We start from the raw sequence: 72089 nt of genomic DNA, 5'->3' as shown, positions 1-72089 counted from the left end.
CGACTGAACTGTTGAATTTGATTCAAGTGTGTTTGACACAAGTGAGTTTTACAGTAGGTGGTTGTACAAAGAGAAACTTCAATAGAACCTGAGGGGTCTGTCGCTGTGATATCTACTCTTTTTGAGTCACATAAATGATATGCCCTTGTACCCAAATGACAATTGCTTGTTGTATTTTACCATATCTCGTACCACCATCCCTGCAGGGACAGGATCTTTACTTCTCACTTTGTTATTATTGATACAACAGGACCTTGTTGTTTAGTTGCTTCTAACCAATAGCTGTTTGTTTATTTGTTTGTTTACAAGGACGCGTTACACGTGTATGGCATTTATCGGTTATTTGTACCTTACGAGACAGGAAACCAAAGTGGACATCAAAAGTTTGCCTCTTGCTTACTTTTGTTAACGATATACGGTCAATCGTATGGTAGCATTCATTAAGAAGGGCAAGTATAAAAGAGTAGTTCAGCATCTTCAACAGATTGGTGAACAAATCAACTTCTCCTGGGGAGGATGCTACAGTAGTGATTCTGTTAACAATACCCAGTAGTGCTACATCAGCTCATATATATAGACTCTATAGTATAAATAGGATGTGTATTACCAGAGAATAGTCAGGAGTTTTAAGCTAAGACATCCATAAGAAACCTGTATATACCTGCTAGCTCCAGACCTTTAGGAAGTTAGGAGTATGTGGTCCTTCCGTACTTCTGATAGGTAGCATAGCATTACACATGTGCGGTGTAGGCAGAGTTTAGGTATGCTTATATTTGGATGCTATACTATAGTTTAGTTACTTAGCAGTTTGTCAATAGTTGGCACTAATGTTATAATCCTACATTGTTATACTTATACATATTCACTATGTCCTGTTAATAAATATTTGTTTGTATATATTGGACCACCTTATTGGATACACCTGTGTTTCCGCTACATCCAAGTGGTCAAATCTGAATTTAAAAGGCCAATAACTTTGAAGGGGAGGTCCAGAGGGAACTGTTGTGATGGCTGGTGACTCCAAAGCAAAGCCATACAGTCACATTTTGGAATTAACATATGTGCTGGCCAGCCAGCCGCTGCCCTCTATCAACTTACTCTGCGCACACATAGGGTGTATCTGTGGCCAGAGCGCAAGTGTCAGAGGTGTACAGAGATGCGTGACATGCCACCCCCTGTTATATTACAAATGATACACATTGTAATATTCAGGAACAGGGATTTGTTACAAATGATGTATAAAAGTCATAATATATCAGATATGTCACATGTACATCGAGGCACAAGAGTTTGCCAAATCGGACAGGTCAGATTCATTTCCTACTCTCGACCCATCTGAGCATCGTTTGTATTCACACAGAGACCGTATCTTGCATTGCAGGTGATTACACTATAAATCCTGCTTACCTGTCCCTGCTTGATTTTTACTTCCAAAGGCTTACACTGTGCATTGTATGGTTTATTGCACTGTAAACAAATAGGACGTTATGTTTTTGTTTTCAATAACGGTATTGTGAATATGCATTACAATTTTTCTGTAATGTGAGGGCACGTTGGAGTTCCAGTGCATCCTTATATACATGTATCCTTGGTGCAGTAATTTTGGATCCCTTAAGAAACATTTCTTGCTAGCTATGCTATGTCGACGAATTACCACCAAAAAATACATAAATGAATTCATATGTGAAACTGATCAATGAAACACTAGCATTTGTCTCAAAGACATCCATAGATCCAGTTTCAAATTCGCTTATCTAAAATGGTCTGTACCGGACATGTGACCGCACTTTCTATTCTGATGACACCACTAAATCACAGAGATGCTAGAGTTAGCTTAGTGTGACCCTGAAGTACACATCACATAAAAACATCATTTGAACGGGAATGACTTGTTGAAAACCTAAATCAAAATATATTCATGGTGTGAAAGAGGTGGATATCTGTGTTTATGAATCACAGAATGGAGCATTTCTAAACGGTTAGGTCTTAATTTTAATGTTTGATAATTTTTTAACTCAAGTGAGCCATATTTCTTGGTAAACGTTTTTTTTTATATAACACAACCTATTTAAATAAAGTTGATTTTTCATCTCTGGGCCCACAACTTACTAGATTTAGTTAAATAAAATCTGAAATTAGTAATCAAAAATGATAATTTGAAAATATTTTGTTTCAAAATAAGACATGCATGTTTGGATTTTCGTAACCAAAAAGTTGTGATGTATGGCAAGCCGTTTTAACATTTAATCCTATTTCCTCTTAAGGGGATAGTTTTTTCACTTAAGTGAAAAACAATTGCACTTAAGAGGAAATGAAACATAATGCAAATTATTAATACAACTTAAGGGGGAGAAAATCACTTAAGGGATTCTTTTTTTCACTTAAGTGAAATAAATCATAATGCATAATAATGTTTATTTCCCTTAAGTTTAAAAGAATTTCACTTAAGTGAAAAAGTGATATGTGCTGACATAATGCTAAATTACATTCACTTAAGGGATATTTTTTCCACTTAAGGTAAATAAAACAGTCAGTATGCTATCCACCCCCATTTCAAAATGGGAAATCGACCAGAGAAAGCGAATCTGATTGGTCAGATAGAAAATACCAAATGATTGGTTAATAAAATGGATTAGTCCAAAACTGTTGAAGAAGGTAGGTGTTCATACATCCCACTGCTTGTTTAAATTCACTTAAGTGAAAACGATTTTAACTTAAGTGAAATAATAAACCTCTTAAGACTTATAAAAATTATTTCACTTAAGTGAAATAATCATAATGCGAAAAGATGTTTAATTACCTTAAGACAAAAATAATTTCACTTAAGTGAAATAAATATATTCCACACTTCATCTTAAGAGGAAATAGAAATAATGTTAAAACGGCTTGCCATATGAATTACATTTATCACCATTTTTATTCTCTCTGGGAGCGTGACATGTTACAGAAACCAAAATGATCCGAGTGTAAGGTCACGAAGGTCAATAGTTCATGTGATATGGCCGTTCTGAAATACTTAACGGTCCGGAACCGATGTGCAGACGAAATTTATCACAAACCAGAGAATTATCGAATTTCTAACATCCTGGTTACCGTATGCAGATGTCAATGTATACGAAAAAAAATTTGAAGATCTGGAGACGCGATTTTTGCATCTAAGCTGATATCATTCTCCACTTACGTTTTTTTTTTTTTTTGAGCTTAACGTCCTTGTTCCGGTTAAAACCGAGCCTAGGACACCTCCACTTACGTAACACTGCTGTCACCAGTTAAACCAGCTAACGTATCCGGTGTATTCCTGTACTACAGCATTAGTTTTCACAAGTCTGAACCTTGGACCGCACTGGGCCGCTTTTGTTTATGTGGCAGGTTTCGTTCCGCATAAAAGCTCGCCCCGCGTGCAAATATGGCGACCAATGACAAACTTTACCAGACACTTCGCCGTGAATATTTGTACTTTGAAAGATTTCTAGTTTTAATACATTGTTTTTGGACATCGACAATAATAATGACTTTGTAACAGCATAGCTTTGTTAAGAAAAAAAAAAAAAACACACACACACACACACACACGAAATCTAATGTAGATACTTTCAACAGGGACGCATAATCTATGTATGATATGTCCCAGCTTTCAATAAAGAATAAAAATATATTAACAGATTACTTTCTATATTATAAACTCTCCTGCAAAGTCAACACAAGACGAGGAAATTTTTCAAAATTATTTTCAGATAAGGATAAAACATCCGTATTTATAATCTGATTCAGCTATAAATCATTATGCAGTTATTATTTTTATTACTATTATTTAAAGAGCCAGACCCACTCCTCGACCGATATTATCTTATATAAAAACAGGATTGTAAATAAATCTGCCGTCTTCCAACATGGCAGAAAGCGTGCGAGGAAAGCGGAGAAGAAACGTGTTATGGCGGACGCTGAGGCGAAAAGAAGGGAAATGGCGCCCTCGACCTGCTGGTTCATACTATGTATCGCTCTCTGTTTGGCTCTCTCGTGTAGTATCACTCTAAAATCATAGTAATAAATACTCTTATCATCGAATATTCGCTTTAGATAGATCCACGTTCGTTACTGTATCATAGCCCCCATTTGAGGGCCTCTTTGCGATTTTTCTCGTAATCTGCATCTTTGTGCGTCATATCTAAGCATTGACAGATGTGATCAATACATACGTTAGATGATTTCCATACAGGATATATAGAGTATTGATTGCATTTATCGGTAAAATCTCTTTACAAGCGATGTCACATGGACGTACTACTCACCTCTTCCTCTATTCTTGTTTTGGTTCTGACCGCGTCTGAACGTATTACGTGACTTTTCCTCGTCAATATTTATTTCTTGGTAATGATAATGAGATCCGGTACAGTTACAATTTCAAGTTCGAAACTTTATACAAGTCTTTATTTACATAATTATTATCTATTAGTATACTACGAAAGCCTAATGGTGTCAAAGCAGAAAAATTAAAACGTGGAAACATGCAATAACGCGAAATAAACATGTGAATACGTAAATAAACTCGAAGTAATGTGTTTTTACGTAATAACGCGAAAAAATGCGTTATAACGTGAATAAAAACGTAATAATGCGAATAAACGCGTTATTACGCAAACTGAATACTCGTTATAACGCGAAAAATCACGTAATAACGTAAATTTAGAACTCGTAATAACGCGAAAAAAACACATAATAAAGCATTTAAAATACCCTTATATACCGTGTTTTTCCGCGTTATTACGAGTTTTAAATTTACGTTATTACGTGTTTTTTCGCGTTATTACGAGTTTTAAATTTACGTTATTACGTGTTTTTTCGCGTTATTACGAGTTTTAAATTTACATTATTGCGTGTCTTTTTGCGTTATTACGAGTTTTAAATTTACGTTTTTACGTGTTTTTACGCGTTATTACGAGTTTTAAATTTACGTGTTTACGTCTTTTTTCGCGTTATAACGTGTATTCAGTTTGCGTAATAACGTGTTTATTTGTATTATTACGTGTTTATTTACGTTATAGCGCATTTTTTTGCGTTGTTACGTAAAAAATCACGTTACTTGGGGTTTATTTGCGTATTTACATGTTTTTTTCGCGTTATTGCATGTTTCCACGTTTTAAATTTTTTGCTTTGACACCATTAGGCTTTCGTAGTATACAACAACATTTCCAGTCAATAAATTATGAAAAAGTATCTATAACGGAGTGGGACTGTCTCTTTAATTACTAAGTCTACTAATTATTCAAATATCAAAACAAACAAGCACCTCAATGCACATTGTGGAAATATTCAAGTTGAGGAATTTGTTTTTCATTTTATTGTGAAATTATTTGTTAATCAAATGAGTACAGAGGTCAATGACCATAAATGTTTTATGATATTAGAAACTTATGTATTACGGTTCTCTTGTATTTTTCATAGTTTATGACGAAACAGATAATAGTAATATAATAATCAAAATAAAAATGCTTACTTCGCTAATTCAGAAACAATTTTCCAGTTCTTCAGAAAATGTTATTTAAAAATATGTTCTCAATCAATTAATGTAACTTTTGGTGAGTAAAATTCTGTCAATTGATAACCATGTATTTTCAATGAAGCAAAAATTATTGATTTTATAAAATTTGTCACAAGTTTTATTGAAATTCCTACATTTATTGACTTTATATCAGAAACACCTTTTTATATTCAGTTTTATCGACCCCTTAAACCTGTCTCCTGTACTTATTGCCTTTCTTCTTGACAGAGTAACATGGTAGTATGCCATATGAACTGTGGTTGGTGGAAGACAACAGGAATGACAGATAAAAAATTTCATTAAATTTTATAGGAAGAAAAATCTGTTATTGAACGCCATGTAATTAGTATGAAAATCAGTGTTATCCGTGTTTAAGTATACTGTACACGGTTGTGTAGTAGTTTATTTATCAGAGAATATGCCTAGTCTCTCAAGCACAAGTTTCCATTTCCTTCCTCTCACTTTACTCGAAAAAGAAAGGGTCCCATGCGTGTGTGTTTTGCGTGTTGCTTTACGGCAATGAAATAAGTTTAAACTAAGCGTGTGCGAGTGTAGAGACAAATTCATCCAAGAGACGAAATAGCACATGCATGTCGGCCTCGATCACACAATTTCAATTAGTTTAATCTGTTTTTTTTTTAATTGAATTCATGAAACGTCAAATGCAACAAGCGTCTGTTGGTCTCGATACATCGCAGCTAGTAGCAAGGACGTTAGTAGTAATGAAGGTGTACAATTTTCACTAAGTTTAATTCAACGGTTTAAAAGCTGCATTTTTCAGTTATCACACGAATGCCATCAAAACTGATGACTAAATTTGTGGAAGGGGGAGCTAGTCTAGGAAGTGGACGGTCATGTGCCGTGCGACAGCAGTATGGCTATGACCATCCATCAACATCGCAATTGCTCTACTCCGCTGAATATGTGTTACGCGTGGCATCTCTGTCCATGGCGAAATCAAAATGCCGATGTAGAAAATTAATGTGACTGAACTTCGAGTGTCCGTTTGAAAAAAATCCGAATTGGCTTGATCACGCCACGTTATTTGAACTTAAGAAGCTCACTAAGTCAGATAATGACATCGTCACGCTTGACTGATTTTAGGGTAGAATGTCGAGAAAGAAGATCATTCTTGATGTAACACCTAACCAAATATTCCATTAGTTCTTAACAGCTATGGTGTACTGCAGGGAGAAACTTTGTTCGTTTACTTTTTGTTGAGCTTATATATGAAACGTGGAAAACATCCTTACTGTACTGTAATTTACAATTACTGAATAGTATCCCCATTCGTACCTGGGGCAAAGAAGTTTAAGCACATATCTAATATATAATATGATATATCATTATTACTGTGATAACGAAAGTTGAAATGTTCTTCGTCACATATAATTGTAACCTACAAATAAGAACAAGTACTAAAACGACATGTCTTCCTCTTTTTATTCAAAGAAGAGACCTAATAAACTTACGTTGTATACGTCCATGCATTTAAGTATGGACTTCGATATAGATATCTAAGTCGGTGATTTCAGGTACTGTGCATAAGTTGGTCACTATTACTTGTGTGGAATATAAATATATATTAAAGCAATAGAATGTGGTTTAGCAATTAATGTAACTGAGTTGGAATGAAAACGCCTGACAACTTGGTTGTTTTTCAATCTCTCGTATTTATTCCCATGAAACCATAATTCAAACCATATCAAAAGACAATACAACAATTTAGACATCAATTAAATTAAGGGACATAACTCTCACACTTTACAATTTTACAAACTTATCCATATCACTTCATTTAAAAGACATACATCTATGTCATATATTCAAGAATATTAATAATAACATTACTTATTCAAATATATATTACAGAGGTGATTTATATATCTTACAACAGAGATAAGTATAGTGGGACTTAAATTCTGCGGACAGGCATACAGTTGTACATTTTATTGCTACGTACGTAATATGTATTGGTGTTGTATACCGTTAGACTGTGTGCTGACTAGCTGTCAATAGTGCTGCTAGAGGTCACACTAACACACTATTTTTAACTTACTTTGGTGGTATCCTAGGTGTTTATGACGGGAATGTGCATTGTCTAATTAACACTTAATAATCCACTAATGCTTGCCCATGGGCTAACTAGAGTAGGGTCGGTGAATATGGGTCTTCTCTCCTCTACGTCTCAAGTAAAAAACAACTCAAACGCAAATATACAATTTGCCGTACCAGCCCGTGTGCCTAGAGTGCAGTCGGCGTTTAATGTTCAACGAAACAATGTTCAGCAGTATAAAAAATCTGATGCAGCCCGATGATGTACATGTGAAATATTCACTTTTCCTTTACTCTCTCGCCGTCCACGACACAACCTGCCGCCCAGAAAAAACCGGCGATAATCGCCGGAAATCTGTGTCCGATTTGGCGGGAAACAATTATATCCCACTGCAGGATGGCCTAGGCGTAACGCTGGACCTGCGTTAATATTGATACAAGCTACATAATGTATCTACGGAAAGGCGTTACTCCTACTCAAACTATACCATGCATTTGTAAAATACATTATTCAAACGCTGGAATGCCCGCTACTACATGTCAAAGCTACGATTCCAATTACAAAAAAAAAAAAAAAACGATATCCGCACTGCTCAGCGCACGGCTAGAGAATGTCCTCCTATAGGACTCTACCACCGCGTGTGCCCGACTACAGCCTATAGCTACTGCACGTGCTACTTGATCCCGCGTGCCGGTAAGACAAATTAACCCCGCCTTTTCTGATAGAACCGCGGGATTATTTGATTCTCCACACTAGATATGTCAGTTACCGTCTTGCCGTGGGTGTGAGAGCGGGTTTTAAGTGCATGCAAACTGCAAGAGAGCAAATGACTTTATGTCCTTGCGTGGCAGCCTCATTTGATATAAAAATGTCCAACCTCGAAACATGATAGGCACGTTAACAAAGTACTCCGTCAGATAAATCCTTGGCCTGACATTATCACAAATACCAAACATGACAAGTAAACGCAAAGCAAGAACCATGCTGAGTGTCTACCAACAGCCACCCGACCACGACACATTACAAAATTTACAACATGGTAAAAACCTATGATATGATACGTATAATCATTTTGATGCGGCAAACACCAAGGTATGGGGTTTTTTCCGGACCCGACTTAAATTAGATTTTACACACACGGCAAAGCAGGTATCATATTTCAGACATCTGAAGTTTCTTTTCCATTACAAAACAATTTAAACGTAGACTGTATTCTGAAAAAAGCACAGCTGATACAGAAAACGAAGGTTTAATGGAGTTCGACCTAATATATACTTCGCCGAGATATTTTGCATTCTGAAGAAAAACACTCAAAATGTTTGTCTGATTGTTGAAATAGAACGGATTTTGACAAAAGCCATTTGAAATAGCTGTACACAAGGGTAGTAATCTACACGATTATATACATATATAGAGTTTACTGTATTTTTTTTCGGTAGGATGTTCAGGTAGTTTCAGTTATGTATGTTTAAAATATCAGCAGTTACCATGTACAAAATGTAGAAACGTGGAATCACACTGCGAAAAAGACCAGTAAAATCAGCAAGCCTACCAACAGAAAACGGACGACAAACTAAAACTGTGCTACACAGAGAGTAAAAACAAACGTGGGAAAGAAAGCCGTTGTTGACTGCTTGTTTAAAAATAATCTGGTTCTTTTCTCACGTACAATGTATAAATGCACAACTTATTATGTTGTAATTCAAGATATTATCATGTACGCACAAAATAAACATTTTTGTTCATCAGTTGGCCCACACAAGACTGAAGACGGGAATGACTCAATTTCTTTTTCGTATTCTTTGCTGCCACCAGTGTAGACGATGAACTTGATTGTGAATGATGATTTTTCTGATTAACAGAATGAAGTCAGATAATCTCCAACGACAAAGATAACATTGAAAATAGCAAATTTATCAATTTGCATTACAACCCCCTCCACCCCACCCTCCCCTGAACATTATAGTCAAGGACAGATTTTTCTTCCTTTTGCCCTGCGGATGATGAATCCAAAGGAGTCCCTTTCTTTTCTTTGATCGATGGAAAAACAAGACGTGTATCGAATGAAATCTAGAGTGACCTCCCTTGAAATGGCGCGTGATTTCCCCCAATATCGAAAGTTGACCCATTTAGGAATTAGTGTGTACAACTACACGAGGTGACTGTGTACAACTACACGCGGTGACTGTGTTTTAAACATTTTACGATCAGACATCGTTGTTGGTGAGTAATCTTAAAAACTATGAGAGCCTATAGCCGACATATGCATATTTGAGCTTTATGATGAACGAGAAGAACAGGTGTTTACAGAAGTTACAATTATTCAGCTAGTCTTACGTGATATTTTGGAGAAAAACGCCATGTACTAATCAGTGCCAATGTTTACATCAAAGTTGACTGGGTGCTACATGAGATTTCTCAACAAACGCTGAATAAAATTTACTTGCGTTTATTAATGAAATAATAATTGAAGAAGATAATTACATAAAAATATAAATACAATTTTGGATTAAACTTTTAAACATCGTCTCGACATCGGTTCCAGATCGTTATGTATTTCGGACTGGTCATTTTGTCGATCAGTATTACGTTAACTATTGGCCTACTTGACCTCACACCTGGGTTGTTTTGGTTGCTGTAAAATGTCATGCATGCAGAAATGAAGAAATACTGTGTTAAGATTCACGCACCATAGAATATAATATATATCTTCTCGACATCGATTCCGGACCGTTATGTATTTCGGAGCGGCCATTTTGTCGAACCATATCACATGAACTATTGACCTGCTTGACTTTGCATCCTAATAATTTTGGTTGATGTATCATGTTACACTTCCAGAAAGAATGGAAATTTGTGATTAAAACCATTTACCACAAACATTATCAGTATATATATATTTTGGCAATTTTTCTTAATACACATTTTTATTTTGTAAAATATCATCCTAGATGTGATGAAATAATCCTTGGATGCCAATATTTTGTTGCCATCTATTAATGATAAAAAATCAACCATGAATAATATTCCATGTCTTCCTGTAACATTTTCATTTCGGAAGTCTAAATGAGAAAATGATGATTTCTGAAATATCGTTTTTGGTGACTCTTACATGATTTTGATTAACTAGCAAGTTGTAGGCTGAGAAAAATTAACTTTATCTAAATAGTTTGTGTTATAAAAAAAGAAGAATAAATGTAAATATGGATAATTTGAGAAAAAGAAACCAAACAATAAAAACTTGAATCTAACCCATAAGGAAAGTTGCACACATAAACATAGATATCTTTTTCAAAGAAAAAATCTAGTGTTCATCAACCTAGCAAAGCTAGCTAGCATGAAATTTTATCTAAGGGATCTGAAATTAATGAGCCAAGGATATATACATCATTGGCAATTTTGTGTATTTTTTCTTGATACACATCCTCCAAGTTATGATAAAATAACCCATCGATCTGATGCCAGCATTTTGTTATGGTCTGTTATGTAAATAAAAAACGACCATGGAGGACAGGCCATGCCATCTTGCAATTTTTTGACATGACTTACATTGGAAAAGTGTGATTTTTAAATTGTAACTTTTGTGACTTTAATAAACTAGTAGAACCCAGTAATCTGTAATAACTAAGACAGTTACAAAGAATTTATTATGGGGACAGTTGCAGACAGTTTACTGGCTGCAATACTGTAAGCCCAAGAACATTAAGATTTAATATCATCTGGCTATATAAGTAGATTCCAACAATGGAACTGATGCAATTGTAATTTACACAATTGAGATATGGCCCTTTAAATTGTAATTATCATTGGGTTTGGTGAACATGATAACTTGAGTGAATATGAACCAATTCCAATGAAGCTAGGTGTGCAGCCTTATATCAATAACATTTTGTATGAGTTTGATAACTGGACTGATTTGATTTTAATTTACAGAGTTATGGCCCTTTGCAGTTTTTACTAAGGACATTGTGAACACGAAAACTTAAGTAAGCAGATTTTGATGAAGCTTGGTATGCAGCTATGTATCAATAAGATCTGATATGAGTTTGACAATGGGACCGATTCAAATGTAATTTGCAGAGTTACTGCTTTTTGCAACTTTTTTACCATTGTATCTGGGGAACATAGTAATTTAAGTAAATATGAAACCATTGTGATGAAATTTTAGTATGCAGTCTTACATAGATAAAATTTCATATGAGGTTTACAATGGGACGGATTTGATCAAAATTGACAGAATAATGGCCGTTTCCAAATTTTTTACCATGGCTAATGAGGGAGATGAACAGATTTTGATCAAACTTGCTGTGCAGCCTGCATCAATTAGATCTCAGATACGAGTTAACAATGGGACCAATTTGATGTAACTTATAAGAGTTATGGCTCTTTGCAGTTAAAGTACAGTTGATATTGGTCAGGTTGACCTATAGCCATCATGTTTCATATGTGCCATCTGCAGTGTACAAGCCTTTTACATTTTATAAATCTTCTCAATAACCGGAAGGCTCCAAGTGCTGATATTAGGCATGAAGCATGTGGGGTTGAAGGGCTACCAAGTTGTTCAAATGAACAACCTTCATACACTTTCAAGGTTACAGGGGACCAAGGTGTTAAAATCTTCAAACATTTTTTCTAAAATCAAAAGCTAAGGGTGCTGTCCTGGTTCTTGGTGTTTGAGTTATAGCATACTGGATGAATAGCTTCAGAACAGGCAAGTGATTCAGGCCTGTTGATCCTTTTGTTTTGTTTGATATTTTGTGAAGAGCTACATTTTCAGTGTATTTCACTTTGGTCAGATGACCTTTAAGGTCTATAGGCCTCTTGTTTATGTTTGTCAAGATCTATAGAAAGAATTTCAACTTATATAGGAACATTAAATTTCAGTGGTCTCTGTATAGGTCAGCTTTCAGGCAGTGTATTCAGTCATCGATTAAATATCATGTCTCTTCAGTTTTGTAAGACAGTCATAGTTACATGCACATTTTAGAAATGACCGACGATCATGAGGGTTTACTTTTCAATAGGCTGGTAGTAATATAACAACAAGTCTTTGTATTTTTATCTATTTCTATCTAGATTTTGTAATGGATAGTAGTAGTGGTAATTTTCCAAAATTATATAAAAATGACCTTGGAATTGTGGATGTCAAAAAGATGGATATCTTGTGATTGAAAAAATGAAACTAAAATAAGTATAAACATTTAAGATTCATAATGAATAAGTACTGGTGGTTATCAGGAACATCAGGACTGCCATGGTAGCTATTGTTCAGTGTTGATGTTCTTAAGTGTAACTTATGTTTTTAGATTGAAGATTGGTATATGTATTAGGCCAATATACAATGCAGGCATTGTGTATCATTTAACAGTCATGCAGAGATCACGTACAGATAAAACACATACCAGTACAACATATTAATCAAAGGAATGTGTACATTGCCTCAGATAAGACAGTATCCAATTGCACATTGAAATGATAAACAACTGTTACATATCATATATACATTTGAAATGTTCTCAGATATTGACCTATTAAATTCTTCATAATCAAAATCATATTTTCAAGAAGTAAGAGATAAATTCTAAAGTCCTACTTTTACTTTCACATTGTCAACACCATAATCAAAATCATATTTTCAAGAAATAAGAGATAAATTCCTAAGTCCTACTCTCACTTTCACATTGTCAACACCATAATCAAAATCATATTTTCAAGAAATAAGAGATAAATTCTAAAGTCCTACTTTTACTTTCACATTGTCAACACCATAATCAAAATCATATTTTCAAGAAGTAAGAGATAAATTCTAAAGTCCTACTTTTACTTTCACATTGTCAATGCCATAGCCATAATTGTATTTCTAAGAAGTATGAGATAATGTGTTCAATATAGAAAAACTGCAATGACTTTTCAGAATGTCTATAAATAGTAAATGTTGTCATTGTATTTTCTGGTATAGCCTCTAGGATTGTATTAGTTTCTGTTGGTTGTACTCTATATATGGTGTACCAGCCTCACCAGATAGTGTTATTCCAACACGTCACACTATCACATTACAACATCTATAGGAAGGCTGACTGAGAACAAATACTACAGTTAAAGAGTGAACTGTCAATAATTTTGTCAATCAGCATTGGAAATTGATCTTTTTCAGAGAGAGACATTTCTGTTTAGACACCATGATCACCTGACAGGAAGGACGCCTACTGATTTGTGGTAAGATATTAAGATTTTAAAGAAAAAGCAATACTCTTCAGTATATTTAAGGTTTTGAAGGTAAGGTTTTTTATGCTTTTTCATTGGTTTGGGATGTGCCATGTTTGCTTCATTTTGAGAAGAAAATTGATGAATTTGGAAGGTTCAGATGCAAACAGGAAGTTTATTGAAATTTGATTAAATATGAAATAATATCAATTGAAAATAGGGCCTATTATCAGCTCCCCACAAGCCCAAGAAAGCCCTTAATTCTCAAATAAGGATTATCTTGGCAATTATATGTATGTATCCTTATACCCATCCATTTTATGTTGGTAATTTGAAGACTTTCAATTTTTATGCCATCACCATTTTAAGGAAAGGTTATCTGGTGTTCCAATGTTTGTCCCATCCCATCATGCCATTTCCTTTCATGTACTGTTCAAAATGAAGGCTTTGCTTGAGTGACTTTTATTATACACAACTTTGTAAAGGTAGGATGAAATCATCATATAATGCTGGACCGAATATTCAGAAAACTTCAGTAAACCAACTTAGTCTTGTTTGGAGGTCTTTCCCTGATATTTTATATAAGTTCATCATCAGATAATTCCAACTATTTTGAGAATTTCATGAATCAAGTACTTATTAAAAGTGTAAGCATTTTATATGTATTATTTTACTATGTAACTTAGTGTCTAGTAAGCCATGTATGGCAGGGTACATTTGTTGATGCACTTTGAATTTATGAATGAGACATATGTATATCATTAAGTGTGCTTACCACTTGAATCAAATATTTTGAAGTTTGTTTTTACGTTCCTCTGTATGTCAGTCTGTCTGTCTGTCCATAGGTCTGTGAGTTCTATTTCCTAGCATCTGTATGTGCAAAGTTTGTGTACAATGTATCTCATGAAACCCTGGTCAGATTTATATTCACATCAGTATATCACACCATTAAGTTATATGTAGTACACTTGATTAGATTTTAGTGATCATCTAACGAGGTTAAAGATCAAAGGTCACACTTGACCACTTATATAATAAAAGAGTATATGTACATGAGAAATCTCATGAAGCCCTCAACAATTTAGTTAAAGATAAAAAGATGTTTGAGTTGGAGTTTATCAATGTGATCCCCTGCTCATATCGTTATGTTTACTAGATCTAATACAAAGGCCACTACTATTTCCCAGAAATCATCCAATTTAGTGACATCAAGTGATTTTATATCTGTGTGGATTTTGATAAAATTTCACATAAAGATAAAAATTTCCTTATTTACAAACAATATAGTTGGTGTTTTAAAGTCATTGTTACTATTTAAGTAGAAATTTGACAAGTTATAATGCTCTTTACATGCCTGGGAGTTAGGCCATGTAGATTCATGTAGATTATCATAAAAGAATGCATTATGATATAGGTCCAACAGAATATGGTACGCATTTCAGAATGTTGCTTGAAGAATGAAGTTCGTCTAAGGGAAGTCTGAAAATAATCTGATTATTAACTCAAAAATTTAATTGTGTGTAATTTGCAAGATGAAAATTTGAATTGAAAAAAATTATCATCTGTTTCTCATTGTTCTGTGATCTGTCGGTCTAGAATTATCCAAACATATGCCACCACTTTTGAATATTAATCATACTACCTGTCTAACGAAGACTTCATTTCACTGCAGTGTGACCTAGTCCTGAAAACGCCACAATGCTGAACAAGAATAAATTCGTTGAGCGCCGCCTCTCCATTAAGAAGAAACTTTATCAAGTCCTACAGAAAGAGGCCCCCCATGGGGTTATCAAAAATAATGTTTGGAATGTGGTGGCCAGTGCCACTGGCCAGCAGGTTGCAGCCCACTATTATGGTGTTTCCAAGATGAACCTGTTATTGGAGAAGTTTGAAGATATGGTGTGTGAGACTGAGCGTGAAGGCAAGACATATTTAACATTAGTCAAGGATTACATCCTAACTGATGATGAATCCTCTGATGATGATGGCAACGACAGTGATGTACAGATTGATCAAGTGTCATCATCACGACCAACTGCCCCGGTGCTGGAACCAGGGAAAATAGCCAGCAATTATATGGCCAATCCAGGTAAACTGATTGTACATAGCATACTGACTAGTTAAAATTATTGTGCATAACATATAGCAGACAGGTAAACTGGCTGTTTTTAGTGTAGTGGCCTGGTAAACTGACTGTTTATAGTGTAGTGGCCTGGTAAACTGACTGTTTATAGTGTTGTGGCCTGGTAAACTGGCTGTTTATAGTGTAGTGGCCAGGTAAACTGGCTGTTTATAGTGTAGTGGCCAGGTAAACTGGCTGTTTATAGTGTAGTGGCCTGGTAAACTGGCTGTTTTTAGTGTGGTGGCCTGGTAAACTGGCTGTTTATAGTGTAGTGGCCTGGTAAACTGGCTGTTTATAGTGTAGTGTCCTGGTAAACTGGCTGTTTATAGTGTAGTGGCCTGGTAAACTGACTATTTATATAGTGTAGTGGCCAGGTAAACTGACTGTTTATAGTGTGGTGGCCAGGTAAACTGACTGTTTATAGTGTAGTGGCCAGGTGTAGTGGCCAGGTAAACTGACTGTTTATAGTGTAGTGGCCTGGTAAACTGGCTGTTTATAGTGTAGTGGCCAGGTAAACTGACTGTTTATAGTGTAGTGGCTGTGGCCTGGTACTGGCTGTTTATTGTATATAGTAAACTGTTTATAGTGTAGTGGCCAGGTGTAGTGGCCAGGTAAACTGACTGTTTATAGTGTGGTGGCCAGGTAAACTGTCTGTTTTTAGTGTGGTGGCCTGGTAAACTGGCTGTTTATAGTGTAGTGGCCTGGTAAACTGGCTGTTTATAGTGTAGTGGCCTGGTAAACCTGGTAAACCAGGTAAACTGACTGTTTATAGTGTGGTGGCCAGGTAAACTGACTGTTTATAGTGTAGTGGCCAGGTGTAGTGGCCAGGTAAACTGACTGTTTATAGTGTGGTGGCCAGGTAAACTGACTGTTTATAGTGTGGTGGCCAGGTAAACTGACTGTTTATAGTGTAGTGGCCAGGTGTAGTGGCCAGGTAAACTGACTGTTTATAGTGTGGTGGCCAGGTAAACTGACTGTTTATAGTGTGGTGGCCAGGTAAACTGACTATTTATATAGTGTAGTGGCCAGGTAAACTGACTGTTTATAGTGTGGTGGCCAGGTAAACTGACTGTTTATAGTGTAGTGGCCTGGTAAACTGAATAATTGCACATGTAAGTTCCCTTTGGTCCCTAGTCATGCATTGTCTTTTTGGACAGTCAGGAAAACAGAATGGCCATCATCTTCTATTTAGTTTATTATTGCTTGTATTAGTGAAGACCTTGATGGATTGGTATAAACTTTTGTTCTGAGGATCCTTGGGTATAAGACAGGATGGCCTGTAGTTGGTACTTGCAGAATTTTAGCTCCAAGGGTCAGATGACCTATAGCCATCCTGTTTCGTCAGTCATTGTCTAACGTGTGTTGTGCATAAACTTTTTCTTTAAAACCATACTCCTTTTTCATACCTGGATGGATTTCAACCAAATTAGGTCTGATGCATCATTGGGTGATGGTAATCATTTCTCAAATTCAGAATTTTGATTCAACCCCTAGAGGTTGAAAGGCAGAGCCCCAAAGGGGAAGGTGCTGAAATTATATTTAAAACCTTATTCCTCCTGTCTGCCTGGGTGGATTTCAACAAGCTTTAGCCTGATTCATCAGTTAGGGTAGGCAATTATTTCCTAAATTCAGAAATTTTGTTCAACCTTTAGGGACTTTGGGGTGGGGGGGCCAAAAGGGAAAATAAGACAATATTTTGTTTCAAAACACTATTTTTTTCAATGTTTTAATTTGGTCGGAAACATCATTGAGAGTGGAGAATTATTTCTTAAATTTAGGAGGCTGATGCGACCCCTAGGAACCTGGGGTGGGCGGGGGCGGGGGCTGGGGCTGGGGCTGGGGCAGGGATGGGAGTGGGCCCCAAATAGGAAAGCTAGTCAATATTCCACTCAAAAATGGGAAAGTTAGTCAATATTTTGCTTCAAAATGCACTCTTTCTTAATGCTTGAATGGATTTCAACCAAATTGGGTCTTAATCATCATTGATAGTTGTGAATCAATTCTTAATTTAGAAAGTTGATTCAACCGCTATAGACTTTTGGGCAGGGCCTACAAAGGGGAAGTTAGATAAGATTTTGCTTCAAAATGTTACTCTTTCTTAATGCTTGAATGGATTTCAACCGAATTGGGTATGGAACATCATTGATGATGGGGAATCATTTCTTAAATTCTGAAAGTTTATTTGACCCCTAGGGATTTTAGGACGGGGCCCGAAATGGGTAAAAATTAGACAATATTTTGCTTCAAAATGCTACTCCTTTTTAATGTTTGAAAAGATTTCAACCAAATTTAGTCTTAAACATAATGGGAATCATTTCTTAAATTCTGAAAGTTAATTTGACTCCTAGTTAATAGGATTAATCCACTTGAAAGGTCACAGGGTCAAATATGTTAAAATCTTCAAATGATTTTTCTTAATAACCAAAAGGCCAAGGATGATGATATTAGGCCTGTAGCATGCTGGGATGAAGGGCTACCAACTTTTTTTAATATGAATGACATGACCCTTTTTCAAGGTCACAGGTATCAAATACATTAATTGTTTAAATGACTTCTTCTCGATAACTAAAAGGACCAGGGTACTGATATTGGGCCAATTTCATGGTTACATGGGTCAAATGTGTTGAAATGCTTAAGCAACTTCTCAATATTCGAAAGGCCAAGGGTCTTGATATTGGAACAAGCAATACGTCTGGAGTAATGGCAATTGTATTATGCATGTATTAAGAATATGATTTCAAGTTTGCAGAAAATATCTTGATGAACAAACAATGTCTTCTATGTAAGCTGTAAAGTAGTTGAGCAATTTATTTTTGGCCTATTTTGCCTGTTTCATATATATGTCTTTATAGTTAGATAACCATTAAGGCTGATGGTCCTGTTGTATCACTGGCAGGACTTTATAGTCAGATAACCATTAAGGCTAATGGTCCTGTTGTATCACTGGCAGGACTTTATAGTCAGATAACCATTAAGGCCGATGGTCCTGTTGTATCACTGGCAGGACTTTATAGTCAGATAACCATTAAGGCCGATGGTCCTCTTGTTAAAAGCTTTTATCAGATGCACTTGAGGGATATTTTTGTTTCCAATCTTGTGATTCTCTTGTCTATAGAAATAACATTAGTAATTAAGTTGTCAGTATTCAACACGACATGTAATCAAGAGAAAATCAGAGGATAGAAGGAAAAAGAATGGAAATATCATTATAGTGAAGACAAAGATCAAATTATGGTGGGTGTGAAGATTCTCTTGTTGTCATAACAACTGCATGAACTTATATTTTGTAGGAACAGTTGGCATGAGGATGCAAAGCCTCCATCCTACGCCAGTTTCTTACGTCCAGCAGCCCTTTCTTGTTGTCCAACCAATCCAGCCAATGCGGTACCAGGCAGTGCAGCCAAGGCAGACTTTCCTAATGCCAGAACCTCTCCAGCCTAAAACCTCCCACCACAGTACCCAGAAACCTGCTGCTGATCACAATATGGATTTAGATGATACAAATTTTCCAACTCTAGCTTCTCAAACTCAAACAAAATCATCATTGGAAGTAAACAAAGATTTACTTCAGAAAAATTTAATATCACTTATGAAAAACTTTCCCCAGGGAATAAAAAAATCAGAGATCTGGAGAGTGTACAATGCAACATACCGACACCAACCAACAGCCAAGAACTTCGGTGTGACCAAACTGACCCTAGTGCTAGAAGAATTTTCAGAAATCGAAGAATTTGTGAAAGACGAGATACCTTACCTTAGATTGAGAGGTCAAGCCCCAATGACAAGCCTTGGCCTATCTTGGGGCCAGGGAGTACAGAGTCACATGATGGGCCAGAGCCATCGGGAGCGATCTTCATCCACCAGCTCAGTGGAGTCTGTGGCCAGTTCCAGCAGTAGTATGCAGGGAACACGTTACATGGGCAAGCATACGAGGTTTCAGTCTCCAGACAGGGATGTCATAGATCTTACAGAAACATCAACACCAGAAAATAAAAAGAATCCATTTATTGACCTCACATCTGAAAAGAGACAATCTCTCTTTGGTAAGAGTCACATTAGTAGTAGTCCACATGAAACCATCCCAGCATTACCACAGCAACCAATGCAACAAGCTAGCAATGTGTATGTACAGTCACAAAGACCACCGATGATGCCAGCAGGTACACCTTCAGGGGGTCAGGTGATAGACCTCACAGAGACACATGTGGTGCCAATTAGTCAACGTGCGTTTGAGGACAGGGAGATAAGGGTGTCTGCCATAAGAGGGTATGATGGACGTAGACACCCTCCTCGTGATGTCCTCGAAAATGCTGCTAAGGAATGTGTTGAGATTTTGGCAGAGGCTAACCAACATGTTTCCCTCAACAGGGTGGAAGATCTTATAAAAAGGAGATTCAACACAAATAACATTATGAGTCTTGGAATAAGGTATTTAGAGAACATCAGTTATATAAATGAATTCAATCGTTCTATTGCAAAGGTGAATGCCTACATCCAGGCCTTTGTAAAGACTAGGTCCATTTGTACACTGTATGAACTTGGTCAGTGTCTATTGGAGTATGCTCCTGACAAAGAAGATTTTGCTTCCTTCAAATTCGGCCCACTGCAGCGTATGCCAGAGGTATTTAGACTGTTCAAGTTCCCCACTGACTTTGCAGACATTCCAGAGATCACGAGCATGGATGTCCTCGAACACTTGCGCAATTACATGACGAAGCACAATAAGTGGTCAGAACGTCTGGTTATGGAGGAGTTTATGAACTACCTAGTAGAAGTCTATTCTGCTGACAATGCCTACATGCTTGGAGTTAGACTTCGTAGTCTTCCACTTGCTGCCATGGTAATCACCTTATTTTATTCTTCAAGTTTTCATACTTATATGGCATCAAAATTGCCATCATTTTTTATCTCTGTTATCTGTACATTCAAATGTCAACAGTTTAAAAATGAAAGCTTGAAAAAGAATACTTCAGTTGATGTTGTTGAGTAATGATTTTTAGATCAAGTTTAAATCTACTTCAGAAAGTCAAGATGTTCAAAAATGTGTAAAAATTTCCTTTTGTTTAAACTTGACACAGATATATCACCAGACAGGATGGAACTTGTTTTAATTTATGAGAAAAAAATGTACTTTTGTTTTTATAAGGTTCTAAAAAAAGCACAGCGTGATGTTTCATCAAGTAGAAGGGCTATTCATGAAGGATTTAAGGAGGAACTGAAACAACAGCTACAACAGGCCTTCCAGAAGTTCCGTGCCTCTATCCTACAGCCTTCAGGTGACTCATCCCTGCTGGTACGACAACACTACTTACAGCTCAAACCAGAAATAGCTATTATGGAGATTTTCCAGAAGTTCCAATTGATTACCCAGTTGGAACAGCCAAGCACAAAGTTCGAGCGACGCCAGTTTACTCAGTTCCAGAAAGTAGTGTCTGACTTTTTAATGGCAATCAAAACAGACTCATTGGGATCCAAACTGTTCCATCTGGCACTGTGTGTCAGCAACACAATTCTAGAGGAAGCAGCCTGTGAGCTGCTGTCTCCATCGACAGAAAACCAAGACCAGGGGGAGTCAAAACTAGATGGAGAACAAAGGCAACCCCCGAAGAAAGGTAAAACATGTTTAGGAACACTATTGGAAAGACCTGATTTGTCCTGTAATAAGCCCATGAGGCCAAGATATATTCTTAACTCAAAGACATTGGTTGGCCTCTATATAACATTCATTGGTCAGTCACCTGAACAGCATCAGATACTTTAAAATCAGATATTTTTATTGGGCTTGATTTTCAAGGTTTTTGAAAAAATAAGTTTTATTTTATTATGGACACATAAGTATAGGTTGTAAGTTATCCGGAACAGAATAAGGTACAAATACACTATAAAAAAACTGCTATGAGCATGATCGGGGTTTGGGACATGGCTAAAGAAAACATTCCTGTGGAGGCATTCTTAATGAATTCTTAATCAATATCTGCATTAACAAAGAGAAGATGTAGGCTGTTTGGACATGAAGAGGGTTTAAGTGTCTATAGTAACTCATTATACTGTAACTGCATTAGGGTTAACAGTCACAAGATGGCAAAAAAAGATGCTACATAGTCAGAGCACCTGTACCCAAAAATCCTACACACATGACGATGACTTGCATGAGAATCAAATGCAAATCTCATGGTTCTTATAGGAACCTGAAACCGAATTTTTAACTAACCTGCCTTAAATGTATACAAAACATTTCTCTATGTGTATTTTCTCATTTTAATAGAGGTTGTAATTGAGTATCTGAAGAAGTACCTGGAGCGTTGTATAGGCCACGGATCTCTAAAGCTGTCTCATATGGACATGATCGAAGAGAAGCTAGCTGAGGACTTCAATTTCCCAAGTTTTGTTGCCATGGGATTTGGCCGTTTCCTGGAGTTTGTCACAAAGGAAGCTAAGTCGGTGGGTAGTTCTTTGGTGTTTTCATAGCTATTACAACTTCATCTTAATTTTTCATTTTTAGTTAACTGTAAAATCATGCATTTTCAAGAGCTCAAATTTTGTGATTTTTAAAAGATATAAGTTTTTGTTGGTGATTGATTTTATGGATAAATTTTAATCATAAAATTCACTCATACTATAATCCATGTCAGCTTTCATCCGTTTATCAATTCCTGGACATATAAAGTTGTATGAGAACCTACAAATGCAAGGAAAATGAGTCCCTATCAATAATTAATTATTTGACAGTACTCTACATGAAGGATTGAAATACCTAATTTACAACAAAAGTGTCCAAATAAGTTAATTATATGTAAAACAAGGTTGTTTCTCTTCAAAAGACATAAGCTAGTAGGGCCTTCATCTTTATTCCTGCGATAAAATAATGAAAATTCTAAAGAAATATTTCTTTTGATTGAATTTGAGAAAGAGAACATATCAAAAGATTATTATAATGTTTCGCATGTTTTGTTTTTGTTTTTATGGTACACATGAGATATAATGTAGACAATAAAACCAGGTATCACTCTGTGCATCATAAAATGTGTTTTTAAAATACAAGTTTCACTCCATAGTAAATGCTATCTGCCCTTTAACTTGACTGTCAGAGCTGATTTATGTTCATTAGAATATTTATTTGTTTTATTGACATTCAGTCTATGTAAGTTGTGCTTTGTTGTGATATATTTTTGATGTTCCTTAAAAATATTCAGTGGAGTATATAGTTGCCTCCATGTCTGTCCATCCTTACATGTCCAGACCATAACTTTGCCTATAAATAAGGATGGATCACAAAATTTGTTGTATATGTTGGTCCTACTAAGATGATGTGTAATGTACCAAATTCAGGACCCTCAACCCCTGAATTACAGAGTTACTGCCCTTTGTTAAAATTCCATGTCCAGATCATAACTTATCTTACATTTAAGCTAGGATAATGAACCTCATTGTATACATTGATCATACTGAGACAAGATGCAGTGTGCAAATTCAGGGCCTACACAACTTAGAGAGTTATTGCCCTTTGTTAAAATTGTGTGTCTACAGCGCAACATTAAACTGCTTCCATTTAAACTTATCTATTGAATGTGATATATACACCAGTCATACAAAATGTCCAGTGTAGCAAAGTCAGGGCCCATCGCCCATCAGATACAGAGTTATTGCTCTTTATTAAAATATTGTGTCCTGGGCATTACTTTGCCTGCATCTAAACTAGGACATTGAAACAAGATACCTGTATTTCTTTTATAACTGCCTCATTGTCTTCAAGTAAGTACTTGGATTACAGTTTAACTTCTCGACATTTCTATAAAGAACTGCACATGGGGCTACAATAGCAGATCTGTTTCCATGGTGTTGGGCTAGGTAACCTCCAGTGAAGATATCAAGGGTGTGGTTCATTGACCCTCAACTTAGGGCAGTTGTGTTTTTCATGCTTCTATTAAACAAGGGTACATTGATCATATGACGACGATGTGCAATGCACAAGACACTTTAGTAAAATTGATCGGGATTTATGCAACAGATCTCTCCTATGTCAGTAATGTAGGTATCAGCTACAATGAGAAAGTCCACCATAAAATGATCCTCACTGTTCCTAGAGCAATAAACCCAGCCAACGAACTATTGATAAGGTAATGTTAATGTGAAATTTCATCATTTTTTTCCTGAATCAATAACTGTTTCCTGATATACTGACAGTTCCTGGATGAGTGTGGTGGGATGACAATTGGCATGGGCGTGTCCGGTGGGGATACTGACTCTGTATACAGACCACAAAAGTCAGAAGTACTTGAGCTCATGCACCAGTGTCGACAATGTGGCATAGAACAGGTAATTTATCAGAAGCCCTTACCTTTTCACATCCATCTCTGTTCTTGGCGGCACCCGACTGCCCTAGACCGTTTGGTCTTTGGCACCATTTCTCTGCTAACACAGTATTAATGAGCATGTCATCAAAGAGACAATTGGTAAGATTCCTGGTCCCGGAAATACATCAATTGTTTTGATACCATAAAAAGAAAATATATTTCTGATTTAACCTAAGTGATTAGGAATTCAACATTGCACCTTATTGAGTATATCTATAAATTTATGCCAATCTGTCTGTGGAGAAACTGTGTCATTTGCTCTACTGTATACATAATAAACACACTCTCATCCTTAGAATGAGGATTTGGTGAAGGCCATTTGTCAACAATTTGGTGTGAAGGAACCAAAGCAGCTTGGATATGGAAATATTGGGCGTCTTCGCACAGAGAGTGAACGACCAGGCAAACACCAATCCAAGGAACATACAGTGCTATATGAGTCTGCTCTTGGCTGCAATCATAGGTAAATCTCCAGTTACTGCTAATATTACAAATGGTTTTACAGTAGACTACATGTATCACTCATGTCATTTCGTCCTGTAATGTTCCAAATTGGAACAGACACATTTATGTGATGCACAGTCTAGCTTAATATGAAAGGTGAGTAGATTAACAATGTTTGTTTTGCCCCCTGTTACAGCCATTCAAAAAACTGTTTCCTTGCCAAAAGGTGTTAGTTTCTGAATTTAAAGAAAATTTGGGGCTAGCTTCCCAATTTCTAAGAAAACATACTGTCAAACCTGTCTTAAAGGATGTCTGTCTATAAAGGTCACTTTGTTTGGTTCCCTATGTAATGAATTGATCCTCTATGTAAAGGCAACCTGTGTATAAAGGTCACTTTTCTCTGCTTCCTTGTGTGGCCTATATACTGGTACAGGTAGCCATTAAATTTGAGAAGAAAATTATTGTCAATATATTTTACAGTTTTCTCCCTTGTTCTTTTACATATTTGTTATATATCTACAAACCACAATAAATTCTATATGTGTTTCACTTTGGAATAGTTTGACACCACGAGGTCAGGTTGGTATACTTGGTCACCAGGCAAGAGAGACAGCTTTAGCCTGTCTACACAACTGCCCCCTGCTGGAGGACCTGGCTGGCTGGAGCCAGTGGACACTAGTATTTGAGCCAGAGCATGGCAAACTGAAGGATTTCCTACAAAAGTATGGTGGCTCTCATATCTCCACCATTGATGGTAAATTTGCTTTTTCATTGTAAGGCCACTATCAATCAAACAGGATTTAAAGAATAGTTTTACAATTGTCTTTTTAGTGATCTCACAATTTTACAGAAAGGGGCAAAAGTGTTGAACTTGTTAGAGGATCCCATTCTGTCCTATCCTATATCTTCCTGTCCTGTCTCGGCTCCCATCTATTGCCATCCCCATTCTTCTCATATTGATGTCATCAACATAGTATCTTCATTCCTTGAATATTTTCTGTCATGATTGAAGCAAGGTTCAAGTATGAGAATTGAAATGTCATGGTCACTATATTTATTCATGGATATTTATAAAAATGTTGCCTCTTGGGCTTATTGCCAAACAAATACCGTGAACACTTGTGATCATTCAACACAAACAGTATATGATTGTTAAAGTAGCTTTTAATATTATATATTGATCACCATGAAAACTGAACATATCCTGATGATACTATATGTTGATCACCATGGAAACTGAACATATCCTGATGATACTGTATGTTGATCACCATGAAAACTGAACATATCCTGATGATACTGTATGTTGATCACCATGAAAACTGAACATATCCTGATGATACTGTATGTTGATCACCATGAAAACTGAACATATCCTGATGATACTGTATGTTGATCACCATGGAAACTGAACATATCCTGATGATACTGTATGTTGATCACCATGAAAACTGAACATATCCTGATGATACTGTATGTTGATCACCATGAAAACTGAACATATCCTGATGATACTGTATGTTGATCACCATGGAAACTGAACATATCCTGATCATACTGTATGTTGATCACCATGAAAACTGAACATATCCTGATGATACTGTATGTTAATCACCATGAAAACTGAACATATCCTGATGATACTGTATGTTGATCACCATGAAAATTGAACATATCCTGATCATACTGTATGTTGATCACCATGAAAACTGAACATATCCTGATCATACTATATGTTGATCACCATGGAAACTGAACATATCCTGATCATAATGTATGTGTTTGTTTCTCCTTTATTAAACTTTTAGTATTTATTTTTATCATACAAAAATGACCATTAGTACCTGGCAGGTACATGGTTAAAGAATTTTCTAGTTCATGACAAGGAATTAACACTCAAGCATGATAATGATCACGCGTACATGGTAAAGGCTACTAGTAAATGATGAGTGTTACTAGTAAATGATGAGTGTTACTAGTAAATGGTGAGTGTTACTTGTAAATGGTGAGTGTTACTAGTAAATGGTGAGTGTTACTAGTAAATGATGAGTGTTACTAGTAAATGATGAGTGTAACATATCCTAGTAAATGATGATGAGTGTTACTGTATGTTGATTACTAGAACATGAAACTAGTAAATGATGAGTGTTACTAGTAAATGATGAGTGTTACTAGTAAATGTGTTTACTAGTAAATGGTGAGTGTTACTAGTAAATGATGAGTGTTACTAGTAAATGATTAAACTTAAATGATGAGTGTTATTAAATATTTTTATATGGTGAGTACAAAAATGACCATGTAGTACCTGGCAGGTACATGGTTAAAGAAATGTTTTTACTAGTAAATGACAAGGAATTAACATGGTCAAGCATGATAATGATCAGTGTTACTAGAACATGGTAAAGGTTACTAGTAAATGATGAGTGTTACTAGTAAATGATGAGTGTTACTAGTAAATGATGAGTGTTACTAGTAAATGATGAGTGTTACTAGTAAATGGTGAGTGTTACTAGTAAATGGTGAGTGTTACTAGTAAATGATGAGTGTTACTAGTAAATGATGAGTGTTACTAGTAAATGATGAGTGTTACTAGTAAATGGTGAGTGTTACTAGTAAATGGTGAGTGTTACTAGTATATGGTAAGGGGTTACTAGTATATGGTAAGGGGTTACTAGAACATGGTAAGGGGTTACTAGAACATGGTAAAGGCTACTAGTACATGATGAGGGTTACTAGTAAATGGTAAGGGGTTACTAGAACATGGTAAGGGGTTACTAGAACATGGTAAAGGCTACTAGTACATGATGAGGGTTACTAGTAAATGGTAAGGGGTTACTAGTACATGGTAAGGGGTTACTAGTATATGGTAAGGGGTAGACATCTTGTTTACTTTTTCTCTTTAGCTGTGTATGCCTTTGTATGCCTTTTGATGTGAAGATGTAATGCTGAAGTTTGTTAAGGAGATCATCACTTTCAATGTGCTGTTGTATATCTCCAGGTAAGCGTCTCATGACAACAAACATCCTAGCAATGGAAATAAAACCTGGCAAGTTCCTCAAGCTGACTAGTCAGACGTCCCCAGAAATTTTTGAGCAAGCTCTGATAGCCCGTAATGTGACTGAGGTGTGTGGTCACCTTATGTCCATGGTTGTGACCAACAAAGGTCTGGACAACACACCCCTGGCCTTGCTGACCAACCACCTAAAGACAGCTCTTTTTACTATGCATGGATCAGAGAGTAGTCACAGCCTACCAGGTGATCTATCTGTATTATGTATTTATAGACATTCTTATGTGTTGAATCTGGTAAGCATAGGGAGACTTCCAAATCTATTCTTGTGAGAATGGTTTATAACTTATACAATACACATGTCAATTGAAACAGAACTAGGGATCAGAATTAACACCGAAGACAAATGGATATTGACTTCTGAAAATCTACTAATTAACAAAAGCTGTCCCTCTAGCTCTTTGGTCGTTTCTTGCTGCCCCTTGGCATTTTAATGTTGCTATCATTCAAAAGAACCGCACAGTATCAAGGTGTATTTTCAATCTAAAAGATATTATTAAACCATTGTTACATGTATTAATAAATTGTTTAAGCATGAAAATTTTGGATTGATCTTTCGTATTAAGTTACATATGACTGTCAATTTCAGGAGCACCCCCTATGGGAGGATCTGCCAATGCAGCTGTGGTATTTGTATTGAACTGTCTAATGAAGTTACCAATCCGTAGCTGTGTGTCCATGGCTGATAAGGTTAGTACATACACCTTCAGAGTAGGTCTGTACTGTAATGATGTCCAGTATTTTTTTACTAAAAATTGCTACTAGTCATGAACAACTAAACACATTTTGACAAAATTTGGTCAGAGGCATCCTTTGGGGAAGCACAGGGCTCAAAAGGGAAATTTTGCAGGTTTTTTAAACACCTACTTTTCCTGTAGAAATGAATGAATATTGCCCAAATTTGGTCTGAAGCATTCTTGGGTGAAGGAGAATTAATCTTGTACAGACATTGGGTCTCTGCCCCCGAGGCAAGAGGAAAGGGGCCTTAATAGAGTAAGGAGAGTAAAGTTTTTAAAATCTTACTCCTCCGGCAGGAATTTGCTTTTGCCAAAATGTATTCTGAAGCATTCTTTGATACACAAAAATCAATTTGTGTAAACAGTGGGTTGTGGCCTCTTTGGGATGGAAGGGTGGAACCCAGTAGAGGAAAATAGATAATTCTTTAAAATCCTACTCCTCCAGTAAGAAGGATTGGATTTTACCCAAATTTATTCTGAAGTATTCTTGGGTGAAGGGGAATCAGTTGCATAAAAAGTGCATCCCTGCCCCCTGGGGCAGAAGCAGTGGGGTTCAATTCAGGAAATTTAGGTTCTTAAAAATTCTTTTTCCCTACTTGGCTATTGTCTGAAGTTTATGAAGAGTCAATCTGACTTCAAGGCCAGGACTGAAAAGGGAAATTATATGAGAAGTTATTTGTCATATTTGAAATTTTGTATTAAATGACTGAATAGCTAAATTAGCCAAGTGAATAATGCAGGCCCCTTTGGCATCTTGTTTTTAGCCCACCATCTAATAGATGGTGGGTTATTCAAATCGCCCTGCGTCCGTGGTCCGTGGTCCGTCCGTAAACAATTCTTGTTACCGCTATTTCTGGAAAAGTACTGGATGGATCTTTCTCAAATTTCATATGCAGGTTCCTTTTTTGAACTGATTCGCATTCAAGATGGCCGACAGGTGGCCATCTTGGATTTTGGAAGTAAAAGTTTGTTACCGCTATTTCTGGAAAAGTTCTGGATGGATCTTTCTCAGATTTCATATGCAGGTTCCCCTTGGTCCCTAGTTGTGCATTGTACCTTTTTTGGACTGATTTGAAATCAAGGTGGCCCACAGGCAGCCATCTTGTATGTCAACAGTAATACAGCACAAGCATATTGTCAATTATCCACCTGTAACTGACTGCTATCTAATAATACTTTGGTATCTTTTTCAAATGATATTTGCTAATAGGTGCTTAATAAAAATATCTTGTGCCATCATTGAGTACATTCAATGAAGACCAGTTCATGAACATTTACAACACCTGTAACAAACAAAAAAAATAAACAAATCTTCAAGAACTGAAAACAGATCCTCAAATGGTGGGCGCCAAGATCCCTCGCGGATCTCTTGTCTTCAGAAACAGATGTTTATACACAAATGTGCTGTTTGATTGGTCAAAGTTGTTGAACACTTGATTTGTCAAAGTGCTATTGACATGTAGGTCTTCCTTGAACCTCTTGGACATGTAGTGGGCTCGACTAAGTCCAAGTCACTGCTTATGGGGGCGTGTCACAGCGTGTATGAGATGAATCGGCTACAAGAACTTGGCTGTCACCTAGGCATTGATGACTGGACTCATCAGATACAGAAGAAAAGTTCCCTGCCTGCAGACGCCATTGAGGAAATCCCCACCGAGGAAGCACAGGAATTTTTCGGACAAGTTGTTCAGGTACTGTACTGTGGTATATATCCCAGAATAAGCCACAGAGGCCAATCCATAACCTCTGAATAAGCACACATACTTGGCGACATTTTAGCATTTTCATGGGTAAATTTTACTGGATAACAATAAAAGCTGAAACAAAATGTTTGTACAGACTCTCCAATGTATTATTGACCCCTTGGATATTGTGTCTTTTAGGTTGTTCATTCAAATGAAATAATTATATCTTGGGATATAAGAATAGTTTATCAAATTTACTTGCAAAATCAGAAGTCCAAGACTGGGAGTCTTTCTCCTAAGCAGAGAGTTGGCACAAGTGAGCACAAGCTTATTATAGAGCATGATAGGGTGTGTTGGCTATCCAATCAAAGCTACAATACGTAGAGGTAGACCTATAACTAAGTGTGGGTGTAATATTAGATAAATAGGTTCAAAGCCACTTCAAATTGTCAGGAAAAATTCTACCAAATGTCAAATATAAAAATATTTCACTAATAATGTTTTTAATATATACAATTTGTTAGTGAGGTTTTATGGTGTAAAGTAGATATGAATAGTTGTTCTCAGAAATCATCTGACTGTACTTCAGGTGGAAGAGGATAGCGATGAATCTGATGATGAGTCCTCAGATGCTTCCTCCATCCTATCCAGTGATGATGAGGAGGACAAGAATACAGAAGAATCAGATGATGTTGTAATCGTAGAGGAAGCAGTAGTTATTGGAGAGGATACTTTGGACAGTCAAAAGGCAAACAGTGGTGAGTTATGTAATACTGACAGACAGTGGTGAGTTATATAATACTGACAGACAGTGGTGAGCTACAGTAACAGGTTTGTATAGACAGACACAGACAGTGGTGAGTTACAGTAACAGGTTTGTGTAGACAGACAGAGACAGTGGTGATTTACAGAAACAGGTTTGTATAGACAGACACAGACAGTGGTGAGTTACATTAACAGGTTTGTATAGACAGACATAGACAGTGGTGGGATACAGTAACAGGTTTGTATAGACAGATATAGACAGTGGTGAGATACAGTAACAGGTTTGTATAGACAGACATAGACAGTGGTGAGATACAGTAACAGGTTTGTATAGACAGACATAGGCAGTGGTGAGATAGAGTAACAGGTTTTTATAGACAGACATAGGCAGTGGTGAGATACAGTAACAGGTTTGTAAAGACAGACTGGTGAGTTACAGAAACAGCGCCAGTTTCCGTAGCTGTGTCGTGATAAAATTTCTAAAGATCTATGTTCATTTTTCAACCATCTACAAGTTGTAAGATCACAATTATCATCCTTATATGCATTTCATATGGTTTTCAATAATATAGAAGTTTATGTTTTGGTTAGACTTCACTTTTGCTGGGCGTATTTAAAACAGAAACATCATTTAGCTACAGTTTGACCAATGGTGGAGGAGCTATTAATTGTTTACTGAATTTGAAGGGGGTGGGGCTATTGATTGCCCATAGATCCCTGAGGAGGAGGAGGGGCTATGGATTGCTTACAGATCCTCGAGGGGGAGGAACTATTGATTGTTTACAGAACCCTGACAGGGGAGCTATTGATTGCTAACAGAACCCTGGGGGGGGGAGGGGCTATTGATTGCTTACAGAACCCTGAGGGGGAGGGGCTATTGAGGGGGAGGGGCTATGGATTGCTTACAGATCTCCGAGGGGGAGGGGCTATTGATTGCTTACAGCACCACACAATGTTTAGAAATCTTTGTTTACAATTCAGTCATAGATGTCACAGAAAAAATTGTGAAAGTAGAAGGAACTGAAGACAATGAAGATGATGGAAACGAAGAAGAGGACAATTTGACTGAAGAAGAAAAACGGGAGCGACATTGTCACAAAATAATTGACAATATACGTCGTGATGAGTTTGGGTTTGGTGTAGAACTCAATGAGGATGGCCAAAGACTGATGCAGGTCCATCAGGAGAGACTCGGGCGTAGTCTGGACAGACTGTCCAAAGACCTCTACAGCAAGGTAGATTAGATTTTTAACTGCTTGAAGTCACATGTTTCATAAAAAAGCATAAATCCTTATATACGAAGCAGTGGAAAGGAATTTCCAAAAACTTAAAATGAGTTCAACAAAAGTATTCCTTCTTAGTCTTTCATTACAATTCAACTTAAGATACTATGAATTTCAATATGTTGTTCCCCACAAGCTAATAGTTAGATAAGAATTCAAGTTTTTGAAAAGATTCAACAAATATTAATGCAAGAACCAGCTCTAAGAAATTAATATTTTCCTTTTAAAGGATACCCACTTTGTGCTGGAGCTGGTACAGAATGCTGATGACAACACCTACCCGGACACGATGATCAGTGATATGTGTCCCTCTGTAAAATTTATAACAAGACAGGATTCTGTTATCGTCCTCAACAATGAGTGTGGCTTCGAGGAGAAAAACATTCGTGCTCTTTGTGATGTAGGCAAAAGTACAAAAGGAAAGCACACATTTGGGTACATAGGTAAGGTCATGTGACGGATATTAATATCTCACTGACTTATCGTAGCTTCAGTTTTACTTTAAAGAATTATCAATCAATGATGATTTCATCTCTGATAATAATTGTCTTTATGCAGCGATAAAAGAAAAAAGACACTATAACTTCACATAGAATAACAAAAAAGTTAAGTAGCTAATTTGTGTGGCAAATTTATTCTCCCATTACACCATATTTATGGTCTTTTTGTCACAGCTGAAAATTATTGATGTGTCGCTCCACTATGTCTGTCCGCCACAACAACACAACAATCATCAGTCTGAATACACACTCCAAGTTAATCTCACATTAATACCCAACACACACTCTTCCAGGTTAACAATCAGTTGATATAAATTGGTAAAACCTGTGTGATGATTAAGTGCTGCATCAAACAGATATCCGCTGGGAAGGTAGTGAAAACTTTTAACTTCAGTGTACAGCAGTAGAACTAAATTGCAGTGTGTTACAGTATATTCCAATTGTTGTAGGCCAAAAGGGTATAGGATTTAAATCTGTGTTCCGTGTGACAAGTCGGCCAGAAGTTCACTCAAATGGCTACCACATCTGTTTTGATGCTAAGAGTGGGCCTATGGGATTCATACTGCCCCACTGGACACCGGATACCTGGGAAGATGGCAAAGAGTGAGTAACACAGCTGTCACTTTACAGACATGCTTTAGTGGAGATGAAGATTCTTTTGTCTTCTCTGTGAAATAGTCATAACGAAGTTTGATTTCTGTATGATTTTCTGTCCTGAAATGATTAACAGTTATTTTTCGAATTGGGTATTTGAGTCCTAGATGCATGCTTTTCCTGTTGGATGCACTTAAATTTTGAAATATCAAACAACTCAGTTTCAAAATATTAGGACTTACCAAAATTTTGGTATTGGTTATCTGGACTGGCCAATCAAAATTTTGAATGGGTATTCTGAACTGGCCAAAAAATAAACATCCTTCAAAATTACTGGATGTTGATAAAGCATTGAACAATTTAAATCTTATCCAAACTGAAATACTCAAATGTTGTTGTTGACATCCCAGGTTAGGTAAGTAACCTTGTCTGATATTAATATTGTTTACGTGTATTTCTTAGTTGGACTACAAAGATAGTGTTACCATTGAAAGCTGAGATGGGTACTACCGTGTGTTCCCTGGCAGCCAGGTTTGACGACATTCACCCTTCACTACTCCTTTTCCTTCATCGGCTCCGACAGATCACCGTCCTTAACAAGGTGAGTCCTCCCTGACAAGGTCATCAATCTAACAAAATAACACTTCCTATGGTGTACCATGGCATCAGCTGTTCATCGTCTGTCCATCTGTCTGTCAACTTTTTCATACAAATTGCTGCTACTCTTAAATGACTTATATGATTTTAACCAAATTTGGTCTGAAGCATCCCAGGGGATAAGGGGCACAAATTTTGTATAAATGATTGGTCTCTGCCCCCAGGGTCCTGAAGGGGCAGGGCCTAAAAGGGGAAATATAAAAATCCTGCTCTTCCTGTAGAAATGATTGAATTTTGCCCAAATTTAGTCTGAAGCATTGTTTCTTGAAGGGGAATCATTTTTTATAAATGGTAGGTCTTGGCCCCCTGGGATGGGAGAGGCCAGACCCTATACAGGAAATAGTGTAAATTCTTTAAAATCCTAATTCTTCTATAGGAATTGTTGGATTTTGCCCAAATTTGGTCTGTAGCATTGTTGGATAAAGGGGAATATAAATAGTGGGTCTCGACCCATTCTGAAGGAATGGATGGATATTTCCCAAATTTAGCCTGAAGTATTCTTGAGTGAAGTGGAATCAGTTGTGTATAAACAGTGGAATCCGGCCTCCTGGGGTTGGAGGGGCGGGGCCCAATTGGCAAAATAATGCAAATTCCTTACAATCTTACTCCTCCATAAGGAATTATTAGATATCACCCAAATCTGGTCAGAAGTATTCTTGGGTGAAGGGAAACAATGTTTGTGTTAGGATTAGTTCTCAGTTCCCAAGGGCCTTAGAATGAAATTTTGCAAGTGTTTTAAAATCTTACTCCTCCTGTAAGAATAAATGGATATTGCCCAACTTTGATCTGAAGTATTCTTGGGAGAAAGGGACTAAGTTCTGTATAAATGGTACATCCTAACCCCATAGGGCAAGAGGGGTGGGCCTGATTTGGGAAAGTGAAAACTTAAAAGTCCTTCCATACAGGGGTATTGTCCAAGTTTGGTCTGAAACAATTTAGATGTCGTCTGAAGGATCAGGATGACCTACAGCCAGTGTGTTTTGTCCATCGCTGTGATTCATACATAAATTTTCCATTCAAATTACTTCTTCTCAATAACCAAATGGCTTGGGGTGCTGATATTTGACCTGGTGCATGTGATAAAGGGCTACCAAGTTAGTTAATTTGAATGACATATTTTTCAAGGTCATAGGGGTTAGATGTGTTGAAATATTTTTTAAAAAAACTTCTCAGTAACCTAAAGGCCCAGGATGCTGATATTTGACTTGTATCACGATGTGATGAAGGGCTTCCAATTTAGGCCATATTATTGACCTTAACCCTCTTCCATATGAAGGTCTTTTAGTCAGTTGAATATTAAGGCCTGTGGGCCTTGTGTTATAGATAATGAATCTGACCTCTGTTTGACCACAAGGGTGGGATTCAATAGGGAAATTATATCAGAAATTGTTTGTCATATTTATAATTCTTTATTAAATGGCTGTACATGTAAATTAGCCAGTTGAGTGAAGCAGGCCCCTTGGGCCTCTTGTTTGTTTCGTTTTGCAAGAGTTATTGCCCCAAGGAACAGCTAGGCTCTTTTTGAGATGGAGTCTCTCATAGTAGCTGGAGTCACCTTACTGAACAACTTACAGAAGGTCTGTCGCACCTCATCCAGTTCAAATAGGATTGTGTGTCTTGTGCAAGGACACAATCACATCAGCACAGACTGGTTTTTAAGAATTGGTGTCCACCGTTGATGGTCTGCTGGTAGTGTCTACCATAAATGGTCCCCTGGTGGTGTCTGTCATTGATGATATCCCGATGGTGTCTACCACTGTTTGTCTTACTTCTGAGTTTACGACTATTTTAGGTGGATGACTCTACACAAGTGATGCGTCGTCGAGACCTTGGTGAAAGTGTAGTGGAGATAGAACACAACAAAGGTACAGATCGATTTCTAGTGATCAAGAAGTCCCTGGATGCTTCTAAGATTTCTCTACAGGTAAGAGCCCCTGTCTTTGCAGAACTCCAGGTAAATTATGTACATGTTCCTCCCTTTTTTAACCGCTGTGTATCCTTTATGTGCTACAGCAAAGTACTTGTATTGCAAAAAATTGAAATTTGTGTTGCTTAAGATTGAAATTTACATTGCAAAACATTGAAATTTTCACTAAAAATCCCTTGATTGATTTAACAGGAAAAATATACTGAAATTTTGTTCGTCTCAATACTGTGAATTGTCACTTGTCCTTACATAACAAAGCTTTGACATTTGGCATATGTAATTCTATACCCCTGTCACATACAATATTCTATAACACTGCTTAGTTACTGTTATAAGAACTGTATTTCATCTGGAAAAAAATTTTTTTATCATCACATTTTTAAAAATGTTAGCAGTTCTCATCAAAATTAAAAATTGTATTAGAATATTTATAAGAGATAGAATATTTTTCCATCATTCTGATAATATTATACATTTGCTTTTATTTCCCAGGCTAAATCAGGAGTAGAAGTAGATTCCACAGAAATTGCTATGGCCTTCCCACTGAAGGCAAAGGGTCAACGAGGATTTTCCCTGGTAAAGACTACTGAAAATATTACATCTACAGTATTCATGTACCATTATATATATAAAGGAGTCTTGCTTCTTTCTAAAGCAATATCGATACAGCTAATTTTCCACCATTCCTTTGACATTTTGTGTGACTGGTTTGTAGGGGTGACTTTGACATTTTGTGTGACTGGTTTGTAGGGGTGACTTTGACATTTTGTGTGACTGGTTTGGAGGGGTGACTTTGACATTTTGTGTGACTGGTTTGTAGGGGTGACTTTGACATTTTGTGTGACTGGTTTGTAGGGGTGACTTTGACATTTTGTGTGACTGGTTTGTAGGGGTGACTTTGACATTTTGTGTGACTGGTTTGTAGGGGTGACTTTGACATTTTGTGTGACTGGTTTGTAGGGGTGACTTTGACATTTTGTGTGACTGGTTTGTAGGGGTGACTTTGACATTTTGTGTGACTGGTTTGTAGGGGTGACTTTGACATTTTTGTGACTGGTTTGTAGGGGTGACTTTGACATTTTGTGTGACTGGTTTGTAGGGGTGACTTTGACATTTTGTGTGACTGGTTTGTAGGGGTGACTTTGACATTTTGTGTGACTGGTTTGTAGGGGTGACTTTGACATTTTGTGTGACTGGTTTGTAGGGGTGACTTTGACATTTTTGTGACTGGTTTGTTCAGATAACTGACATTTTGATTTTGCAGACCGCTCAGCCAAGACAACCAGTGTTTGCTTTCCTGCCATTGCGCAGCTATGGCTTCCGATTCATTGTACAAGGTAATCTTAAATGTTATACTTATTATAACCACACTTAGTGAAGGAGAGATATACTAATTATAACCTCACTTAGAGGAGAAATATACTTATTATAACCTCACTTAGTGAAGGAGAGATATACTAATTATAACCTCACTTAGAGGAGAAATATACTTATTATAACCTCACTTAGTGAAGGAGAGATATACTTATTATAACCACACTTAGTGAAGGAGAGATATACTTATTATAACCTCACTTAGTTAAGGAGAGATATACTTATTATAACCACACTTAGTGAAGGAGAGATATACTTATTATAACCACACTTATTGAAGGAGGGAGATATACTTATTATAACCACACTTATTGAAAGGGAGATATACTTATTATAACCACACTTAGTGAAGGAGAGATATACTAATTATAACCTCACTTAGAGGAGAAATATACTTATTATAACCTCACTTTGTGAAGGAGAGATATACTTATTATAACCTCACTTAGTGAAGGAGAGATATACTTATTATAACCTCACTTGGTGAAGGCGGGACAAACTTATTATAACCTCACTAAGTGAAGGAGAGATATACTTATTATAACCTCACTTATTGAAGGAGGGATGTACTTATTATAATCTCACTTATTGAAGGAGGGATATACTTATTATAACCTCACTTATTGAAGGAGGGATATACTTATAACCTCACTAAGTGAAGGAGGGATATACTTATTATAACCACACTTGGTGAAGGAGAGATATACTTATTATAATCTCACTTATTGAAGGAGGGACATACTTATTATAACCACTAGTGAAAAAGGGATATGATAATGCCTTCGCCTGTATATGCGTCTGTTTGTAACAAAAGATTATATACATGGTATCTGATGAAGCTGTCAACTGATCTGGTTCATATGAACATCATAATACATCAAATCCTACACCTGATTAGATTTCGGAAGTTATTGGTGGACGTTAAGGGGTCAAAGGTGATGTTTCATGAATCTTGAACTTGTTTCTTTAGTTCATATTTACACCATAGTATCATTCATCAAGATTAATAGGCATGGTATGATTAAGTTGATAGAGCTTGTAATGTCTGTGTTGACTTCAGGTGACTTTGATGTGCCATCGAGTCGTGAGGATGTAGATAGGGACAGTCCATGGAACCAGTGGATCAGAAATGAGCTCCATACCCTGTTCATCGAAGCTTTGGATGTGTTCAAGGTTAGCAGTCCTTTGTCATACCTATTACCCTCTGTATGGAGATAACCTTTGAGTTACACTAATTAATGGATGATAGGGTTGATAAGGAAAACCTGGAGAAAACTGAACTGACACTATTTGTCTCAGATTGCTGCTAGGTTCCTGAATGGATAAAAGAGGTATATGTGGACAAAATAATCCATAAATAGAACTACAACAAGTATTCCTGGATGTTGAGAATCCTTTATGTTTGCTTTATAAGGATAACCTGTAACAGTAAGGGGTGTATTTATCTTCTTTATTGTTATGTAACTAGACGTGGATTTGACGCAATTCATAAAAGTTGGAAATAATTGGTTTAGTTAATGTTGTTAATAAACATGCTTAGTTTCCTAATGTAGAAACAGATGTATGTCCACACTTCTGTATCCAGCAGATGTATTTGTTATAGTCATTTTTAAAACACACAACAGAAATATATGTAGCACACAGGTTAATTAAGAAATAAAGAAAGACAATGCTTTTCAAGCCCTGTGTATTTACAAGTGTGTCAATGTTCATGTCAGAAATGCTATTTCTAGATGTTTGCACCAACAGGTTTACTTAAACAAAATTGGCCAAGGCTGTCCATCTTAATCAATACTTGTGTTATTTTCAGTCTCACAAGGAGTTCTCTGCCCTTGAAGCAGTCACATCCTTCCTCCAATTTGTCCCCATGGAGGATGAAATTCTTGATTTCTTCCGACCTGTTGCCTCACAGATCCTTGCTAAGCTAAAGGCAAAAGCCTGTGTACCTACACAGCCGAACAGTAAAGGTCAGTCCTTCAGTTAAGTGGTCTGTAAGTTTACTTTTAACAGTGATGCTTGTTATGATGGAGGAGGTGATAAGAACACCAGGAGTTGTTAATATAAAAATGATATGGTTAACATTTTTCTGATGGTTTACTCCTCCTGCACATGATTAAGACTGAAGGCATATACAATAAAGCACATACAAAGCCTTGATGGAAAAAGTTGTGTTTTAGTGTTGGTAATTTATTCAGGAACATCAGAATTGGTTACAGAAAACTCTTGATCCTGTTTCAGTAGTGTGATACTGTAACCTCTACATTTAAGTATGTTTACATTTCTATTTCATTGTTTTTAGTTCAATGTTATTTTTTTTGCACAAGACAATCAGGCTTGTACAAGAGTATACCAGCTTATTTACCACCCTAAATAAGATAATAATATGGTTTAAATGTGAAGAGACATGCAAGACAATTTGATTAGATATGTATTTGTAAAAAGTAGATAAAAACATTAGTTTAATTAAGTGTCTGTGGAACTATTGTGTTGCTGTTCATGTTGTTAATGACACCCAAAGTGCTGCCACCTACCACTTCCTGTATAGTGTGACTCTTCATTTGAACTCTCTAGTGTTCTAATAATGAGTATAAGTAAGTTTTTTTTTCAGATGTTTAACAAAATTTTGTGGATTTTCAATTTCTGTACCTGCATCTAACATTGGGATAACTACAGCAATGATTTAATTGACAAGACAATTTTACATGTGCTACACTTTCTAACTGGTGTGGTCAGATACACAGGTTTAAGAAATCAGGTTTAGAAGTCATGTTTAGTTTTGTTCGTTATGACAAATATAATTGTAATATACGATGCATGTCCTAAAGAGATAATAGGCACCATTGATATATAGCTTTGTTTTACCTCTAGGTATGATTACCTGGAAGATGCCGTCACAAACCGTGATAGTTCGAGACTCGTTAATCTGTGAACTTATCACACCTGAGATGCTGCAGAAACATCTGAACCTGTTTTATGTCCACCGTGATCTTGCCGAGTCTCTGAACACCACCCTGACACAGTGTCTTGGCATCGAGTGCCTAACCACTGACCACCTATTACAGATCGGAAAGGCGCTGATTCTTGACCGCAGTCAAGAACATGGTAAGTTTATTCATGATCCTTAGCAAAAGACAAATATCAAAATGTAGATCTTTACTGTCTCTTGATGAAGAGAATCAATTGCCCAGGTACCTCTTCTAGGTAGCTTTATATTTGACGTTGAAAAATCATTTTATGACTAGTAGCTAGTGTTTATGTATATAGTGTACAAATAAATCAGAGGATCTGATGCAGATGTGACCTATTTTTGTTTGTAGAAGACTTTGACAGTCAGATCCTCATCACTGCCAAGTGGCTAGCATGTGTTTATCGAAGTCTTGACGAGTTCCATGACAACCAGACCATCCTGGAAACATTGAGCACCTTGAAAATCCTGCCACTTACCACCTACCAGTTTGTGACCTTGGCAGATAATACCGTCTTTTTTCCACTAACAGAGGACAAGAAAAAACTACAAAGGGGAGGTAACTAAGTTTATTTTCACAGAAAGTGAAATTTCTTGAGTTTATGTAATGGTGTCTCTTGAAAGGCATAGAAATTCAGTCCAGTTTGGTCATGTCTTTATTTTTACTGAAATTGTAGCAGTAATCAAATTTCCAGTCAATCATTCTGTATAATTTTTACTAAACTTGAATTATATGCTGTTCTGTACACAACAGACCCAATGATGGTTCTGCAGGCAGACCTTAACACCATCCACCCTCTCCTCCTGGCCACTCCTGACAATGAGGTGAATTCACAGGTACAGAAACTCCTCAACAAGCTTAGTGTGAAGCATCTGACACCCAGTGATGTCATCACTCATCACATCCTACCTGTCCTCAGCTCCGAACAATGGCAGGTAATACCCATGAACCTTCTACATTCTATATATAGTAACGTGATACAAAATGTAATTAAATCCTTTGTTATTAGGACAAAAATTAGTTGGTAAACTGATAAAGTAATATTTTGTTTTTTGGTTCAATACTTCTCTATTTAGTTTGATGTGAAAATGATGTGATTTTCACTTAAATTACGAAATGGTCTGTAGATTTATTTTATCCACAATAACAATGACAAAATAATCCCATTGCATTACCTGTGAATAATTTTGGGTGAAAACCCTGAATTTTTTGTGAGAATTTTGAAAACTTGCCTTAAGGTTTAAAATCCATAATTGAAAAATTACAATGGGAAAATTTAAGATTGAGTTATGTACGGTCACAGATAATTTAAGGAGAATCGTGTTTTAGATCTTTGTCATTTTTGTGAATGTTCAGAAGTTGTATTTGGCTAAGGCACTGTAAAATCATAGATTTGAGTGGAGCCCAAATTTCATGGTTTTCCAAAAATGTTCATATTTGTTGGCGCTTGATTTTCACTATTCACTGTTACTATAATCCACGTCAGCCTTTTTCTGTTGATCATTTCGTGGACTGAAAGTTGTGGATTTAGAGTACCCAAAAAATCAACAGAAATTGATCCTCCACTAAATGTAATTTTTACAGTAGTCACAAAGAGCAAATACTATAACAACTACATATTTTAACCATAGGAAGTGCAGCTTATAGTTAACATGGTTTCTCAGAAAGTGTAGAATGCAAGTTCTTTGGTTAGAGCCAAAATTGGTGTAAAGTTGTATTACTTTAAACTTACAATAGGTATGGAGCCTAGGAATAGTAATTTGTAATTTTTTTTAAGTCTCCTAACTTTTTACACACTTTCAGTGTTCAAAGTGCTATAACAAATGATCCATTTTAATACACTTGTTAATGACCTCCTTATTTGTATTATATACTTATGTTGGTAAATCAAATAAACTATTGAAGCTAGAGAGTAAGTATTTTGTAGTGACCTGTGAGCTTGAAAGCCTTTGTAAATATTTTAATTTTTCTTTTTCCAGACTAAACAGCGGGAGACACTCACCAGCTACTTGATATATATCAAGGAATGTTATGAACAGCAGAGTTCTGTTGTAGATCTAGAAAACTTGTCTACTGTTGCTAAACTAGTTACCAACCATGGTGTTAAAAATCCTAAAGATGACGCTCTCCACTTCACGCCATTGTATGGTAACACCATTGACCTTCAGGCTAGTTTCCCAGGTAAGTCCTTTCTGCTTGCATAACACCATTGACAACCAAGCTAGTTACTAAGGTAGGCCATTTACCCTGGTACAACACACTTGCCAACCAAGCTAGTTACTAAGGTAGGCCATTTACCCTGGTACAACACACTTGCCAACCAAGCTAGTTACTAAGGTAGGCCATTTACCCTGGTACAACACAATCGACCATCAAGCTAGTTACTAAGGTAGGCCATTTACCCTGGTACAACACATTCGACTTACAACCTAGTTACTAAGGTAGGCCATTTACTCTGGTACAACACCATCATCCACCAACCTAGTTACTAAGGTAGACCATTTACCCTCATACAACACAATGGACCACCAAGCTAGTTACTAAGGCATTTACCCTTACCCTGGTACAACACATTTACCCTGACCACATTCAACAACCTAGTTACTAAGGTAGGCCATTTACCCTGGTACAACACCATCATCCACCAACCTAGTTACTAAGGTAGACCATTTACCCTCGTACAACACAATGGACTACCAAGCTAGTTACTAAGGTAGACCATTTACCCTGGTACAACACAGTCGTCGACTCTGGTACAACACCATCATCCACCAACCTAGTTACTAAGGTAGACCATTTACCCTCATACAACACAATGGACCACCAAGCTAGTTACTAAGGTAGACCATTTACCCTGGTACAACACAGTCGACCCACAACCTAGTTACTAAGGTAGGCCATTTACCCTGGTACAACACCATTGACCACCACGCTAGTTACTAAGGTAGACCATTTACCCTGGTACAACACCATCATCCACCAAACTTGTGACTAAGGTAGGCCTTTTACCCTGGTACAACACCATTGACCACCACGCTAGTTACTAAGGTAGACCATTTACCCTGGTACAACACCATCATCCACCAAGCTAGTTACTAAGGTAGGCCATTTACCCTAGTACAACACCATTTACCTCAACGCTTCTGAGTTTTCAAGGTACATCCTGTTTCCCAATACAACACCACTTACATCCAGATGTATTTCTCACTGTTTCTGCCAGTGGAAGACATTTCAAACTCAGTAAATGACATGTGTGATTTTCAGGCTATGAATGGATCCTTGTGGACAGTGTTTACCTTACCAATTGCAAAACCAGTCATGAAATACAGCGGTGGCATAGCTTCCTGTCCAAACTAGGTGTCACCAACTTCCTGTGTGTACGGTCAGAAAAGGTCCCAATCGACGCCGCCTCTATTGTAAGTTCTGTAAATTCTTATCTGGTAACAACTCCCAGTTTTTTACCCCAGTTTTACCCATTAAGTATAAGTTTATCTTTTTAGTTGTTCCTAATACCAAATCTCTAATTTGTCCATTTGAAAAAGAAGCTTCTTATGGTGACCATTTTGTTTCATGATAAAAATTTGTGAAAAGTCTATTATCTCTGTTTTTTTAGGCTTGATGTGTTTGAACTTGTACACTCTACCTACTGGAAATTCCGATAAAAGTTTTTAAAGATGAATTGAAGTTACTAATTAACATGTGTTTTATTATACCATTTAGAAAATGGGTGGAAGGGAGATGGAGTGGGGGGTGGGTGGGTATTGAGTGTTACTCTTGTATGTCTGACCTGTTGTGGTATGTCTTCTTGAGATCCATCACATCCCCTGCTGAAATCAATGTCATATCTTGATAACCTGTCAACAGATTTGGTACATATATATGCCATATCATCCAAGTTTACATCTAATTCTGGAGAGCAAAGAAGAAGTGGGGACATTCATGCCTTATAGACACTTTCTAGTTTTCTACTTTCATACAGCATTTATAGGGTCAAGGTCACAAGTATGAGTAGGTGGGGAAGCAATGAAGAAATCGTTAAAAAATTTACTCATATCAATAATCTTGATTTCTAACAACAACAAAAATCAATAGATAGATTACACAAAAGCATTGATGTAAATTTTTCTTGTTGACAGTCATCCAGTCCTTGGGCCCCACTGAAAGAGATGTGGGGAAATTTGCAGGAAGGGACATATATCAAGGACTGGAGCAGCAGAGAACTGGAGTGTATTATCTCAGACAACAAGAGTCCAAGCTCGTATGAGATACAGATGAAGATGCTTTTTCAGCTGTTAGATCATGAATGGGATAGTCAGTATGCTATGTATGTGTCAGCTCAGCTGTGTACAGCTGAAGGGAGATTGATCAAGGACACAGACTCTTCATTTAGCATCCTACTAAGAACACAGAGTTGGCTGCCAGCATTAAAGAAGGACCTGGTAGCTGAAGTTGGTGGCATTGTGCGTACCTCCCTTAGTGTTGCTATGATGGCACCCTCTTGTATCTACCTACGTCTGGCACAAATAGAGAAACATCTTTCTCATACAGTGCGCTACCTAGACGCAGTACCATCCAATCAAAGCAGCTTCTGTCAATTCCTCAGACTTAAGACTAAGGTGGACCTTGAGGAGGTGATGAATAGTTTGATTAGCTGGGGTGCACGTTCAGTTGAGGTTGAGCCAGCAGTCTTCTGTACCAGTCTTCAACACATTAAGACAGTGTACCGCTATTTACTTGAAAATTTACCTCCAAAGAAATCACAAGACTTATTAATGGAAAACCCTGTAATCTTTGTTCCAGTGGTCACATCCTTCCCAAACTATAGTCCACCATCTACAGCAGATGTGGCTGGAAAAATGATGAGTAGACAGGAGGTTTGGTGGACAGACAGGACAGGTCTGGTAGAAAAACACAGAGAACTTCTACAAGAGTACCACTCAGATCTGGCCAAGAAACACACATTGGGCGAGATCTACCATGACACTGATATCAAAGAGTTCTTTCTGCGTGTAGGTAAGATGGCTTGTCAGCCTAGCATGGCAGAGTATGCTGAGTTACTGGTTCTGCTGACCAGTGTTATGCCTTCAGTGGACAAAACTAAGCTATGTGATGTGCTTCAGCTTTATTCCACAATTGGCTCTCTCCTTCGAGAACCTGGTACCGATGCCAGCCAATCCAACCCTACTGATCAAGATGTCAACACCAAACGACAAATCCTTGACAGTGAGAAGCGTGAACTCCTTGGACAGCTGAAGGGTCAAAAGATTCTGGCCACAAAGACAGGACAGTGGATCAGCATCGAACAGAACCCTATGATCAGTGACAACCGGGAACTAGAGAAAATGTTCAGTGAAAAGGCAGATGTACATTTCCTGGAACTAGAGGATACTAAGGGGAAAGACAAACGGGGACGCCAATCCAAACCTTATGGTAGGTCATGCCTGTAGACAGAATTGAAAACATGTAGAAAAATGGGAAGTTTGAGAATTATATTAAAATCATTAGTAAAAATAAAGTGTTAAGGGATTATTTATAAAATAATGATCACAAGTTTTCTCATTAGAGTTTAAATATTTATGTGTATTTTGGCAGATGAGGAGGCACTACATGTGTTCCTGAAGCTGTGTAAGGTGTGTAGCTTGACAGAAAGCGTGGAGTCTGAGGAAATCACACCAGACTTCCAAGAATGTCCCAAACTTCAGTTTTATGTACACAAGGCCGTTCCTCACATACAGGAGTTTATATACAACAGATATCCAAACATTTATCAAGAGCAGGTGGACGATGGATTTGCGGCAAGGCTACTTCAAATGAAATTTTTCCAGGTAAATTGTCGGTGTTTCGTGTTCATCTGTTGGCAGTCTGTTGGTTAGAGTGATTCCAGGTGTAGTTGTTCCAGGAACAGCCATGATCTTTTTAAGACAGGTCTCCTTATAGAGGATAATGTTATGAAATATAGGAGGCACATTAAATTCTATCCTGAGCAGTTAGGTGTATCTAACTTAAGGACACAACCACAGCAGCACAGGAGGATCCATAATCTCAACTTCCTGAGAAACACAAACTGTTGCAAGAATAAATCTTCAAACCACACTCCTTCAATCTTCACCTGCAGTTGCAAAATCTGATGTTGTAGCTCTCTTGTAATGATTAGACTTGAGATGTTTTGTGCTATGAAAGAAGATAGTCCTATGGCAATTTACATGATGTTTGATACAATCTTTGTGTCTGAGGATAACCTAAAGTTTGAGCCTTTAATAACCTACAGGTACTATTACAGTAGTAATCCTGCAATAAACCCAGGGGTCCAATGCTCACAGTACTCAGTGTCAGTGGGTGGGCTTATTACAGGGTTAGGACACAGCAGTGATTAATATAGAACTTCTTAGTCAACCTCAGTGGGTGGGCTTATTACAGGGTTAGGATACAGCAGTGATTAATATAGAACTTCTTAGTCAACCTCAGTGGGTGGGCTTATTACAGGGTTAGGATACAGCATTGTTTAACACAGTACTTCTTACACAAAGTCAGTGGGAAAGCTGATTCAAAATGTCCTGAAATGTATATTATATGCCGTTTTAGATTGATACCAATGTAAAGACATATCCAGTATACAAGTTATAATCACCATGAACTAGCCCATACTGGGACAACCTTTGGATATCAGCTGTGTGAAATTTAGCAACTATTAACGTAACAGTAATTTTTTGGTGGGCTTATTACCAGACATTAGCTAACTGCCTGATGGTATACATCTTCAAACTTAAGATTCTTTCAGAGTGATAAATGATTTTAGCATATGAATTACACCATTCTGTACCTCTTACTGTTACCTGATTGTGTATGTTACAGTGTTACTTTGTCATCCTTGCTCAAGATCTGATATGTCTATCATCTGTTGTATTCATTGTAGGTTTCCCGGCTAGAGGTGCGTTACTTCCTGCAATCTCAACCAGAAATATACCACATACGGCCAGAGAAATGTCTTATTAGAGGGTCCACCTTCTTCTTCCACAAAGACAACCTGTCTTCCTACCAGGACATCAACAAGGAAATCTCCAAGTTCTTCAGCAGAAAGGATGAGAAATGTTCCCGGGATCTCAGGTAGTTTTTTATACGCCATATATTGACGTCATCTTCTCCGTCTGTCCGTCCGTTAGTCCGTTTCTTGTGAACGCAACTCCTCCTAAACCAATCATCAGAATTTCATGAAACTTGTCACTACTACAGTGGGTAGATGTGCATGAAGGGGCGATTTTTTGGTTCGTTGATTTTTGTAAGATTTATGCCATTTTCAACTTTGTATCTGTAGCTTGCTCTTAGTGGATCTTTATATTTTGTGGCGGCATATATTGTGTCCATGGCAATCTTGTTAGCTACTAGATTTGCCCTGTGTCTGTGATTCTAGTCCATCCATGAACAATTCTTGTTATCAATATATCATGAGAAGTACAGAATGGATCTTTTTCAAATTTCATATGTAAGTGTCCTTGATCCTTAGTGATACCTGTTTTATTTTGGGGCTGATCAGAAAAACAAGATGGCTGACAGGTGGCCATCTTGGATTTTGACAAGGAAAGATTGTTATTGCTATTTTTTCAGTAGTATTGAATGGACCTTTCTCACATTCTTATGAAGGTTCTCCTTAGACCATAGTTGCACCCATTTGATTTTTGGACTGATCAGAAAAACAAACTGGCCTGAAATGGAACATCTTGGACTTAGTAGATAAAGGCTCAAATTTAGTATAATTAAGGGCAAAATCTAAGAAAAGAAGGAAAAACATCTCCAACTTTTAAAGAACAAGTAAATATCAAATAATGATGGACATCAAGATCCCTCTGGGATCTCTGATTTGATTTTAATTTTTTTTTAATGGATAAAATTATATATGGTAAATAATACAGTTTTGTATTTTGTTATATGGAAAAAACATGTGACATAATCACATTTCTTCTCCAAGCCAAGTAACACTATTTTATTATCCTCTAAATACTGACTATATCTTTAACAAGAAGCTATTAGACTTGCTGAAGTCTAAAGACTTGAACATTTTCATATTAATGAGAAGCAAATGTTAATTGAAATTTTAAAATCCGTTTCACTGATTATATGTGGTGATGAATGGATTTACTCTTGATACAAATGTAATGGAATAAGTAGTAGCTCATGTTGAGTTTGTTTCATGAGCAACTCAATCTATCATCCCGTGATATAGACTAAAGCAACTCAATCTATCATCCCGTGATATAGACTAAAGCAACTCAATCTATCGTCCCGTGATATAGACCAAAGCAACTAAGTCTATCATCCCATAATATAGACTAAAGCAACTAAGTCTATCATTCCGTGATATAGACCAAAGCAACTAAGTCTATCATCCCATAATATAGACTAAAGCAACTCAATCTATCATCCCATGATATAGACCAAAGCAACTCAATCTATCATCCCGTGATATAGACCAAAGCAACTCAATCTATCATCCCGTGATATAGACCAAAGCAACTCAATCTATCATCCCGTGATATAGACCAAAGCAACTCAATCTATCGTCCCATGATATAGACCAAAGCAACTAAGTCTATCATCCCGTGATATAGACTAAAGCAACTCAATCTATCATCCCGTGATATAGACCAAAGCAACTAAGTCTATCATCCCGTGATATAGACTAAAGCAACTCAATCTATCGTCCCATGATATAGACCAAAGCAACTCAATCTATCATCCCGTGATATAGACTAAAGCAACTCAATCTATCATCCCGTGATATAGACTCAAAACTCAATCTAATATAAATCTATCATCCCATGATATAGACCAAAGCAACTCAATCTATCATCCCGTGATATAGACTAAAGCAACTCAATCTATCGTCCTGTGATATAGACTAAAGCAACTCAATCTATCATCCCGTGATATAGACTAAAGCAACTCAATCTATCATCCCGTGATATAGACCAAAGCAACTAAGTCTATCATCCCATAATATAGACTGAAGCAACTAAGTCTATCATTCCGTGATAAAGACTAAAGCAACTCAATCTATCGTCCTGTGATACAGACTTAAGCAAGATTCAATCCTTATATTATGTCAAATGTAGAGTGTGTTCTAAAGTACAACTACCATACCTCCAATTCACGAAACACTTTTCTATGTCTCTTCATTAGATGGTTTAAAGTGTTTTGTTTTATCTCAGAACATTCCTGAACAGTATGATGCCAATTCTTACTGGCCAATCAGATGGTTCCCTGGACGAAATATGTGAGGACCATGGCGTTACAGAGTTTCTTCAGGAAGGGGAGGAGCTATGGATTGTTCCACCACCTATAATGCCTGTTGTTCCAGAACGTAAGCCCCAAGGTAAGTATCATCAGAATCTTCAATGTGCCCTCTGGGAGAGTCTGATGGATCTGCTGTTAGAGATAAGACTAATATAGAGATGGAATTTCTCCTACCTTTACCATTGTCTTTACTACTCTTATATGTTGGTGTTTGATATAAAAAACTTACCAAGAACAAATTTCACAGGAGGTAGTTTATTTACAATATGTTGAACTTTTCAGTACAAATATACTTTACACTTTCACATTAACAATCATTTTACTGTAGTATATCAGGGGACAGCAGAATGCTGATTGCTGTATCCTTAAATTGTATCACAGACATGCTGTATACATAGTGTTTGCCTGTTCTTTTTCAGTTTGAAAAATGTGTGTCGCATAAAATTAAGGGTTATACATAACAGCTCCCCCTGCTGTTTGGGTTTTGGAGTAGAACAATTTTTTTGGTTTGTGTATTTTTAAGATGTATATACTGATAATGTTGTAGCTGTTGCTGTGACTGCTCCAAGTGAAATAAAAGATGATAAGTCCCAACCTGAGGGCGAGCCTAGACTGACAGCATGGCCACCTGCCTCTGATACCAATGTCAAGGATCATGAGGGCAAGAAGAAAGGTAGGCATGGCAACACTGATTTATATGTATATATAGGTAGGCGTGGCAACACTGATTTATATGTATATATAGGTAGGCGTGGCAGTGATGTATATATATAGAATGAGAGGTAGTTGTTGAAACAGTTATCTATATATAGAGAGAAAGGCATGGCAACGCTGATTGATAAATATATATATAGAGAGAAAGGCATGGCAACACTGATTGATAAATATATATAGAGAGAGAAAGGCATGGCAACACTGATTGATAAATATATATATAGAGAGAGAAAGGCATGGCAACACTGATTGATAAATATATATAGAGAGAAAGGCATGGCAACGCTGATTGATAAATATATATATAGAGAGAAAGGCATGGCAACACTGATTGATAAAGATATATATAGAGAGAAAGGCATGGCAACACTGATTGATAAAGATATATATAGAGAGAAAGGCATGGCAACACTGATTGATAAATATATATATAGAGAAAGGCATGGCAACACTGATTGATAAATATATAGAGAGAGTAAGGCCTAAGAACAGTGATTATATATATAGAGAGAAAGGCATGGCAACACTGATTGATAAATATATATAGAGAGAGTAAGGCCTAAGAACAGTGATTATATATATAGAGAGGTAGGCATGGCAACACTGATTGATAAATATATAGAGAGAGTAAGGCCTAAGAACAGTGATTATATATATAGAGAGAAAGGCATGGCAACACTGATTGATAAATATATATAGAGAGAGTTAGGCCTAACAACAGTCATTATATATATAGAGAGAAAGGCATGGCAACACTGATTGATAAAGATATATATATATATATATAGAGAGTTAGGCCTGGCAACAGTGATTATATATATATAGAGAGAAGGCATGGCAACACTGATTGATAAAGATATATATATAGAGAGAAAGGCATGGCAACACTGATTTATATAAATAGATAAAACAGTTATATAAATAGAGGTAGCCATGGCAACAGTATATATATATATAGAAAGGCATGGCAACAGTGATTGATAAATATATAAGAGAGAAGGCATGGCAACAGTGATTTATATAAATAGAGGTATAACAGTGATATATAGAGTAGAGGTAGGCCTGGCAACAGTGATTTATATAAATAGAGGTAGGCCATGGCAACAGTGATTTATATAAATAGAGGTAGGCCATGGCAACAGTTATATATAGAGAGAGGTAGGCATGGCAACACTGATTGATAAATATACATAGGGAGAGTTAGGCCTAACAACTGTGATTATATATATAGAGAGGAAGGCATAACAACAGTGATTTATATAAATAGAAGTAGGCCATGGCAACAGTGATTTATATAAATAGAAGTAGGCCATGGCAACAGTGATTTATATAAATAGAAGTAGGTCATGGCAACAGTGATTTATATAAATAGAAGTAGGCCATGGCAACAGTGATTTATATAAATAGAGGTAGGCCATGGCAACAGTGATTTATATAAATAGAGGTAGGCCATGGCAACAGTGATTTATATAAATAGAGGTAGCCATGGCAACAGTGATTTATATAAATAGAGGTAGGCCATGGCAACAGTGATTTATATAAATAGAGGTAGGCCATGGCAACAGTGATTTATATAAATAGAGGTAGGCCATGGCAACAGTGATTTATATAAATAGAGGTAGGCCATGGCAACAGTGATTTATATAAATAGAGGTAGGCCATGGCAACAGTGATTTATATAAATAGAGGTAGGCCATGGCAACAGTGATTTATATAAATAGAGGTAGCCATGGCAACAGTGATTTATATAAATAGAGATAGGCCATGGCAACAGTTGTATATATATGAAGAGAGAGAATAAACACAATGATACACAGCTACTGAAAAATCATTTATTTTTGATGTGGATTAGTTTTGTTGCTTCCATACATACGCTTGATCCATAAATTTATGTGTCCACATGTCATATGTGTGATTTTGTGGGTACCGAAAATTCATGAAATTAAATATCAATGAAAATGCATACCTTTAATTCACATGAAAATATATCATTTGACAGAATGTTTGTGTTCTTTTGATTTCAGCTCCAAGAGAGGAAGGGTCTACTGGCTCTAACATATGGCCACCTCCGAAGGCACCTGATTATATTCGCAGTGTGAGAGAGCTCCCATCAGGGGTTAAAGTCATAGATGGTGAGGAAAGTTCTGAAAAGAAAACTGTAAAAACAGAGAAGTCTGAAAGAGACCTGGAGACCAAAGGTGGTATCGTTGAGACTGGATCAGTTAGCCAGTTTACTCCACAGGACAGCTCAGGAGAAAGTGGTAAAAGTACTTCTGTACTTTCGTTTAAATAAGTGAATTATTTAATGAAGGACATGAATACGATAGATTTTTCCACCTATCTAAACATCAGATGTACTGAATCCTTTACAGAAAATCCAAAAGGATACAGATGTGATAAACTATAGGTGTTGCTGTATGGAATGAAAATAAACTTCATTTCAGTCTGTTTAGCTCTTCTTTATCACCTACATAATTGTGTTCAGATAAGTAGATGAATGTCAGAAAATTTAATGAGTTCATTGATCTTCTATTTCCTTTGTGCAGATGGAATGAAGCGTAAGCGAGCAGATGACAGTCAGTCAGAATCTGGAGAAACCAAACGCCCATACAGCACAGGGGAGGCTTCAGAACAGTCTTCTGATAATCAGACAGTCAAAAGATCAACATCCATCCAGTCAGAGAGCAGAGGAGACAGGTCCTCTGGTCAGATTGCCACTGTTGAGGGGCAGAATGAAGAAAAAGAGCCCGGAACCCAGAGCAGTAACAAGCGTCGTCACCCAGACGATGGATCACCTCATCCTCCATCCACCAAGAAGCCTCTCACTGGCGTGCACTTCGGTAAGCATTATATTGACCTTGTGAAATGTTAAGTTAGACAGAGGTCATCAATGCTTACATCTAGTCTATACTTGTAACCATCCCACCTCTATCTATTGCTGTTACAAACAAATGCTTTTCCACTGCCCTTTAATAAGCCCACCCCTTGAATACAGATAACATGGACTCACTCTGGCAAATATGATTCCATGATTACGATATAGATATGATTCAACTTTTGAAAATGTTACAGAATAACAAAACAGTTACCTCTACAACAGAAATCAGATTTTTTAATATTATTGTGAGATACATAGCAACTTGTCATAGATACCTCTATAACAACCATTCACTTGGGTGATCAAGTCGTCACCATTTCATTTAATTTCTAGTGAACCATTTCTGTATTGTAGGTGACCCAGCCTGGGCTACTGTTTCCAGTGAGTATGTCTACGAAGAGCTGAACATCAGAAAAGATCTCAAACTGCCAGAGAACATAGTCCTAGATTCAGGTGCTGGGACAGAAGCAGTTGGCCAGTGGGGAGAAACTCTTGTATATTACTATCTCCTTCAAATGAAAGAGGTCAGTTCTGACATCATCCAAGTTATATGGATGAATGAGCAACAGGAGACAGGGTTGCCGTATGATTTTGAAATGCATGTTGCCACAGAAACTGGAATTTCTGTGATATATATTGAAGTGAAAAGCACAGTTTCTGACAAAAAGGAAGTTTTTGAAATCTCCGCACCACAAGTTAAGTTTGCTCAGGAACAGAAAGAGAACTTTTGTATCTACCGAGTATTTAACGCTGGAGATACAGATAATGTACGACTTGTAAGAATTCATAACCTGGCACTCTGTATGGAGCAGAAACAGGTACGCCTGTGTATGGTGATATAAATTCACAAAAACCATGTGACGAGACAAGGTCGCAAATTCTGTGGAGTGTGTTGATGATAGCACATGTGGATGAAATTTGTTTCAATGTGATATTTGTCGTGATATCGCAAATAAGTTACTACTTAAGCATTATAAATCTTCAGAATTATGCAGTGTTGTTGCTTTGCAGAATTCATGTGTGGTTCATGAATTATATTGGTCTCCTAAAGCATCTATATTCAGTTATAACCTTGACCTGTATATTATACTAAACACCAGTATACCCTTGTATTGTGATATAGACAGAATTGAGTAAACACAGGATACATACATTGGACCTGGAATAAGACATATTTCCTATTTTAATGTGATATCCAATTTTTTATCTTATTATCATCATCTCTTTATTACTTGTAATGTTACTTGGGTAAGGTCTTTGAACAAATAGTCATAAGACAGATTAAATCTGGATTAAAATTAGAATAGGACACTTTAATCACTGTAGATGTTGTAGATGTATTTTTTGTTAGCTCACATTTTTATAATTTTATGAGAGATTAAAAAAAATGTATTTTTTTACAGAATCCATGAACCAGACTGTTGTTTTCTTGATAAATTTTATACCAACATACCTTTTTTTACAATTATAGTCCTTCTTTGAAAAGAAGATTGAAAAATACCATTTGATGGCCCTAATGGTCTTTTATGTGTTTACGGGCCTTTAAGAATGTAATAATGATAATGATTATTATGATTGGAAAATAGAACCCACTAAAATAATAATCTCCTACTTGGGCTGCAAAGTTTGTCAGTAGTCATAGTTATCTCATGTTTTACAATATTAACCTTTGAAGGTGTAAACAAAACTGGAGATCTACTGTATACTACTCACGAGGGTTTTAATTTCACTTAACTCACAAATGCATCAAAAGATGGAAAACTTAACACCTCCGAGATCATGTCGATATAATCAAGGTTTCACAAGTCAACCTACCAGTTGAAATAACCCTGCCTCAGCCGAAAATAGACATAAAAAGGAACTTGTATAAGATGGAGATACAGTTTGAATTCCTGTGACGGAGAATGTCTTTTTCAACATTTCCTCATCCAGTAACAGTTTCTGTACCATTAACACCAGCTAAGTACCAGCTTGATTGTCCACAGTCACATATCAACAAAGTGTTCTGAAATACCTGTACTCCAAATTATTATGTTATTTGCAAAATTTAACCCTCGTGAATAAGTTCTTGACAGAAAATTGCAAAATTTTGAACCTGCAAAATTCAACAATATATAGTATGAAGAATTTGTTGTTATATGATAATGTGCCATATGTAATTGTTTACTAGGTTACAGATGTGGAAGGTCCCAATGACCAATTAAAATGTGTTTTCATCTATTTTTTATTGTTCAGTGTCTATTAACAATTCATATTTTCAACATTTCCATAACAACTAGAAGTTGTAGAGCCATTAGATCCCTCAATATAGGCAGTAAGACTGCTCATTCATACAGGAGTCACGCCATATTTTGTATCTTGATACCATCCAAGATGGAAAGATAATTTTTCAGTCGTATGTCGTAAAAAATAATATCACAACCCATATCCTCAGTTATTGCCTTTGATTGTTAGATAGATATTTAGAAACACTTGACCCATGGGAAACTACATTCCCAGTGATTTGGGCTATTGTCAAATATCTAGAGTCCTCAGATATTTAGGTGTCAAGGCTTCGTATTCACCCTGTGGTAATTAGAATTAAATTTAGCCAGCACTAAGCCTGGTAATAAGCATCAATACATAATGTTGTTTAATAAAAAGCAATGCTCTATCATTATTCTGTGATAAGCCCACCCCCTTAGTAAGAAGTAGTGTTTAAAGTCCCTGGACTTATGTAGTAGTTATGATTTTTTTTACATATGTCTTACCTTTAGCTATAACAAGTCCCCTTACCTTCATTTTATAATAATATGAATTTAATGGTTGTTTTATCAGTATCAGGTGGAATCAAACGATACCTGCCTTCATCTAATGGAATATTTTCTTATAGTTTTTAGGTCGCCTGAGCCAAAGGCTCATGGTGACCCATTGCCATCATGATTTGTCTGTCGTCGTGCGTCGTTAACTTTTCACATATTCCACTTCTTCTCAAGAACCACTGAATGGATTTTGACCAAACTTGGCACAAAGCATCCCCATGGGAAGCCGCTCCAAGTGTGTGAAGAAAAAGGGCATAGCCCCAATAGGGGCCCCAGGAGGGGGAAAAAGGGGGTAAAATTAGGTAAATCTTTAAAAATCTTCTTCTCATGATTAAATACATATTTGATATTTAGGGACCTTATGGCAAGGTCTACAAAGTTTGCTAATGAAAAAAAAATCGGGTCAAAAACGGCTCCACTAGGGGGCGCTCAAAAGGGTCAAAAATTCAACTTTGACCGATTTCAACCAAATTTGTAAGAAAGCATCCCTTAGTGAAGGACATATGAAATTATGTTGAAAAAAGTGATTATGTCCCCTTTGGGGCCCATAGGGGTGTAAAAGGGGCCATATGTAAAAACCTTCATTAAATGACTACTTCTCAAGAACCAGTGGATGGATTTTGACCAAACTTGGCACAAAGCATCCCCATGGGAAGCCGCTTCAAGTTTGCGAAGAAAAAAGGCGTGGCCCCAATAGGGGCCCCAGGAGGGGGAAAAGGGCGAAACTTGATACGAATGTTCTACACAAGGTCCTGGCAAGTGTTTTAACTTTTTGGGGCGATTCAAAATCCAAGATTGCCACCCTGGCCTCTGTTTGGCTAAGACATTATGGACTTACTCTTAAGAACCATTGGGTGGGTCATGTTCAAACTTGGTACAGATGTTTTACACTTGGTCCTGCACAAGTGTTGTTACACTTTTGCAACATTTTAAAATCCCCAGATTATTGACATATATTCCTCAGGTGACTGTTAAGGCCCATTGGGCCTCTTGTTATTGTTAAATATCAGAATCATCTCTGCTGTGAGCTTTGCTGATTTTTTTTTTTATTATTATTTAACTGGTAGAGTAAGTGTGTAACAATATTGCCTCTGTAATGCTTTGGTAGATACAGGTTTGGTAAGAAAGGACTAAAGTGATGAAATGAAGTGTTGTTTTTCATGCTTGTAAATTTAAATCTCTTTATCATTCATGATATAACCCGAGAGACAAATAAAAAATAATGGTTCGGGGAGCTTGATCTATTTTCTGAATATCCTCACTCCTTTTCAATGGCAAGGGGTAAATGCTTTTGTTTTTAACTTTTATTTTAAATCAATTAGATAACTCCATGTCCTTAGCGTTTTTAGCTAGGAGTGTGTTAGTATCAATGAAACAAAAGTAAACACTAGCTGCCTTCATCTGCTGAAAGGCTGTAATAGTGGATGTAAAACCTGCTAACGAAACCTGTTGTATATAACTAGGGTAAAGAAATATTCTCTTTATCTTGTTTAGTGAATTCTGAAAGGAGGTATTGTTATGAATAATGAAATCTGTTGCTTTAGGACCCATGTAGGAACCATGGAGGTATTGGTAAAAACACTTGTTCCATAAAATACTGTTACTCTGGACAACTGGAGTTGTTTTCTAAAGTGGAAGTATAGTAACAGTGGTAAATACTAAATACAATATACAGTTCAGGGAAGGAAAATGTTCATGTATAGTTAAGGTATTTTAGTCTAAATGTAAGAGAAGTGACATCTCTAACAAATGAGTGATACAGAAGTATTGGACATCATGTCAAGTCAGCATTAGACTTTCCTCTACATTACATAAAGGGGACATGTGCTATTGTTAAGTAATCACAAGTTTAGAATACAATTTTATTGTTAAGTCAAAGTTCGACTTTATCCGCTGTACTTGAGTATGGGACCAGTCATAATTCTTACTAGTATACATGTTGATAGTTCAGGCTACCATAATTAGTAGTTCACACCAAACCTGTATTAGTTTGTGTAAAAGTCTTCTTGTGGTAGCTATGTATTGTATACAATTTGTAATACACTTGTTATAGTTTGTATGTTTTTGTAATGTATTGTATGAATAGAATAATAAATCATGATGAAATTTATAATTTGTTATCTGTGATATCCCAGCATGCCTCATCCCAATTGGAGCATTCAGTAACTCCCACGCTGATGCCCTGCTCCACCCTGTCTTCTGTGATATCCCAGCATGCCTCATCCCAATAGGAGCATACAGCAACTCCTACGCTGTTGCCCTGCTCCACACTGCCTTCTGTGATATCCCAGCATGCCTCATCCCAATTGGAGCATTCAGTAACTCCCACGCTGATGCCCTGCTCCACCCTGTCTTCTGTGATATCCCAGCATGCCTCATCCCAATTGGAGCATTCAGTAACTCCCACGCTGATGCCCTGCTCCACCCTGTCTTCTGTGATATCCCAGCATGCCTGATCCCAATAGGAGAATACAGCAACTCCTACACTGATGCCCTGCTCCACCCTGTCTTCTGTGATATCCCAGCATGCCTCATCTCAATTGGAGCATTCAGTAACTCCTACGCTGATGCCCTGCTCCACCCTGTCTTCTGTGATATCCCAGCATGCCTGATCCCAATAGGAGCATACAGCAACTCCTACGCTGTTGCCCTGCTCCACACTGCCTTCTGTGATATCCCAGCATGCCTCATCCCAATAGGAGCATACAGCAACTCCTACGCTGTTGCCCTGCTCCACACTGTCTTCTGTGATATCCCAGCATGCCTGATCCCAATAGGAACATTCAGCAACTGCAACACTGTTGCCCTTCCCCTGTCCTATCTTCTATGAAATCCCAGCATGACTTATCTCAATAGGAAAATTCAGCAACTCCTAAGTTGTTGCCCTGTCCCTATCCCGTCTTCTGTGATATGCCATCATGCCTCACCCCAGTAGTAGTATTCAGCAACTGCGAAGCTGTTGCCTGCCTCGTCCTGTCTTCTGTGATGTCCCAGCATGCCTCACCCAAATAGGAATATTCCTCAGATTCCAACCCTTCTTTATGCATTCTGTCAACAAGTTTCTATATTTTTGCGGTTTTCTTGTGTTTGCCTGAGATGCTTCTGACAACTCCACCAATAGCATTGTATGTAGTCCTTGTGTACATGTCATATGTGACTGAAGAAACACTTTTTAAATAGTATTGTTACTATTCTTAAACATTTTCATGCTTTCTTCTAAATTGTTGATAATTGTGAATGAGTGTTGACCAACTTGATTATGTGTCACTGTCTTTTCCCGTAAATTTAAATCTACTGGATTCGGAATTCATGCTATGCGAATATCGTGTTTTGGTTTCAATGTTGCCTATTCTATGTCGCGTCTTTGTTGACTTTGTAATAAGCACACGATGTATCTGTGTACTTGCATCTCTTTTCCGCTTCATATGTTTACACAAGTTAGATTATTTAGTAGCTGCTGTTCTTTTGATATAAATGTCAGCACGATGGATACACTGTGGTACTCAACCCCAGGCAAAGAACCAGGCGCACGACCAGGTGTTACGGAGAGGTAGGTGTCTTTAGCTTCATCGAAGAAACCCGCTATTTCAATTTTAACCTCAATCCAAGTAAGCAATGTCGCGTTCTCAAACATTTTTCAACGAAATCACCAGCCATACTAACAAGCATCGAAACATGAACATATAACTTCATACTGCAAAAGTATATAAAATGTTTACAATTGAGCATCAACCAGCATCTCAGGAGCCCTACACTATTCGTAGTCAATTCATCTCATATAAACATCAATAAAAATCTTCTGTGCTGTAAACACAGGTAAAGAAATATGTCCTGTAATCCTGAATTCACGTTTGAAAATAACCTAATGCTAGTAATATTTTGGCCCATTTTTTGTATCGAAGAGGTACAGATATTAAAAACACATAAAATCGACAAAATGAACGAAGTTTGTCGAGTGCGAATACAGAGAATTTACATGCGTAAATTCTCACTGCTTAGTATCAATATGTTCATGTCAAATAGAAATGAAAAGTATAGTGAGCACAACGAACCGCGATGCTTTCATTGGAAAGAGTTTCTGAGCGACGACAACCTGGAAATGGTTGTCTGTCTTCGCACCAAATAAGGTGTAAACAAATTGTCCTTGACATTGTCCTCATTCCAAATTGAAGTGCATACATTTTGGCCAAACGTGGAAAGAACTCACTGTAGAAACTCTATACGGAGGTCGCTTCTATACGGAGGTCGATTGTATACTCATAAGTGTAGCAACAGTGAATAACGGTGTCAACGAATGTCTGAGAGCATGGAAGACACATGGTGTGGACAGGAGATGCTGGCATTGTCAATATAGTACACAATAAATCAATTAACTTAATGTCCGCAACAGAGTCAGTTACGATCCACATTATGTATGGTTCGTAAGATGAATGACGCTTTCTTGAAAAATGTTGAAATCGTGACCATCAGCCATTCGGACTTTTAAAGCCGAGTTTTCGGAGGACATTATGGCAGATTTGACAATTGATGTCCACCGCCGATTGGAGGGAAATGTATAACTCTGTAAATACCAGTCCAAGTAAGACACCAACTTATATTTTGAAGCACTTTCACAATATTGGGGAAGTACTCTCTGGAACAAAGAATTTCAGATTCTCCAATTTGCGCTTTTCAGAAAAGAGTATAGCCGTATGTTGGAAATTTGCTGAAATAGAAAGGATTAATCAAATGAAATTAGTTTTTGGAGATGAAGTAACTTTCTCTAGCATGGGCTAGGCAATATCTTACCTAACTCGTAGTGCTAATCCCAGCATTAATTTATCGGCATAATGTTGGAAGCGGCCTAATTTTTATTAACATATTAACGTATCATCATTAATTGTAAAACTACCTTCGTGTACAGACATGCCATGACAAGTGCACTAATAAAACTGGATCAGGAGTCTATTCCATAGATAGAATGTAAAAAAAGAGTTCTCCTGTCTTTGTCACATGCAACTTACACTCGTTAATCGTTTACCATTCGTGACGACATTACAGTTCCTAGATGAACTTTAGAAGAAGAGATCTCGATATTGTCAGCACCAAGCACCCGAGAAGAGTCTGGCTGGATCGGGGCATAATTCTGGACCACGACTTTACTACATTTAGTTTTTAAATCGGTAAAGAAATCGGCCACATTTTAATCCAAATTTCTCGTTGGAAAACAACTGCTCGTAGCCTTTTGGTCCACTTTTTGTATTAATGAGGTATGATATTTTACTCTGATGGAGCACCTATTTCAGTTCACCACCTTGGTCGATCTAAAAGTACAAGACTTATGACGAAAGGTAAACGTGCATTCGAATTCACGTTGTCTATATATAGAACATGTACGTCCGGAAGTGGTGTGTAAGATTTAAGCAGGGGAATGTACAGGAAAGGCAAAACAAAAGATCAATTAAATGGCTGGGTTGCTCCTTAGAATGTTTATCTTTTATAATCCTAAAATACGTTGAACATTAAGATGGCATTTTACCATTTCTCCAACACTATCAATAAGAACTCTGCCACAAGCACTACCATGCAACTGATCTGTTGCATCTATTATTACCAAAGATAACAGGTCGGGAATTGGCCAGGAATTGCCGCAATGCATGTGAATAGCTAAATAAAGGACACTCGCCACTAGAATAAGTTTATTAAAAATATTTATTGAAAATAATACTTATATAATTTCATGCTGCCAGAAGCTGAGATCAAACGTAAGACCCAATGAAAATTCTATAGACGTAGGAGTAACGTTGAGACCATCAACATTTAAACATTAAATTCAATGTTGGAAGCATAAGCACTAAACTTCTTTGGTTCAATTTGATTTTTTTTTCAATTTTCAGATCGAAACAAATAAAAATATGTTTAAATCAACAAATTTTGGCATCCATTTGTGTCACGGTGAAGAAGTTAGCAGTATCACGTATATTTAAAAACCTCCACTTGACCGTTTTTCTTTCCTATCCATATTTCATCTTCAAAAGAGACAGTTAGGAAATTCATCCCGTCAGCATGTCCAAAACACTGAAGTTTGTGGCCATGTTGGTCGATAATCTGTATAGAACCCGCTTTGATATCGCCTAGTATGATGTTGTCCTGACTATCGATACCAACACTGAAATGTATGGTTGAATCATGTGGACGATACTGCTGGTCACCAAGAATGACTCGTCCGTCGCTCAGGTACCGAAACTTCACCTGGAGGTCCCCAGTCATTACTATCACGTGACTATTATAATAACCTTCATTGTCTTTGTTGGTGATGGTTGTAACAGCCACCATGTCCGAGACTCGACTGGCTGCTATATATTTAGGACAGATGCTGTTACCGAAGCGATCCCTCTCAAACGTTACCATCCTCTTCCCTTGTGGGGTGTACCGACTCACGACTCCAACTGTGTCCGGCAGAGGATCCACAAAGGATGAAACAAGCGTGACTAAGATGTCGCCGTTATTGGCGATACATAACTGATTAGGAATCAGAGGATCTGTGTTAAAACTAAATAATGTTTTACCGCCAGAGGTAATCTTCCTCACACATTTATCGTCAGTACATGTTGTAAGTAATTTGTCAGATTCTGTAACAGCCATTCCACGGAATATATTTTTAATTGTTAAATTGTTATTTATGATCCCATGCTGTTTGTTGCAAAACTTAATTTCGTCGTTTATAACAACCCAAAATGTTTCCGTTTGACCTGGAGCGATGTTTGATATGCGATGTTCCTTTGACAGTGAAACACAAGAGATGGATTTTAGTGTTCTGTGCCTATAGACCATGCCTTTGAAATCTGATGTGTGCTCATCGTCTTTTGTTATTGTAGTGGCAGGGTGACATGGCTGTTCTGTTATCGCAGTAGGGGGCTGACATTGCTGTAGGGCAGATAGGATCCCCGTTACAATAGTTTTATTAATATCCTCTTCTCCAACATCAGGTGTAACATCCTCGGACAGATCTTCTACGCTCGGCAACTCCGTTGTTTTCTTTCCTTCAAGGATAATCTTTATCCAGTCGTCCGTATCCAGAACATGTCCCAATCTCTCTTGTGATTTTTCTACGATTTCAATAGAGTCTTGTATCTTGTGCATTATGGCCTTCATCTCCTTTGATCGTCTTTCATAATTGGAAATTATATGCCCAATGACCCTATCCACAGCGTCATGCATCATTTGGCCTTGTTCACGAGCTTTCTCCTGTTTCTGGTTAATCGCCTCTTGCAGGCTGTTGACACAGTCTATTTTCCTCTTCTGGCCCTTGAGGTAATTGATGTTTGCAGTTGACATATCATTGAGTCGTTCTTTTACTCTCTCCGCAGCTTCCTCCAGAGTTGTCATTTCATGTCCTCTGTGTAGCCCAGCTATACACAGAACACAAACCAAACAATCCTCACATTGCTGTGTCCGACAAGCCATGATGACGGTCTGATCTTCGTGCACCGAACACTTCATACTGGCACTAAATAACAGAAAGAAAGAGGTGAACACCACACAGCCATTACATGGATTTATGACTTAAAACAGATCAAGAACAGGTGTTTATTGAAATGCAAAACATTTTAAACTTCTTCAAATTATTTGCAAATGACAGATTAACACGATGTTGTCAAAATGACAAGACGTTGTAGATAAATTCTGATCTGCTGTAGATCTGTTGATGGCTAATTATGATATCCAGTTTGTGTCTAGTAACTACATTACAGGTATTATGTGTTTATTTACATGAGATATTGCTACATACTCAATATTAGGAAATGTTATAATTACTGGTGACTTTATAACAGTCGTATAGGAAACAGGTCTGACTTTGACATTAATGATAGATTATCTAACATTTTTTAATACGATGCTGACGTCACTTTGTTAAAAAGGCGATCAGAGGATACTGTTGTAAACAATCTTGGTAGAAGATTGATTAAATTAAAGCGAGCGGGACCCGGGAATGTAACGGTAGAAAAATAGATGGTATTACTGGTCATCTAACACTTTTGTTTTTAACTTTTTAGGCTCTAGTGTCATCGATAAGGTTCTTGCAGCGAAGTCATGCTTTGATCTTGTGAAAAGAATAAAAGTCTGTGATTTTAATACATGGTGTGATCAAGCTGCTATTGATTTTGCTATTCACTGTGAACATTTTTATATATAGGATAGAGTCTGCTGGTGAATGAGAAACACATATCGTGTACAAGCGGAATAATGATCAGGTAGATTAAATGGGAGATGTTCTAAACTCAAAGCAAAACTGATCTGATTGTAAGAATAACATCTCTAGAGAATAGCCATATAAACCAGTGTGCTGAATGGTGGGTTTATTTGCGTTTTTATGGTAAAATTATTGTTTGTAATCGTAATCGTGACCAGAGGCGGTCATAATATTATAAATGACATTTATAATCGACAACCATAGTAAGTTTTTATACAGAATGTATAGAGAGCTTCAATTTTTACGTACTACTGAAAAAAGAAGTATTTTATTAGAAAATAAGCGTCTTTTTAAAAGATATGAACTTCAGATGAAAAGAAAATTCAAAACACAAGAAGGTAATAGGTTGATGTACATGCAGAAAGCTAACCCAAATATTTCATCGGTTATTTAAAAAACAGAAGACAAATGCTAATACAAAGTTGTCAATTAACGAGTTTGTTTTATGCACACTTTAAAAGTATTTTTGAAGGTGAGAATACAGTGAATAACAGTGGTGTAGATAAACACAATCCTGATGAATGTATTTTTCCTGAGCTAGACAAAGAAATAACTGAGGAAGGAATCTGGAAGGTCATTAAACAGTTAAAGTTAATATGTCTCCGGGTACAGACAACCTGATGAATGAATACTTCGTAATTTTTAGAAATATCTTTGTCCGTTTGTTTACAAGATTAATCAATTTGATGATCATTGAAGGTGTTTTTTTCCAGAAAGTCGATCACGTGGTGTTATAATCCCTCTTCACAAAAAAGGTTATACTGATGATGTTAATAGCTTAATAGTTAAGAGACGTAACCTTAGTAAGTTGTTTGTAAAAGCTGTTCACTTCTGGTCTTAATGACAGATTATTGGAGTGGTAAGATAACCATAGTGTCATATCAGACGCCAAGTTTGGTTTCCGTCGTGGTTCCGGGACAATCGATGCAATTTTTTTGCATAGTGTAATTTAAACAATATTTAGTGCAAAATAAAATATTATTTTCGTAGACTACGAAAAGGCTTTTGATAACATTAATCCTAAGAGTCAGTTTTCTAAATTAGCCAGAAATATAGTAACTGACAAAATGTTCAATGAAATTAAATCTACGAAAAAGTTTAACCGTGTGTGAAATACAGTTCAGAGTTATCTATCTTCTAGGGACTGACGCAAGAGAAAGGGTTATCTCTCTTCCTTTATATATTGATGATGTTGAAAATGAATTGCTTTTAAAAACAAATGAATGTATTGAATTAAGATATATCATTATATTTAATTATGTATTATGCTGACGACTTCTCTGCATGTAGGGAAGGGCTTCAAACTATGTTGAATATTTTAAAGAAGTATAGTTCTGCATGGAATATTAAATTAAACCAAAACCAAAACTGTTGTTTTCAGAAATTCTGACAAGCTCGAATTATTTAGATATTATATTATTTTTAATGAGAAGTTCAATAATTGGCCAACAGGCTCGAAAATGTGTATATCGCATAGTGAATCTATGTGATCGCAATTTTTTTAGATATTGAAACGAAAATAGATGTTTTTTTGATATTTATGTTTCCAGTGTATTGAACTACGGTTGTGAAAATTAGGGTTTTCATGAGGCCCCTGATGTAGGAAAAATACAGCTTTTAGCAGACGTTTACCTAAGATGAAAATGTACTAACAACATGCTATACTCTGAACTTGGTATATTACTATTTTCAGTAATTAATTAAATAAGAATTATTCAGTACTGGCTAAAACTATTGGAGACAGATATAAGCATTGTATAATGACATGTTATCTGTATCTGATTAAAAGATTATCTGGCTCAGTAATGTGAAAAAAACATTATTAATGTCTCTAGGTTTAAGATATGTTTGGTTTAACCATAATGTCTTGTGTAAACGTCAGTTTACACTCGACGTCAAGCAACGCTTGATTGATGTTTTTTGTACAAAATGTAAATAATTATTTTGAAAACTCTTATAAATGTTTTTGTTTAGTTTTCTACCACATGTTAAATTTCATCAATACTATCTTAAGAAATCTTAACCAGAGGCATATACTTCAGCGATTGCAAAATTTAGGTTATCTTCACTTGATCTCTGTAAAGAAAGAGGTAGATACGAAAGAACACCAGGAACTGAAAGAATGTTTCAAAAATGTAACTTGGAAGATAATGAAGATAAATTGCATTTAAATGTTTGTTCGTTTTACAATGTTCTCAGAGCTCAATATGTTGATAGATATTATAGAGTGCATTCATTTATGTTCAAACCAGTCAATCTTCTCTCTGTTAGAAATAAGAAAAAAAAAATAAGTAATTTAGTAAAATTTCTAGTTGCTGCTTCTAAGGTTAGATCAAATGTCAATGCAAACCCTACTGTCCATCCTTCATAATATGTCTGTATCGCTGGAATCACTGTTGTATTATTATTTGTTTATGCTGATTAGCCAAAAGGTTAAAGGCCAATAAAACTGAAAACTGTAAGCACAGTTACAGGAAGGGGTTTCATTTCGTTAAAACAAATGACATTGACTCACTTTCAAGGTCATTCCACTATTTAAGACTTAATTCAAGTATTGTCCTTTCAAGGGTAATTGTTTTACACGCTTGGATGAGTTTACAGGTACCATGTATTATCAGCCTGACAGGTCGTCCCCAGTCATCTTTTACAGTTATCTGTCCTTCAATAACTGATATTTTCGATTTCTTTTCAAAAACTCCAAAATGAATTTTGATGAAATTTGGCAGAGGTTCCATGGCTAATGCTCAACCAAATTACGAATGACATTGTCCTCAACCTAGGTTGCACGAAATGCCCGTCTTGATAGAAATTTTAGACCTTTCAGACCCTGGTCTTGTAAAATCAAATACAGGAATTCTTCATCTCAGTAAGGCTCATCTCAGTTACCCTATGGTTTTGCAATTCCTGGGGGAAGAGAGTAAAGATAATTATAGTTTGCTAATGAGTTCACACGGTAGTTTTTTCTGATCAATGTGGCAAGAGTCCAATATGTCGAAAATATTTTCAGAGTCTTCTTAAGATTCTAAAGAATCCGGGTCCTGATATGTGGCCAGCAGCTACCTGGAAAAATGCTGTAAAGCTTCCTCTTGTAAACGTCCTCAAATCATTTTCAAGATCACAGGGGTACGCAAAAAATGTCTTCCCAAGGCTAAGGGTAACCAGCAGATAATTGGCATTTAGAATAATGTCCCTAGTTATTTGGTAACCCCTTTATATCAGGTTGGATTTATAATGCCTCTAGTTGTATGATAACCCCTTTTGTATTAGGACTGGTAGGTATGATATGGTAACCCTTTACATTAAGTTGGGTATATGGTGTCTCTAGTTGCATGTATTAGGGTGGGTATAAATTATATTGTAATCATTTATATTAGGTTGAGTATACGGTGTCTCTAGCTGTGTGTATTAGGGTGGGTATGAATAATATTGTAACATATATATTACGTTGGGTATATTGTGCCTCTAGTTGAATGTGTTAGGGCGGGTAGGTATAATGTGTGTAGTCTGTATATTTACCATGTCGTGTGTTTACTACGTGGTATCTCAGGACTTTATTCCCCGACAACCCTAGATCAAGTGTGTGTGTTATCCCCATCCATAAAGTTCAAACCTTGGTAACAGCGGGTTTTCTCTAATGAGCTGTGCTTAAGTGTAAACTTACCTGTGTTTGTCTTCTCGGCTGTTGGTGTAAACAAATGTTGGCCCAATCGCTTCCTGTGGGGTTAGGTTATTCTATATATAGACCAGTAGTTCAAAGTCGGTTTACAATCAAGTGTATATTGTATCTCGTATTTTTACACAGGTATTGTTGAATTCGTACTGTTGTGTGTACAGGAACATACTATATAAATGTACAATTCATCAAAATAAATCTACAAATTAATAGTAATGAATTAATTTGAGAGGTTGCATATTTGATCCTTTTCCTCTAAAGGTGGTTTTATTTGTGTTCTGGGTAGGAAAAAAACTGCTGAAACAGAGATAAAATATCTTCAAGCAATTTGTTCTTACTTATGTGCGCTACATGAATAGTCCAAAAAAGCCTATCAGTCGTTAAAATTTCCTGTGGTGAAGGAGTCACTGTTTTATCGCATATCACTATTTCTGAAACTCTGAATAAATAGTTTTGCTCCTGTGTAAGTTTATTTACAGTTTCATATTAACAAGTCCCAAAAAAATTTCTCAAACCACATTATCCACTTACAATTTCGCCAAATTGAATCTGAACTCTTTCATTTTAAGATCTATTTTGTAACGGGTATGGAAAAGGTTTCCAATTGTGAGGACAGACACATCGGAAAACAAATAAATGAACAAAAGGGTTTTTTCATATTGGTGCTCAAGTACGTGTTGTGTGGCTGATCGTCCATAAATAGCTTAAGTCTTGAGAACTACAGTTTACTGCTATAGCTCAGAAAAAAATCATGAACTATCTTTTAGCTTTTACTCGTAGGGACCCTTAGGTACTAAGTATGCACATCATTGTAAGCATTTGTAATGACGTTATACATTTAAAATGTTACTGAGAGAGACACAGTTCTAAGTATAAAAAGGGGACTGAAAAATCGCACTTTTAACAGCTGAATGACGACGTCATTTTGAAATAACAAGAAATCAAAGAGGAACAGACACGCAGGCAAATGATAAGTGCGAATTTACTCAGAATATGTCAAATAACACATCAAACACAAATTTTTCTATTGAAAATTTCGGAGTGGGGAAAACCATACATGTGTTTATTGTCAATATATGTATATATGTACTATGTCTACTCGACTTGTTGTGGCTTCTATATTTACACACGTTTGTAGACCTCTACTCGACTTCTTGTGCCTGGTATATTTACACACATTTGTAGACCCCCACTCGGCCTGTTTTAGCTGCTATATTCACACACGTTTGAAGACGTCCACTCGGCCTGTTATAGCTGCTATATTTACACACATGTGTAGACCTCCACTCGACCTGTTATGGTTGCTATATTTACACACGTTTGTAGACCTCCACTCGGCCTGTTAAAGCTGATATATTTACACACGTTTGAAGACCTCCACTCGGCCTGTTATAGCTGATATATTTACACACGTTTGTAGACCTCCACTCGGCCTGTTAAAGCTGATATATTTACACACGTTTGTAGACCTCCATTCTACCTGTTGTGCCTGCTATATTTACACACATTTGTAGACCTCCACTCGACCTGTTGTGGCTGCTATATTTACACACGTTTGTAGACCTGCATTCGACTCGTTGTGGCTGCTATATTTACACACGTTTGTAGACCTCCACTCGGCCTGTTATAGCTGTTATATTTACACACATTTGTAGACCTCCACTCGACCTGTTATGGCTGCTATATTTACACACATTTGTAGACCTCAATTCGACCTGTTATGGCTGTTATATTTACACACGTTTGTAGACCTCCACTCGGCCTGTTATAGCTGCTATATTTACACACGTTTGTAGACCAGGACTCGACTCGTTGTGGCTGTTATATTTACACACGTTTGTAGACCTCCACTCGACCTGTTGTCTGTCCAATCCACAACTGGTCATCATTAGAAACGGTGAGATAACTTATCCCACTAACTTCTCCCAGACGTTGAAGTTTTTGGCCCAATTTGTCTACTATATCAATGCAGCCCGCTTTCATATCGCCAAGTATGATATTGTCTTGGATGTCGATACCAATACTGAAATGTTTGGTTGAAGTATCTTGGTGATATTGCTGGTTGCCAGGGATCACTTTCCCATCACTAAGGTAACGAAACTTCACTTGGAAATCCCCAGTCATTACTATCACGTGACCATAAAACCAATCGTCATTGTCTTTGTTAGTGAGATTGGTTACAACCACCATGTCCGAGACTCGACTGGCTGCTATATATTTAGGACAGATGCTGTTACCGAAGCGATCCCTCTCAAACGTTACCATCCTCTTCCCTTGTGGGGTGTACCGACTCACGACTCCAACTGTGTCCGGCAGAGGATCCACAAAGGATGAAACAAGCGTGACTAAGATGTCGCCGTTGCTGGCGACACATAACTGATTAGGAATCAGAGGATCTGTGTTCAAACTAAATAATGTTTTACCGCCAGAGGTAATCTTCCTCACACATTTATCGTCAGTACATGTTGTGAGTAATTTGTCAGAGTTTGTAACAGCTATTCCACGAATTTTCTTCCCATATTTAATATTGCTGTTTACGAGTTTTTGCTTTTTGCATAACCTGACCTCCTTATTTATAATAACCCAAAGAGTATCCCTTTCAGCCGGGGCAACACACGTGATGCTGTGATCTGGTGAAAGTTTAGTACTAGAGACTGTTTCGAGTTTCTTGTGTCTATAAACTGTTCCTTCGAAATCCGATGAAACTTCTCCCTCTGTCGATGATACGCTTGAACATTGAGATTGTTGAGAGGTTGAAAGAATTCTCGTGATAAGAATCCGGCTTATTTCATCTGTTTCTATGTAGAACCCTGTTTCTTCCGGGGCAGTATCTGACCTCTTTGCCCTTTTCCCTTCTTGAATAATACTTATCCAATCTTCTGTTTCCAGAACCTGCCTTAATTTCTCTTGTGATGATAGCATTGCGTCAATAGAGTTTTGTATCCGTTGTTTAATGCTGTCCACAAGTTCCATATTCTTCTTTTGAGCTTCTAGGCTTTTAGAATTGTCTTCGGACAGAGTCTTGAGTCGTTTCTTCTCTGCTGTTCCGACATCTTCAATGGTGGCCATTGGGTGACGGCTGTGTGGCCCTGCTATACACTTATCACAGACGAAGCAAGTATCACATTGCCCGGATTGACAAACCATGATGACATTGTTGTCAGCGTGAGTTTGACACTTCATGATGGCCTGTATTGAAAAAAGTAACCATTTAGATAACACACGGCAGACAAACAGATGAAATGTTAACACGCAAAAATGCACAATTTAACGAATTACCTATCTTCAGGCAAACTTTTCGATCTGCAACTAAACAGAGTGAACATGCTTTTGGTCTAATCATGATGCAAATGCGGTGTCCGGGACATATCTGAATCACATCTAACAAGAGATTACCCTGTTACATTTATTTCGTTTAAAGTTGTGCTGTATTAACCTGGTAAATAATGTCCCTCCGACAGTCAGAATGTGTTGATTTGCACTTAACATAAATATTAAACAAAATTATTATATTATTTTTAACATTTCTGTTCAAGTAACTACCCAGACCAAGAACCTGTTCCTCTGGTCAGTGTCTAAGTGTATTCCTAGTGATTATGATAATTACAGTCCTAGTACATAAACTCATACTCGCATGACTTTTAGAGGTGTTTTGCTCCTCTGTACCCACTAATTTGGAAGACATTATCTCTTTATATAGACAGATGTTTTCAAGGTCAAAATCGTCACGGAAACTGGATTTGTTTATCTGCAAATGAATATATTAATTTTCAACTTTATGTAAAGGTGTAATCGTATGGTGTCACCTCGAAGTAGTGTATTTGTTGTCAGATGTGCTTACCTGGGTTTGTTATGTTTGGTTCAAGTGATCAACCGCTTTATACACATCATTTGTTTTTCACTGGACATTTTTAAAAAGTTTTGTTCAAATTAAAATTCCTCGGTAGTTAAGGGGCGTCCATAAAACTTTGGCAAGGTGCCAGATATGCGCTTACATAATTTGCTCCGTTCATGTGCCACCAAACTGTAAATTCAGTGATCACTTACCTCACGTTATCTACAAACTATTTACCTTAGATTGTATGATATTTCACTGTGTGTCTGCTTGTAGATCGAATTTTGACGACATGCATACATACCTGACCTCAGTTTCTTAGTTTAATTTCTGGACGTAGAGTGATCCATATGAAAGCATTACTAAAACATGTAGATACAGATTTCCTTA

The 72089-nt window shown here is 36.9% G+C and overlaps 4 protein-coding genes across 4 annotated transcripts in view; 1 reads left to right on the top strand and 3 right to left on the bottom strand.

Annotated features, from left to right (window-relative positions):
• The window catches only part of LOC132555005 (dehydrogenase/reductase SDR family member 1-like), a 14574-nt gene extending 11219 nt beyond the window's left edge, over positions 1-3355 (bottom strand). Inside the window, exon 1 of the mRNA XM_060219336.1 lies at positions 3251-3355. The gene's annotated coding sequence lies outside the window, so the exon portion shown is untranslated. The remainder of the gene's footprint in view (positions 1-3250) is intronic.
• Positions 3356-15497: 12142 nt separating this feature from the next.
• Positions 15498-58071, top strand: LOC132554994 (uncharacterized). The gene is made up of 33 exons (XM_060219321.1): positions 15498-15888; positions 19212-20761; positions 21068-21533; positions 22187-22362; positions 24106-24237; positions 24572-24738; positions 25280-25473; positions 27718-27975; positions 28379-28479; positions 29990-30217; positions 30801-30969; positions 31958-32211; positions 32489-32702; positions 33209-33362; positions 33816-33954; positions 35803-35934; positions 36430-36513; positions 37202-37274; positions 38372-38484; positions 39122-39278; positions 40180-40413; positions 40632-40835; positions 41031-41212; positions 42257-42458; positions 43542-43693; positions 44414-45707; positions 45870-46102; positions 47191-47381; positions 49481-49644; positions 50113-50238; positions 52304-52546; positions 52826-53119; positions 53512-58071. The coding sequence occupies exons 1-33, from the start codon at positions 15498-15500 to the stop codon at positions 53997-53999; spliced, it is 9159 nt and encodes a 3052-aa protein (XP_060075304.1). The 3' UTR covers positions 54000-58071.
• Positions 58072-61910: 3839 nt separating this feature from the next.
• LOC132554993 (uncharacterized) lies at positions 61911-63440 on the bottom strand. The gene has a single exon (XM_060219320.1). It carries the CDS (start codon positions 63438-63440, stop codon positions 61911-61913), a length of 1530 nt encoding a protein of 509 aa, XP_060075303.1.
• A 6251-nt stretch (positions 63441-69691) lies between these two features.
• Positions 69692-71047, bottom strand: LOC132554992 (uncharacterized). The gene is made up of 2 exons (XM_060219319.1): positions 70674-71047; positions 69692-70628 (listed from the first exon to the last, which is right to left on the bottom strand). Exons 1-2 carry the CDS (start codon positions 71045-71047, stop codon positions 69692-69694), a joined length of 1311 nt encoding a protein of 436 aa, XP_060075302.1.
• Positions 71048-72089: the final 1042 nt, after the last annotated feature.

This window comes from Ylistrum balloti, unplaced genomic scaffold (assembly GCF_031769215.1).
Source record: "Ylistrum balloti isolate Yb309-2 unplaced genomic scaffold, AGI_CSIRO_Ybal_v1 Utg370450, whole genome shotgun sequence".
NCBI classification, from domain to species: Eukaryota; Metazoa; Mollusca; class Bivalvia; order Pectinida; family Pectinidae; genus Ylistrum; species Ylistrum balloti.
Note: the sequence above shows the minus strand (reverse complement) of the source record. Positions and strands in the feature narration are given on the sequence as shown.

Excerpts from the sequence above, each read along its gene's own strand:
- LOC132554994 (XM_060219321.1), top strand. The coding sequence starts at position 15,498 with ATGCTGAACAAGAATAAATTCGTTGAGCGCCGCCTCTCCATTAAGAAG. Across the intron at positions 27,976-28,378 it reads GAGTAGTCACAGCCTACCAG|GAGCACCCCCTATGGGAGGA; the intron begins GTGATCTATCTG and ends TGTCAATTTCAG. Across the intron at positions 50,239-52,303 it reads TCATGAGGGCAAGAAGAAAG|CTCCAAGAGAGGAAGGGTCT; the intron begins GTAGGCATGGCA and ends TTTTGATTTCAG.
- LOC132554993 (XM_060219320.1), bottom strand. The coding sequence starts at position 63,440 with ATGAAGTGTTCGGTGCACGAAGATCAGACCGTCATCATGGCTTGTCGG.
- LOC132554992 (XM_060219319.1), bottom strand. The coding sequence starts at position 71,047 with ATGAAGTGTCAAACTCACGCTGACAACAATGTCATCATGGTTTGTCAA. Across the intron at positions 70,629-70,673 it reads ACTGCCCCGGAAGAAACAGG|AATTCTTTCAACCTCTCAAC; the intron begins GTTCTACATAGA and ends TCTTATCACGAG.